The sequence below is a fragment of the Bos javanicus genome, chromosome 6 (genome assembly GCF_032452875.1).
Source record: "Bos javanicus breed banteng chromosome 6, ARS-OSU_banteng_1.0, whole genome shotgun sequence".
NCBI lineage: Eukaryota > Metazoa > Chordata > Mammalia > Artiodactyla > Bovidae > Bos > Bos javanicus.
The window spans coordinates 85,157,102-85,222,206 of NC_083873.1; the positions used below are offsets into that span (position 1 = coordinate 85,157,102).

The 65,105-nt window shown below is 37.4% G+C and overlaps 1 long non-coding RNA gene across 2 annotated transcripts; it reads left to right on the forward strand.

The window, feature by feature from the left end:
- The first annotated feature begins 22,550 nt into the window (after positions 1–22,550).
- On the forward strand, positions 22,551–51,128 carry LOC133249639 (uncharacterized). 2 transcript variants are annotated; one of them, XR_009737037.1, is made up of 4 exons: positions 22,551–23,426; positions 36,153–36,401; positions 36,845–36,964; positions 46,345–51,128. It is a non-coding gene; the product is annotated as an uncharacterized LOC133249639 (long non-coding RNA). The 2 variants fall into 2 exon arrangements; XR_009737036.1 differs by lacking the exon at positions 36,153–36,401.
- The last annotated feature ends 13,977 nt before the right edge of the window (positions 51,129–65,105 follow it).

A 65,105-nucleotide genomic window follows, 5' to 3' on the forward strand; every position in this document is an offset into this window, starting at 1 on the left:
AACCCACTCCAGTATTCTTACCTGGAGAATTCCAGGGACAGAGGAGTCTGGTGGCCTGCTGTCCGTGGGGTCACACAGAGTCAGACACAATTGAAGTGGCTCAGCAGCAGCAGCTATGTATGATTTAGGATTATGGTATAATATTGCTTTATTTACATGCATTAGATGTTTAAACAGTAACATTACTGCTTATATTTTACCTCTATTCCTTAAAATATTACAATTATTTAATTACTCAAAACTTCATAAAATTGAGAAAATATCTTTTAAAAACCTATATTTCTTTATAGTTAATTTCCCCAACTAATAATAAATTATGATTACCTTGTTCTTATACCTGTAAGCAGACAGATATTTGCCTAAATCATTTATGTTTATCCTAAGATAGTTTTATATTTGTTCTATTGTTATACTAGATTGACTTTCATTTGTTCTTAGATAGTCATTTTAGGTCATGTTACTTGAGTTATAAATATCAAAAACCATGGTGAATCATTTACTGAACTTGGTTAATACACATCATCTGAGTTAAATTGGATAATTTTTTTACATCAAGGGCAAATTATAGGCAAGCATGTTGAAGATAGGCTTTTTAGAAAAGAAAAGAAGAGATATTTTTAAATGAAGGATTTTGTGGAATTTCAAAACAAAAGCATGGGCAGATTCTCCAAAATTCACCTATAGGGTTAGAGAAGAAGGAAAGAAAAGGAATATTCTGTTTTTAGAGATATCTTTATTTTTTATTAAAATTCAACTTATGTCTTCATATTTGCTGCAGGTTTCAGGCTGATGCTAGTTAATAAGAAGCCAGTACTTGCACTTAGTATAATGGTCACAGTAAAGTTCATGAAAGGATTAGGAGAAATATTGAGATAAAGGAAAAGAACAAAATAGACAAACATCTTGAATTTTTGATGGAGAAATCATCCTCATAGAAAATAGTTTTTATGGAAAGTGCATTTTCCATCCAAAGTATCTGCAGTGCAACTCTAAACAGCTTGCTTCTTCTTTGCAAATATTTGTATTGTAAGTAAAATTAATGTAGGATAAAATTAAGTAAGTGTTTTTGCTATTGTCCGTGTCTGACTCTTTGTGACCCCATGGATTGCAACATGTCAGGCTCCTCTATTCTTCACTATTTCTCAGAGTTAACTCAAATTTATGTCCATTGAGTCAATGGTGCTTTCTAACCATCTCATTCTCTGCTGCCCCCTTCTCCTTTTGTCTTCAGTCTTTCCCAGCATAATGGTCTTTTCCAATGAATTGGCTCTTCTCATCAGGTGGCCAAAATATTGGATATTCAACTGCAGCATCAGTTGTTCCAGTGGATATTCAGGTTTGATTTCCTTTAGGATTGACTGGTTGATCTTCTTTAGTATCACGATTAGAAAGCATCAGTTCTTCAGTGTTGGGCCTTCTTTACAATCCAACTTTCACATCCATGCAAGACTACTGGAAAAACCATTACTTTGACTATATAGACCTTTGTTGGTAAAGTGATATCTCTGTTTTTTAATGCATTGTCTAGGTTTGCTTCTTTTCTTCCAAGGAGTAAGCATCTTCTAATTTCATGGCTACAGTCACCATTTGCAGTGTTGTTGGAGGACAAGAAGATAAATCTGCCACTGTTTCCAATTTTTCCCCTTCTATTTGCCAGGAAGTGATGCCACTGAATACCATGATCTTAGTTTTTAGAATGGGCTGGGTTTCGAGCGAGTATTTTTCCTCTCTTCTTCCACCTTTATCAAGAGGCCCTGTAGTTCCTTTTTACTTTCTGCCATTAAAGGGGTGTCATTGACCCAGGGCAGAGTCAATGGCTTTTCTTCCTGTTCTCACATAGGAAAAATTGTTATATGAATTTCCAATAAGAAGAAGAGATTTAGTTCAGTAACATATCCAGTCTCATTTATAATCAAACTACATCTAAAATTAAAACATTCCTTCTCCCTGAACTTAAACTTATTGCCACATAAAGTATAAAAAGATGTGTGATCAGCTCCCCTCTTTGCTCACATAGCAACAGTGCTCCTCTGTCTCCAGACATATAATCTCTTGGTTGTTATGGGGAGGGTTTAGCATTGGTGCTTTCTGGACCTGAGAGGCATTTCAAGCTGGTAGGTTTTCCTCATAAGATGCCTTGAGGAGCAGCTCCAAGTTACTGGGTATTATTGTTCAGTCACTCAATTGTGTCCAACTCTTTGCAACCCCATGGATGGCAGCACGCCAGGCTTCCCTGTCCTTCACTATCTCCCAGAGTCGTCCCAAACTTATGTCCACTGAGTCGAAGATATCATCCATTCATCCCACCCTCTGTCATCCCCTTTTCCTGCCTTCAAATTTCCCAGTGTCGGTATCATTTCCAGTGAGTCAGCTCTATGCATCAGGTGGCCAAAGATCTGGAGCTTCAGCCAAAGATTTGGATTCAATCAGCTCCAGTGAATATTCGGGATTGATTTCCTTTAGGATTGAATGGTTTGATATCCTTGCAGTCCAAGGGACTCTTAAGGGTCTTCTCCAACAGTAAAGTTCAAAGAATCAATTCTTCAGTGCTCAGCCTTTTAATGGTCTAACTCTTGCATCCATACATAACTACTGGAAAAAAACACAGCTTTGACTATATGGACCTTTGTTGCTAAAGTAATGCCTCTGCTTTTTAATATGCTATCTAGGTTGGTCATAGCTTTATTTTTTGGGAAATAGATGGGGAAACAGTGGAAACAGTATCAGACTTTATTTTTGGGGGCTCCAAAATCAAGGCAGATGGTGACTGCTGCCATGAAATTAAAAGACACTTACTCCTTGGAAGAAAAATTATGACCAACCTAGAGAGCATATTGAAAAGCAGAGACATTACTTTGCCAACAAAGGTCCATCTAGTCAAGGCTATGGTTTTTCCAGTGGTCACGTATGGATGTGAGAGTTGGACTGTGAAGAAAGCTGAGCACCGAAGAATTGATGCTTTTGAACTGTGGTGTTGGAGAAGACTCTTGAGAGTCCCTTGGACTGCAAGGAGATCCAACCAGTCCATTCTGAAGGAGATCAGCCCTGGGATTTCTTTGGAAGGAATGATGCTAAAGCTGAAACTCCAGTCCTTTGGCCACCTCATGTGAAGAGTTGACTCATTGGAAAAGACTCTGATGCTGGGAGGGATTGGGGGCAGGAGGAGAAGGGGACGACAGAGGATGAGATGGCTGGATGGCATCACTGACTCGATGGACGTGAGTCTGAGTGAACTCCGGGCGTTGGTGATGGACAGGGAGGCCTGGTGTGCTGCGATTCATGGGGTCGCAGAGTTGGGCACGACTGAGTGACTGAACTGAATTGAACTGAACTGAAGGGTCTTTTAATTTCATGGCTGCTGTCCCCCTCTGCACTGGTTTTGGAGCCCAAGAAACTAAAGTCTCTCCCTGACCGGAGGAACCAAGATGGTGGAGGAGTAGGATGGGGAGAACACTTTCTCCCCCACAAATTCATCAAAAGAGCATTTAAAAGCCAAGTAAATTCCACAAAATAACTTCTGAATGCTGGCAGAGGACATCAGGCACCCAGAAAAGCAACCCAACTCTTCAAAAGGAGGTAGGAAAAAATATAAAAGACAAAAAAGAGACAAAAGAGGGAGGGACGGAGTTCCGTCCCGGGAAGGGAGTCTTAAAAAGAGAGAAGTTTCCAAACATCAGGAAACCTTCTCACTGCCGAATCTGTGCCGAGCTTTGCAAGCACAGAGGGCAACATAACAGGGAGAAAAAATAAATAAACAACTAAAACTCACAGACTGCGAGCCCTACGGTAACTCCCCCAGCGGAGAAGCAGCACAGACGCCTGCACACACCATTAGCAAGCGGGGTCTGGGCAGGGAGGAATGGCACGGGCTGCATCGCTTAGAGTAAGGGCCTGGCCTGAATACCCTGAGTGCTATCTGAACAAAATAGTCTGGGCTAGCAAACCAGACTGTGGGATATCTATCACGCGAAAAGCCAGCCCTAACCTAAGACACCGCCAGGCCCATGCACGGAACAAAGGACTGAACAGATATAGCCGGCTGCAGACCTTCCCCCTCCGGTGACACGCAGCCAGAGCCAGAAGTGGGCAATCGGAGCCCCAGAGAGACATTATCTATAAAACTGTAAGCAGGCTTCTTTGCTAACTAAAACTTCGTGGGGGTCTGGACGGTCAACATCTCCCTGAGAAGGTGCGCTGGTTGTACACCTAGATAACCGAGCGGTGGGGAGGCGATAAGTCGCAGCAGTCACGCTCGCTAAACACCTCATCACCTGAGCTGCTCGGACCTGGGAAAGGCACAAAACGCAGGCCCAACCGAGTCTGCGCCTCTGAGGACTACCCAAGTGCCTGAACCTGAGCGGCTTAGACCTGAGAGATGCAGGCAGCCCAGGGCCGGCCACGGATGGTTCCTGGTGGAACAACCTAGAACCTGAGCAGTGTGGGCAGGGAGGCTACACGTGCCATGAGCGGGGGCAGACCCAGTGTGGCTGAGGCACTGCGCACACGCCAGTGTTACTTGTTTGCAGCATCCCTCCCTCCCTCCCCACAGCGTGACTGAACAAGTGAGCCTAAAAAGAAAAAGAAAAAAAAAAAGTGTCCTCCACCGTCCCCTTTGTGTCAGGGCAGAAACCAAACACTGAAGAGTCCAGCAAACAGAAGAAGCTATAACAGAGGGAACCGCCTTCGAAGCTACAGGCAATAGACTAAAACCCTGTGGTTACTACCGACTACATAGGAAGGGGCCTATAGATACTGAGAAATAAAAGTCAGACCAAGGAACTAGCCAAAAATGAGCTGAACCCATAATACTCACAACAAAACCAGAGAAAGTCCTTGATATATTTTTACTATTTTTACGATCATTCTTTCTTTCTTCTTTTTTTTTAAATTTTTTAAAAAAATTTTAAGTCCTCTATTATTCCTTTAATTTTCACTTTTATAACCTATTACTTTGCAAAAAAAAAAAAAAAAAGACCCTACATTTTTTTTTCTTCAGCAAACTTCATATATATATATTTTATAATTTTTTGACCTTGTGGTTTTTTTTTTTCTTCTTTTCTTTAACATTGTATTTTTGAAATTCCAAACTCTGCTCTAGATTTTTAATTTTAGCTTTTTGGTATTTGTTATCAATTTTGTACCTACAGATTTTTTTATAATTTCTGTGACTTTTTTTTCCCCTCTGTTTCTTTCTCTTCTTCTTTTATATAACATTGTATATCTGAAATTCCAAACTCTACTCTAGATTTTTAATTTATGCTTTTTGGTATTTGATATCAATTTTGTACCTGTATCTTCTGTATAATTTTTGTGACACTGATTGTTTTTGTTTGTTTGGTTTTTTTTTCTCTCTTTCTTTTTCTGCTTTTTTTTTAACATTGTATTTTTGAAATTCCAAACTCTACTCTAGATTTTTAACTTTTGCTTTTTGGTATTAGTTATAAATTTTGTACCTATATTTTCTTTATAATTTTTGCGACCTTGTTTGTTTTTGTTTGTTCGTTTTTTCTCTCTTGCTTTTCCTTCTTCTTTTCTTTAACATCGTATTTTTAAAATTCCAAACTCTACTCTAGATTTTTAATTTTTGCTTTTATGTATTTGTTACCAATTGTGTACCTTTAAGAACCTAATCTTCAGTACCCATTTATCACTAGGGAACGAGGTTACTGGCTTAACTGCTCTCTCTCCCTTTGGACTCTCCTTTTTCTCCACCAGGTCGCCTGTGTCTCCTCCCTAACCCCTCTCTACTCTACCTAACTCTGTGAATTTCTGTGTGTTCCAGACAGTGGAGAACACTTAGGGAACTGATTACCAGCTGGATCTGTCTCCCTCCTTTTCACTCCCCCCTTTTATCCTTCTGGCCACCTCTGTCTCCATCCTCCTTCTTCTCTTCTCTGTATAACTCCGTGAACATCTCTGAGCGGTCCAGTTGTGGAGTGCACATAAAGAAGTGATTATTGGCTAGCCCACTCTCTCCACTCTTGATTCTACCTCATCTCATTTGGGTCACCTCTAACTCCCTCCTCCCTCTTCTATTCTCCATGTAATGCTGTGAACCTCTCTGGGTGACCCTCACGGTAGAGAAACTTTTCATCTTTAACGTAGATGTTTTATCAATGGTGCTGTATAGAAGGAGAAGTTTTGAAACTACTGTAAAAATAAGACCAATAACTGGAAGCAGGAGGCTTAAATCCAAACCCTGACTCCAGGGAACTCCTGATTCCAAGGAACATTAATTGATAGGAGTTCATCAAACGCCTCCATACCGACACTAAAACCAAGCACCACACAAGGGCCAACAAGTTCCAGGGCAATACATACCAAGCAAATTCTCCAGCAACAAAGGAACACAGCCCTGAGCTCCAAGATACAGGCTGCCCAAAGTCACCCCAAAACCATAGACATCTCATAACTCATTACTGGACACTTCATTGCACTCCAGAGAGAAGAAATACAGCTCCACCCACCAGAACACCAATACAAGCTTCCCTAAACAGGAAACCTTGACAAGCCACCTGTACAAACCCACACACAGCGAGGAAACGCCACAATAAAGAGAACTCCACAAACTGCCAGAATACAGAAAGAACACCCCCAAATCAGCAATTTAAACAAGATGAAGAGACAGAGGAATACCCAGCAGATAAAGGAACAGGATAAATGCCCACCAAACCAAACAAAAGAGGAAGAGATAGAGAATCTACCTGATAAAGAATTCCGAATAATGATAGTGAAATTGATCCAAAATCTTGAAATCAAAATGGAATCACAGATAAATAGCCTGGAGACAAGGATTGAGAAGATGCAAGAAAGGTTTAACAAGGACCTAGAAGAAATAAAAAAGAGTCAATATATAATGAATAATGCAATAAATGAAATTAAAAACACTCTGGAGGCAACAAATAGTAGAATAACAGAGGCAGAAGATAGGATTAGTGAATTAGAAGATAGAATGGCAGAAACAAATGAATCAGAGAGGATAAAAGAAAAACGAATTAAAAGAAATGAGGACAATCTCAGAGACCTCCAAGACAATATTAAACGCTACAACATTCGAATCATAGGGGTCCCAGAAGAAGAAGACAAAAAGAAAGACCATGAGAAAACACTTGAGGAGATAATAGTTGAAAACTTCCCTAAAATGGGGAAGGAAATAATCACCCAAGTCCAAGAAACCCAGAGAGTCCCAAACAGGATAAACCCAAGGTGAAACACCCCAAGACACATATTAATCAAATTAACAAAGATCAAACACAAAGAGCAAATATTAAAAGCAGCAAGGGAAAAACAACAAATAACACACAAGGGAATTCCCATAAGGATAACAGCTGATCTTTCAATAGAAACTCTTCAAGCCAGGAGGGAATGGCAAGACATACTTAAAATGATGAAAGAAAATAACCTACAGCCCAGATTATTGTACCAAGCAAGGATCTCATTCAAGTATGAAGGAGAAATCAAAAGCTTCTCAGACAAGCAAAAGCTAAGAGAATTCTGCACCACCAAACCAGCTCTCCAACAAATACTAAAGGATATTCTCTAGACAGGAAACACAAAAACGGTGTATAAATTCTAACCCAAAACAATAAAGTAAATGGCAACGGGATCATACTTATCAGTAATTACCTTAAACGTAAATGGGTTGAATACCCCAACCAAAAGACAAAGACTGGCTGAATGGATACAAAAACAAGACCCCTACATATGTTGTCTGCAAGAGACCCACCTCAAAACAGGGGACACATATAGACTGAAAGTGAAGGGCTGGAAAAAATTTTTCCATGCAAATAGGGACCAAAAGAAAGCAGGAGTAGCAATACTCATATCAGATAAAATAGACTTTAAAACAAAGACTGTGAAAAGAGACAAAGATGGTCACTACATAATGATCAAAGGATCAATCCAAGAAGAAGATATAACAATTATAAATATATATGCATCAACACGGGAGTACCACAGTATGTAAGACAAATGCTAACAAGTATGAAAGGAGAAATTAACAATAACACAATAATAGTGGGAGACTTTAATACCCCACTCACACTTATGGATAGATCAACTAAACAGAAAATTAACAAGAAAACACAAACTTTAAAAGATACAATAGACCAGTTAGACCTAATTGATATCTATAGGACATTTCATCCCAGAACAATGAATTTCACCTTTTTCTCAAGTGCACATGGAACCTTCTCCAGGATAGATCACATCCTGGGCCATAAATCTAGCCTTGGTAAATTCAAAAAAATAGAAATCATTCCAAGCATCTTTTCTGACCACAATGCAGTAAGATTAGATCTCAATTACAGGAGAAAACCTATTAAAAATTCCAGCATATGGAGGCTGAACAACACGCTGCTGAATAACCAACAAATCACAGAAGAAATCAAAAAAGAAATCAAAATTTGCATAGAAACAAATAAAAACGAAAACACAACAACCCAAAACCTGTGGGACACTGTAAAAGCAGTCCTAAGGGGAAAGTTCATAGCAATACAGGCATACTTCAAGAAACAAGAAAAAAGTCAAATAAATAACCTAACTCTACACCTAAAGCAACTAGAAAAGGAAGAAATGAAGAACCCCAGGGTTAGTAGAAGGAAAGAAATCTTAAAAATTATGGCAGAAATAAAGGCAAAAGAAAGAAAAGAGACCATAGCAAAAATCAACAAAGCCAAAAGCTGGTTTTTTGAAAGGGTAAATAAAATTGACAAACCATTAGCCAGACTCATCAAGAAACAAAGGGAGAAAAATCAAATCAATAAAATTAGAAAAGAAACTGGAGAGATCACAACAGACAACACAGAAATACAAAGGATGATAAGAGACTACTATCAACAATTATATGCTAATAAAATGGAAAACGTGGAACAAGTGGACAAATTCTTAGAAAAGTACAACTTTCCAAAACTGGACCATGAAGAAATAAAAAATCTTAACAGACCCATCACAAGCACGGAAATTGAAACTGTAATCAAAAATCTTCCAGCAAATAAAAGCCCAGGTCCAGACGGCTTCACAGCTGAATTCTACCAAAAATTCAGAGAAGAGCTATCACCTATCCATTCTCAAACTCTTCCAGAAAATTGCAGAGGAAGGTAAACTTCCAAACTCATTCCATAAGGCCACCATCACCCTAATACCAAAACCTGACAAAGATCCCACAAAAAAAGAAAACTACAGGCCAATATCACTGATGAACATACATGCAAAAATCCTTAACAAAATTCTAGCAATCAGAATCCAACAACACATTAAAAAGCTCATACACCATGACCAAGTGGGCTTTATCCCAGGCATGCAAGGATTCTTCAATATCCACAAATCAATCAATGTAATACACCACATTAACAAATTGAAAAATAAAAACCATATGATTATCTCAATAGATGCAGAGAAAGCCTTTGACAAAATTCAACATCCATTTATGATAAAAACTCTCCAGAAAGCAGGAATAGAAGGAACATACCTCAACATAATAAAAGCTATATATGACAAACCCACAGCAAACATTATCCTCAATGGTGAAGAATTGAAAGCATTCCCTCTAAAGTCAGGAACAAGACAAGGGTGCCCACTCTCACCATTACTATTCAACATAGTTTTGGAAGTTTTAGCCACAGCAATCAGAGAAGAAAAAGAAATAAAAGGAATCCAAATTGGAAAACAAGAAATAAAACTCTCACTATTTGCAGATGACATGATCCTCTACATAGAAAACCCTAAAGACTCCACCAGAAAATTACTAGAACTAATCAATGACTATAGTAAAGTTGCAGGATATAAAATCAACACACAGAAATCCCTTGCATTCCTATACACTAATAATGAGGAAACAGAAAGAGAAATTAAGGAAACAATTCCATTCACCATTGCAACGGAAAGAATAAAATACTTAGGAATATATCTACCTAGAGAAACTAAAGACCTATACATAGAAAACTATAAAACACTGGTGAAAGAAATCAAAGAGGACACTAATAGATGGAGAAATTTACCATGTTCATGGATTGGAATAATCAATAGAGTGAAAATGAGTATACTACCCAAAGCAATTTATAGATTCAATGCAATCCCTATCAAGCTACCAACGGTATTCTTCACAGAGCTAGAACAAATAATTTCACAATTTGTATGGAAATACAAAAAAACCTCGAATAGCCAAAGCGATCTTGAGAAAGAAGAATGGAACTGGAGTAATCAACCTACCTGACTGCAGGCTCTACTACAAAGCCACAGTTATCAACACAATATGGTACTGGCACAAAGACAGAAATATAGATCAATGGAACAAAATAGAAAGCCCAGAGATAAATCCACGCACATATGGACACCTTATCTTTGACAAAGGAGGCAAGAATACACAATGGAATACAGACAATCTCTTTAACAAGTGGTGCTGGGAAATCTGGTCAACCACTTGTAAAAGAATGAAACTAGAACACTTTCTAACACCATACACAAAAATAAACTCAAAATGGATTAAAGATCTAAACGTAAGACCAGAAACTATAAAACTCCTAGAGGAGAACATAGGCAAAACACTCTCTGACATACATCACAGCAGGATCCTCTATGACCCATCTTCCAGAATATTGGAAATAAAAGCAAAAATAAACAAATGGGACCTAATTAAACTTAAAAGCTTTTTCACAATGAAGGAAACTGTAAGCAAGGTGAAAAGGCAGCCTTCAGAATGGAGAAAATAATAGCAAATGAGCAACTGACAAACAACTAATCTCAAAAATATACAAGCAACTCCTACAGCTCAACTTCAGAAAAATAAATGACCCAGTCAAAAAATGGGCCAAAGAACTAAATAGACATTTCTCCAAAGACATACAGATGGCTAACAAACACATGAAAAGATGCTCAACATCACTCATTATCAGAGAAATGCAAATCAAAACCACTATCAGGTACCATTTCACACCAGTCAGAATGGCTGCGATCCAAAAGTCTACAAGCAATAAATGCTGGACAGGGTGTGGAGAAAAGGGAACCCTCTTACACTGTTGGTGGGAATGCAAACTAGTACAGCCACTATGGAGAACAGTGTGGAGATTCCTTAAAAAACTGGAAATAGAACTGCCTTATGATCCAGCAATCCCACTACTGGGCATACACACTGAGGAAACCAGAAGGGAAAGAGACACGTGTACCCCAATGTTCATCGCAGCACTGTTTATAATAGCCAGGACATGGAAGCAACCTAGATGTCCAATAGCAGATGAATGGATAAGAAAGCAGTGGTACATATACACAATGGAGTATTACTCAGCCATTAAAAAGAATACATTTGAAGCAGTTCTAATGAGATGGATGAAACTGGAGCCTATTATACAGAGTGAAGTAAGCCAGAAAGAAAAACACCAATACAGTATACTAACGCATATATATGGAATTTAGAAAGATGGTAACAATAACCCTGTGCACGAGACAGCAAAAGAGACACTGATGTATAGAACAGTCTTATGGACTCTGTTGCAGAGGGAGAGGGTGGGAAGATTTGGGAGAATGGCCTTGAAACATGTATAACATCATGTATGAAACGAGTTGCCAGTCCAGGTTCGATGCACGATTCTGGATGCTTGGGGCTAGTGCACTGGGACGACCCAGAGGGATGGTATGGGGAGGGAGGAGGGAGGAGGGTTCAGGATGGGGAACACATGTATACCTGTGGTGGATTAATTTTGATATTTGGCAAAACTAATACAATTTGTAAAGTTTAAAAATAAAATTAAATTAAAAAAAAGGAAAAAAATGCAAAAAAAATTTAAAAAATAAAGTCTCTCCCTGTTTTAATTGTTTTCCCATCTATTTCCATTATGTAATGAGACCCGATGCCATGATCTTCATTTTTTAAATGTTGAGTTGTAAGCCAGCTTTTTTACTCTCTTCTTTCACTTTCATCAAGAGGCTCTTCAGTTCCTCTTTTCTTTCTGCCATGGGGCAGGGGAATCATCTTCATATCTGAGGTTATTGATATTTCTGCCAACAATCTTGATTCCAGCTTGTGCTTTATCCATCCTGGCATTTTGCATGATGTACTCTGCATATAAGTTAAATAAGCAGGATAACAACATACAGCCTTGACCTACTCCATTCCCAATTTGGAACCAGCCATTGTTCCATGTCTGGTCCTAACTTGCTTCTTGACCTGCATAAAGGTTTCTCAGGAGGTAAGAAAGGTGGTCTGGTGTTCCCATCTCTTGAACAGTTTTCCACAGCTTGTTGTGATCTACACTGTCAAAGACTTAGCATAGTCAATGAAGCAGAGGTAGATGTTTTTCTGGAATTCTCTTGCTTTTCCTAGGATCCAGCTGATGTTAGCAATTTAATCTTTTGTTGGTTCCTCGGCCTTTTCGAAATCCAGCTTGAACATCTTCAAGATGTGTGCTTCAGCCTCAGTCTCAGCCTCAGTCCCTCCAATGAATATTCAGGAGTGATTTCCTTTAGAATTGACTGGTTTGATCTCCTTGCAGTCCAAGAGTCTTCTTTCATCACTAATATTCAAATGGAGGATAATCTTCAAATTAAAGACAAAAAAAAAATAGTGTTCTAAGGGGGACAAAATCTAATGTGTGAAGTGAAAGGAAATTGATGGTTTAAAATGTGCTTTACAACAGAATAGAAACCCTAACAGAATTCTGATATTCCTGACTGGCAAAGAAGCTCTGGCTAGAGTTTATTCTGCATTACTTCTTGTCTACTTCCTTTAAAGAATATGAAATAGCTATTACATATTGAATGCAAAATTATGTTAGGTATTTAGGGAATATTCAACCTCATCACTATGGAAATAGGATTAATCATTATATTCCTAAGGCCTCAAGCAGTATCTCAACTGATTGAACTTAAAGCAATGAAGAAAGTAAAGCCTTATGTCTTTATTGGTAACAATTTCCATGTGCATATTTATCTTCTCTTTTTAAAGAATAGATTACTTTAAACCTTAATTCTGAATCATGTGGCACATTTTTGGAGTGAGTCTTTGATCTTTGACTTGATTTATTGAGGAATGGACAAGAACCCAGAAGAACAGGAGAGAAATTTTTTTCAAATCAGCAGCTGGATTTACCCAGATGGACCCTATCTTTTAAAAGTCCAGCCTTTAAAAAAAAAAAAAAAGACTACTCTCTCTTTTTCTTTGCAGTCTTACCAAACTTCTGGAAACAGAACAGTAAACAGTTAGTGACCAGGAATACAATAGTTGCTACACATGATAGCAGAAAGCCAGTCCCATCCAGAGAGTGGTACTGGTACCAGGTGAGGCTATGGATGGCTGTCCAAACATGTTTGGCTCCTTTGTGGTGCATGCAAACTCATTCCAGAAAACTATTCAGTCCAGGGACTTCAAGGGCTGATCATGGTACATTCTTGATAACTTCATAGCATTTTCTTTATAACTAAAATTGAATATATAAATACCAACTTGAACAATTTGTTAAGGATGCGATATACCTAGTACTGTTATATATTATAAAATTATATTGCAAAATTATCAATATCTCATGTCACAAATATATCACTAAGAGCAGAATGCATTTAAAAGTTTGTTTCCTCTTGAGATATTTTAGATATGGTAGTCTATCAGCTAGAATCTGTTGGATGTTTCATAATCTCAGTAATGACTGGAGGCCTGGGAGAAAGCAATTTATACTTGGAAATAGTATTTTATAGTTTAGAAATAGAAATGCAGAATATGTAGATTGAGTATATTGAATTTATCTTTTGTAGAGTGTTGTATTGGGAACATGATAGTGACAGGAGGCAGCATTGAGGGGCAGGTCTATGAGAAATAAACCCTTTTTTCTAGTTGACTTATTTCACTTAGCACAATGCCATGTTGATGCAAATGGAAAAATTTCATTCTTTCTCTTTGCTGAATTCCTTTACATACACATACCATATCCTCTTTATTCTTTCATTCATTGATAGACACTTAGGATGTTTTCCTATCTTTGCTGTTGTGAATAATACTATAGTGAACATGTGCAAGATGTATCTTCCATACTCTTTTTTTCATTTCCTTCAGATGTATACCCCAATGTGGGATTGCTGAATATGTAGTAGTTCTATTTTAAAGTTTTGAAGTAACTTCCCTACTGTTTTCTACACTGGTGATAGAAATTTACATTCCCACCAACTCCCTTTCTTCACGTGCTCACCAACTCCTGTTATACCTTTTGTTTTGAAGATGGCCATTCTAACAGGTCTGAGGTGATATCTCATGTGATTTTGATTTGCATTTCCTGATCCTTAATGTTGTCAAGCCCCCTTACATATATCTGTTGGCTATTTGTAAGTGTCCTTTGGAAAAAATATTTTTGGTAACTCCACTCATTTAACTTTATTTTACTCAAGTTATATGTTATTTAAAAACATATTTTGTGTATTAACTTTATCAGGTATTTAAATTGAAAATATTTTCTCCTGTTTTGTAGGTTTCCTTTCATTTTGTAGACCATTTATTTTGCTATGCAGAAGCTTTCAAGTTTGAGGTAGCCCACTTATTGATTTTTGCATTTATTCCTTGTATTGTTGGTGTCACATTCAAAAAGTTGTTAGCAAGACCCTTCTTAAGAAGTTTTTCCTCCTATGCTTTCTTCTAGAAGTTGTATGGTTTCAGGTCTTATGTTTATGTTTTAGATACATTTCTAGTTAATTTTTATAAGTGATGTAAAATAGGGGTCATTCTCCCCTGTATAATTTTTTTAGGTTTCCCAGCACCGTTTTTTGAAGGGACTACCTTTTTCTTATTGAGTGCTCTTGGCTCTTTTGTCAAATATTATTTATCCTTATATATGAGAGATTATTTTGTATGTAAAAGTTAGTTTCAGTGGATTTCAAACATGTCCATTGGTCTATGTGTCTATTTTTGTGCCAGTACCATATTTTTTGCCTTTTCATACTGCTCATGGGGTTCTCAAGGCAAGAATATTGAAGTGGTTTGTCATTGCCTTCTCCAGTGGACCATGTTTTGTCATGAAGCACAAGTTGGAATCAAGATTGCCAGGAGAAATATCAATAGCCTCAGATATGCAGATGACACCACCCTTATGGCAGAAAGCAAAGAAGAACTAAAGAGCTTCTTGATGAAAGTGAAAGAAAAAAATTGGCTTAAAACAACATTCAGAAAACTAAGATCATGGCATCCAGTCCCATCACTTTATGGCAAATAAATGGGGAAACAGTGTCTGACTTTATTTTTCTGGGCTCCAAAATCACTGCAGATGGTGATTGCAGCCATGAAATTAAAAGATGCTTGCTCCTTGGAAAGAAAGTTATGACCAACCTAGACAGCATATTAAAAAACAGAGACATTACTTTGTCAACAAAGGTCCATCTAGTCAAGGCTATAGTTTTTCCAGTGGTCATGTATGGATGTGAAAGTTGGACTATAAAGAAAGCTGGAGCACCAAAGAATTGATGCTTTTGAACTGTGGTGTTGGAGAAGACTTTTGAGAGTCCCTTGGATGGCATCCTCAAGGAAATCAGTCCTGAATATTCATTGAAAGGACTGATGCTGAAGCTGAAACTCCAATACTCTGGCTACCTGTTGCGAAGAATTGACTCATTCAAAAAGACCCTGATGCTGGGCAAGATTGAAGGCAGGAAGAGAAGAGGATGAAGAGGATAAGATGGTTGGATGGCATCACCGACTTGATGGACATGAGTTTGAGCAATCTCCAGAAGTTCGTGATGGATAGAGAGGCCTGGGGTGCCTGCAGTCCATGGGGTCACAAAGTCGGACATGACTGAGTGGCTGAACTGAACTGGCAATACTTTTAAAAGAACTATTGTTTTATAGTAATGATTGATGAAAGCTTATGGTGTTCTGCTGGGTTCATGGTCTGTGAAGGAAAAGATTTAAGTCTGGGACCAAAGACAGTCTCAGACACTTAGAGTTTTGTGTTGTTAAAGTGATAGTGACCAAGAAAAAAAAAAAAAAAAAAAAGCTCTGACATAGACATCAGAAGGTGGTAGAAAGTTTACCTGCCTTGCTAGTTTAAGCAAGGCATTATATACTTTTCTGCTAGCTACTGAAAATAGTAAAAAATACTTCAAGGCTGTGAAAATTTTGCCCAGACTCTTTCCCATAACATACATTCTAGGATGGTATCAGCACAAGATTAGCCAGAAGGAACGTGTTAACCCAGAACTCAAGGCTGTGGAAGTTTAACCCAGACCTTCTCCCATAATGTACATTCTGAGCTCAAAAAAAGCATGTCCTTGAAGAAGAGATACTGCTGCCTATGAGGTCAATGTGTCTAAAGCAAAAGAATGTGAAATAGAAGGAACGTTCACGTCCTCCTTAAAGGGGTCTTAGGCTTGGACTCCTTATCAACCTGCCTTAGTTAACTCTCTTAGTAGCTACAATTGGGATTGGTTCTTCTATCTCTGTGCCTCCAGAGATTTTAGAAGCTGGTCACTCAACTCACTTTTCCTTTCTTAATGAGAAACTCTTTATAGCTGCGAAGCTCTCTGTTGGTGCTGAGTAATGATGACTTGGAAGGGCAATCATGTGAGTAAAATGAAGCTGTCTTCATTCTGTTCCTAAGTGGTTACTCTGAAGCTCTTTTGTTGTTGTTATTCTTGTTCCACAGTGTTGCTAAAATTCCTTTAGTGGACTTTAGAGCTGTCCTGGAGATGTTTTTATTTATGGATAGTGACTAATTGTTGATCTTTGTCAGGTGACAGGGAGGCTGGGTCTTCTATGTATCCATTTGGATCTCACTCTCTCACTCTCCTTTCTTCACCAATTTTCTCTAATTTTTCAATTAAAATATACCAAAATAGGATGTTTTTAATTAACAAGTAAAATGATTCCATTTTTACTTTTTTTTTCTTTTTTTAAATTAGCATAAGTAAATATCTGAAATAATGCTTTTTTACTGAGAGTTGGTTATAGCTACCTGTGGAGAATGAAGTGATTTTTCTTTACTATTTCTCTATGCTTTTGCTATATTGTCTAAAGCAGAGGCCACAGAACTGGAAAAGGCCAATTTTCATTCCAATCCCAAAGAAAGGCAATGTCAAAGAATGTTCAAACTACAGCACGACTGCACTCATCTCACATGCTAGCAAAGTAATGCTCAAAATTCTCCAAGTCAGGCTTCAGCAATATGTGAACCGTGAACTTCCAGATGTTCATGATGATGACAGGGAGGCCTGGCGTGCTGTGATTCACAGGGTCTCAAAGAGTCAGACACGGCTGAGAGACTGAACTGAACTGAACTGAAGACACAAATAGGAAGCAAACAATCTCTAGCAAAATATCTTGTGTTCTCTAAAAGATCATTTTATCTCCTCCTTATTTGTGGAAAAATGAAGCTGACATCTTTTTCAAGAGTAAAATTAAATACCTCAATGGATTGCAAATTGTTAGGGTTATCTATGGTAATTTTCACACTCTCCAAAGGCTGAAATAAGATTAGCAAAAATTCTGTGCTATCTAATTCTATATTTTGAAAATTTTCATCATTCTCATTTCAGGAAAGTGATGGTGTTAGTAGGAGAGGTTTGGAGAAAAGAGAGAATGACAAGGAAAAATGGATAGTAGCATAATCATAATAATTTGTAACTATAATAGTAGTAGCTATTGCTATTACATTGCAAAACAAGATCTGAATCCAAGTCAATGGTTGTGAAGATTTAATTATGTAAAGAAACCACTGTTTCAAACCATTAACTTTTCCATTAATTATTAGGTTCTCAGAAAATTTCAGTACTTTTTAAAGAATTAAGACATTTGACAAAATATGTCAGTATTTTTATATCGACTTCCCATTCAATATGTGATTTGCAAACGTCTCCCATTCTGTTGGTTGTGTTTTCATCTTGTTGAAGGCTTCTTTTGCTGTGAAGAAGCTCTAAAGTTTGATGTAGTCTTGCTGTTGATGTTTCCCTTGTTGTGATTTTGGCGTTATATTCAAGAAAATTATTTTCAAGACAAACATCAAGTAGCTTTTTCCCTACCTTTTTTTTTTTTTTTTTTTTTAAAGAGTGTTATGGTATCTATCTTATGTTTAAGTCTTTGATACATTTTGAATTAATTTTTGTGAAAGGTGTAAAATATGGCTCTCCACTATTTTTGCTTTTGTTTATCTATTTTTCTTAGAAGAGAAAAAAACAGATGAATATTTCCCCATTGGTTGTTCTTGCCTTCATTGTCAGTTATTAGTTGACTATAAATGCAAAGTTTTAATTCTGGACCCTGCATAGTCTTCTGCTATTCTATTTATTCATATTTAGGCCAATACCATATTGTTTTAAATATCACAACTTTGAAGTATAATTTGAAATTGGGAGGTGTAATGCTTTTGCTTTTGTTAGTGTGGATATTTTAGCAATATTAATTCTTGTGATCTGTGAAAATAGGATATTTTCCCATTCATTTGTGTTTTCTTCTATTTCCTTCAACAAAGTTTTGCAGTTGTAATATGCCAATTTTTCACTTCATTGGTTAAATTTATATCTATTATTTTCTTACTTTTTATGCAATCATAAATGAAATTTTTTTCAGATGTTTTATTATTAGTATAGTGAAATTCAACTCATTTCTGTATGTTGATTTTGGCATGGCATACATATATGCCTGGTTCTCAGTCACTCCATTGTGTCTAACTCTTTGCAATCCCACAGACTGTATACCACGAGGATCCTCTGTCCATAGGATTTTCCAGGCAAGAATACTGGAGTGGGTTGCCATTTCCTACTCCAGGGGATCTTCCTGACCCAAGATGCATCTCCTGAATCTTCTGCATTGGCAGGCAGATTCTTTACCACTGAGCCACCTGGGAAGCATGTCGATTTTATATCTTATCGAATTTACTTTACTTCATCAGGTTTGGGGTTGAATCTCTGGGATTTTGTTGTTGTTGCTCAGTCACTAAGTTGTGTCTGACTCTTTGTGACCTCGTGAATTGCAGCGCACCAGGATCCTCTATCTTCCACTATTTCTTGGAGTTTGTTCAAATTCATGCCCATTGAGTAGGTGATCAGATCAGATCAGTCACTCAGTTGTGTCTGACTCTTTGCGACTGCATGAATCACAGCATGCCAGGACTCCCTGTCCATCACCAACTCCCGGAGTTCACTCAGACTCACGTCCATCGAGTCAGTGATGCCATCCAGCCATCTCATCCTCTGTCGTCCCTTTTTCCTCCTGCCCCCAATCCCTCCCAGCATCAGAGTCTTTTCCAATGAGTCAACTCTTCACATGAGGGGGCCAAAGTACTGGACTTTCAGCTTTAGCATCATTCCTTCCAAAGAAATCCCAGGGTTGATCTCCTTCAGAATGGGCTGGTTGGATCTCCTTGCAGTCCAAGGGACTCTCAAGAGTCTTCTCCAACACCACAGTTCAAAAGCATCAATTCGTTGGTGCTCAGTCTTCTTCACAGTCCAACTCTCACATCCATACATGACCACAGGAAAAACCATAGCCTTGACTAGATGAACCTTTGTTGGCAAAGTAATGTGTCTGCTACTATATAATTATTTCATCCTCTGCCACTCTCTTCTCCTTTGCCTTCAATCTTTCCCAGCATCAGGGTCTTTTCCAACGAGTCAACTCTTCAGATCAGGTGGCCAAAGTATTGGAGTTTCAGCTTCAGCATCAGTCCTTTGAATAAATATTCAAGGTTGCACAAAAAATCATGTCATCTGCAAAAAATGACAATTTTATTTCTTTGTTTCTGATTTGAAAGTCTTTTCTTTGTCTTGCCTTGTTGGTCTATCTAGGACATCTAGTACTATGTTGAAATGAATGTGAGAGTGAACATCCTTGTCTTTTTCTTGTTCTTAGAGAAAAAAAAACTTTCAAATTTTTACTATTGAGCATGTTAACTTTGGATTTGTCATATATAATCTTTATTATGCTGGAGTATGTTCCTTCTATATGCAATATGTACAGGATTTTTATCAGGAAAGGATGTAACATGTTGTCAAATGTTATTCTACAACTATTGATTTGATCATGTTATTTTGTCTTTCATTCTATCAAAAGCCTAACTACCTAAATGGAGATGTGATATTTTCTCAGTCATGTCTGACTCTTTGTTATTACATGGATAGCAGTCCACCAGGCTCCTCTGACCATGGAATTCTCCAGGCAAGAACACTGGAGTGGGTAGCCATTCTATTCTCCAGGGGATCTTCCCATTCCAGAGACTGAATCTGGGTCTCCTACATTGCAGGTGGATTCTTTACTGTCTTAGCTGCCAGGTAAACCAATGCACTGCATTTATTGATTTGGGTATGTTACATCTCAAGGATAAATTCCACTTGGTCATTGTATATAATTCTTTTAGTGTGTTCTGGAATTTGGCTTCTTGATATTTGGATGAGAATTTTTGCATCTATATTTATTCTGAATATTGGCTTATAGCTTTCTTTACTTTAGAGTGTCATTATCTATTTTGTGTCAAAGTAATATTGGTCTTGTAAATTGAGTTTGGAAGTGTTCCCTCTCTCCTCTTTAACTTTTTTGGAATTATGAAGGACTTGCATTAATTATTTTTAAATATTTCATAAAACTCAATAGTGAAGGCATCTGATCCTAAGGTTTTCTGTGTTGGCAAATTTTTGATTACTGAGTCAATCTCTTTACTCATTATGACTGTTCAGATTTTCTATTCCTCCTGATTCAGTTTGTGTGTTAGATTGTGTGTTTCTTGGAATTTTCCCTTTTCTTCTTGGTGTGTAATTTGTTGGCATATAATTCTATAAAGTAGTTTCTTATGACACTATGTATTTCTATTGTATCAGTTGTAATGTCTCCTCTTTCATTTCTGATTTTATTTATATAAGTCCTCTTCTTCCCTTTGTTAGTCTAGCTATGGATTGCCATTTTTGTTTATCTTTGTGAAAAGAGAGAGAAACACAAATACTATATGATATTGTTTGTATGTGGAACCTAAAAAAGTCAGACTTGCAAAAATAAGAAGTAATATGGTGGTGACCAGAATCTGAGGACTGGGAGAATAAATGAGGCTTCTAAGGATACAAACTTGCATGTCATTGTGAAGAAATCGTAGAGAGCTAAGGTATAATAAAATAGTGAGTATAGACAACAATATTATATTATAATTATCAAGGGTGCTATCAAACTAAATCTTGATTATTCCATCCACAAAAAAAGAAATGATAATTATGTGACAGAATAGAGGTGAAAACTATCATTAAAGTGGAAGGGCTTCCCTGGTGGCTTAGATGGTAAAGAATCTGCCTGCAATGCAGGACACCTGGGTTTGATCCCTGGGTTGGGAAGATCCTTTGGAGAAGGGCATGGCAACCCATTCCGGTATTCTTGCATATAGAATTCCATAGACAGGCCATGGGGTCACAAACAGTCAGACACGACTGAAAGACTAAAGCAGCAAGAGCAACTACAATATTTAAATGTATCAAATCAATCCGTTATACCACTTAAATAATGTTTTATGTCAAACATATATCATCCTTCAAAAAAAAGGTATATGAATTTTAAACTGAGAAGATCCCTAGATAGAGAGTATATCTTATTTTATTTTTATAATTTTTCATACTTTGCATATTTTGTTGCCATGAGCTCAAATTATTTTCATAAAGATGTCAGTGAATGAGAATAACCAATCTATATCAGTGATTTTTTTAAATCTTTCTGTGGTGTATGAATAATTTTTTATCAGAAGATAATTGTTTTATAATGTTGTGTTTATTTCTGCCATACAACCAGTGTGAATCAGCCATAAGTATGCATATATTTCCTCTCCCTTGAACCTTTCTCCCCCCTCATCCCACCCCTCTAGGTCCTCACAGAGCACTAGGCTGAGCTCCCTGTGTTATACAGAAAATTCCCACTAGCTATCTATTTTATACATGTACTTGGTGCTCAGTCACTCAGTTGTGTTCAACTTTTTGCAACCCCATGGACTATATAGCCCACCAGGCTCCTCTGTTCATAGGATTTTCCAGGAAAGAATACCAGAGTGAATTGCTGCCAGGAGCCACCACGGGAGATCCCACCCATGACAAAGGTCATGCAGAGAGAACCTGACAGGCAAAGGCAGATCAGGCCTCAAGAGATTCCCTGAATCTGCTCGAGCATGTACCCCCAAACCAGAATCTGTCTGTCTTACTATTTTGTGCCTTTCACCAACTCTTCTGACATTAACAGGGGGCTATCCCCGACCACCTTTCTCTGGAAAAAGTCAACTTACGGCTTTAGTTAATAAGTCTCCTGGGCATGATAGGAGTGTTTCAATTCAAACCCCTCTGATGGCTTTCTAGCTTGCCTGACAGGTTTATCCAGACTCTTGCAGCTACGCATGTGATTGTTCACAGCCTCCCAACCGTGAGAGACACGGGAAGCCTAAAACATTCTAAAAATATAGAGCCTTTCGAAGAGTTAAAAACTATTAGAGTAGTGCTGGTGTAAGATTTCATTGTTGAGCCAATACTTGCTGCCAAGTTCCCATATCCCTTATCCATTGTGCACCTGGGAGTGCAGTAGTTAACATAGTTGGAATGTAATAAAAACAAGTAGTAGACTTGAAATTAACCACATCAGACCTTTGAGCTAATTGGTTCTTTCTTTGTTGTAACTCACTGTACCTTTGCTCCGTGAGAATGTAACTCTGTTTATCACTTTCTGAGGCTGACATAGATTAGAAATATAAAGAAAAAACACTTCAAGGGAAAATAAGTTTTCTGGTTGAGTAGCCTTTATCAAAAAAGGGTCATAAAATGTCCACAGGCCTCCAAGGCCAGAAGATAATATACACAACATTCTTTTTGGGAAAGGTATGCAGAAAAAATCCTGGTTTTGATAAAGACAAAACAGATGTAATGTTTGGGCTGACTCTGTATGACTTTGCATCTTTCATTTCCCTCTATGTACAAGTCAAGGTATAAAAGTTCCTTTTGAAAATAAAGTTATGGGCCTTGCTCACCAAAGCTTGGTCTCCCCGTGTCATTCTTTTTTTCCTTTTCTCTTTTTCTCTCTCTGTTCTTCTTTCAGGATGACTCCTTGGGGCACAGGGGCTCTCTGAATTCACTTTTCTTCCTGGGCTTCTAAGACCCAATTGGGAAGGCGCCCTGCGTCTTCACCAGGTAGGGGGTGTCCTGCGCCCTCACCCCACTGAGAAGGCGCCTGCAGCCTCCGTGAACAGAGCAAGTTCCGTGCCAGGAGCTTTATTGGCTTTCTGTGTAAACCAAGGAAGATCAAGCCTCTTTCTCTCCCCTTTTTTTACTTTCCTTATCGCTGATGCCATCATCCTGAGGATACCCCTGGATCCTGCTGTGGCTGGACACCGGCAAATTGCCACTTCCTACTTCAGCGGGTCTTCCCAACCCAGGGATTGAACCCACGTCTCCTGCATCTCCTGCACTGGCAGGTGGATTCTTTACTACTGCCACCTGGGAAGCCTATTTTACACATGGTAAACATATCTTTCCTTGCTACTCTCTCAATTCATCTTACCCTCTCTTTCCCCTGTATGTCCAAAATTTTTAAAGAAAGGATGTATTATCATAATATAAGGACGTGTCTTCCAGAGTAGAGATGAACTAGGTTTGAATAGCAAAATGATGAGACAAAATACTGAAGATAAGTAACTTTAAAGGCTGCTACAGGTAACTGGAAATACATACAATATCTGGATGTACTATGTGAGTCATAGGAAAGTTCAGTAAAGTTAATACTGAGATTGATATCATCAGGGTGAAATTATACTTTGAAAAATATGCTATATTGTGTAGTCTGCAAGGTTAAAATTTGAGAAAATTCCTCTTTTACTTTTTCTGTTAAAAAAAAAGTCCTCAAGATAGTTTCATGACAATAAGTAGGATCAGAAAGTATACATTTTATGATGGAAGAGCAGGGTTATTATTTTACAGGGAGAAAAGAATAATATATTTAAAACAAAAAAGAAATTTAAAAGGTAAGAACATGGTTTTGACTAGATAATCAGAAAAAATTTTCCTCTTTATTATTATTATTATTTTGGTAATAGAGTACACTGAGCAATGTTGAATTGTTATAGTTGTTGAATTAGTATGTTATTTAATTAATATTATAGTATGTTGAATTATGATAGTATAATTATTATAATGTAACAAAAATGTTACATTAGAAAATGTGAAGGACTACAAGACACAATAATTCTGAAACAATCACTGAAAAACTATTTTTTGTAGGGGAGTAAATTGAGCAATGTGGGCTTATTCTACTCTAGGAAGCAATAAAATTATTTTTAATTGGCAAGGATCTGGGACTACTGGATAGAATAATTCTGAAATAGTTTCAGGCAAACACAGCTTCACCAGGAGCTCTGATAAATTTGAAGTGAACTACATGAAAGGTGACCAGATCCCTGCTGCAGAAAGCCCTGGGGCACCGCTCCCACTGTGGGGCAGGTGGTGTCTGGGAAACTCAGTGAGGTGATGATGATGGTTCCTCACAGCAGTTATAACACATGTAACATCTTACTGTGAAATCAGTTATACAATATGAGGATAGGGCAAAGGGTGTCATATTTAAATAAACTCATTAATATGGTCATCACTGACTCAATGAACATGAGTTTGAGCAAATTCTGGGAGACGGTGAAGGACAGGGAAGCCTAGCATGCTGCAGTCCATGGGGTCAAAAAGAGTCAGACCTTACTGAAGTGAAGTAGCATGCATGCATACATTAAGAACAAAGTTAAAGTAGGAAACCACGAACCCTATGAACACTCATCTGCACACTTACAACTTTCTTTCAGCGTGTGAACTCCTCAAATGTTTTAAATTCTTTCTAAGTTGATTTATTTTTAGTAAGTCACCATGAAAAAAATCCATCTCAAATACTCATTACATTTAAAACTTCCCAAATTTTCTGTGCTAATATTTTAATCCAATTAGTGATAAAAAGTAAACACTTAGAATTTTCTTATTTACCCAATTACAACTACATAGATAATACTTACTAAGAATGTAGGGTACATTCTTAGTTCTTTAGGTGGTGCTTGTTTTTGTCTTATTTAGAAGAATTGTAAAATCAGAAAGTAACTTGAGTAGCATGGATATAGACCTAGAGATTGTCATACTAAGTAAAGCCAGACAGAGAAAGATGGATTTCATATGACATTGCTTATTTGTGGGGTCTAAAAATAGAATATAAACGAGTTATTTACAAAATAGAAATAGAGTAACAGACGTTATAGATGTACAAAGCAAACTTGTAGTTATCAGGCAGTAGGGCAAGGAAGGATAAATTGGAAGATTGAGATTCACATATACACATCATTATATATAAAATAAATAACTAATAAGGACATACTGTATAGCAAAGGGAAGTCTATTCAATATTCTTATACTCTTATAATTGATTATATGGAAAAGAATCTAAAAAAGAGTGAAAATATGTATATGTGCTAACTGATTCGCTTTGCTGTACATCTGAAGCTCACACAGAATTCTTAAATCAACTACATTCCAACAAAGGCTTTTTTTTTTTTTTAAGCAATTGACTTGAAGAGACATGTTGCGATATTCCTATACAAATGCTAAATTTTATGAAGCCAGAAACATTTTTTTCCAAATCACTTCATGATTTTATTTTATTAATACTATTACTATGAATCAAGGCAAAATGGAAGTGGTCAAACAAGAGATGGCAAGAGTGAATGTTGACATTCTAGGAATCAGCAAACTGAAATGGACTGGAATGGGTGAATTCAACTCAGATGACCATTATATCTACTACTGCAGGCAGGAATCCCTCAGAAGAAATGGAGTGGCCGTCATGATCAACAAAAGAGTCCGAAATGCAGTACTTGGATGCAATTTCAAAAACGACAGAATGATCTCTGTTCGTTTCCAAGGCAAACCATTCAATATCACAGTAATCCAAGTCTATGCCCCAACCAGTAACGCTGAAGAAGCTGAAGTTGAACGGTTCTATGAAGACCTACAAGACCTTTTAGAACTAACACCCAAAAAAGATGTCCTTTTCATTATAGGGGACTGGAATGCAAAAGTAGGAAGTCAAGAAACACCTGGAGTAACAGGCAAATTGGGTCTTGGATTATGGAATGAAGCAGGGCAAAGACTAATAGAGTTTTGCAAGAAAATGCACTGGTCATAACAAACACCCTCTTCCAATAACACAAGAGAAGACTCTATACATAGACATCACCAGATGGTCAACACCGAAATCAGATTGATTATATTCTTTGCAGCCAAAGATGGAAAAGCTCTATACACTCAGCAAAAACAAGACCAGGAGCTGACTGTGGCTCAGACCATGAACTCCTTATTGCCAAATTCAGACTGAAATTGAAGAAAGTAGGGAAAACCACTAGACCATTCAGGTATGACCTAAATCAAATCCCTTATGATTATACAGTGGAAGTGAGAAATAGATTTAAGGGCCTAGATCTGATAGATAGAGTGCCTGATGAACTATGGAATGAGGTTCGTGACATTGTACAGGAGACAGGGATCAAGACCATTCCCATGGAAAAGAAATGTAAAAAAGCAAAATGGCTGTCTGGGGAGGCCTTACAAATAGCTGTGAAAAGAAGAGAAGCGAAAAGCAAAGGAGAAAAGGAAGATATAAACATCTGAATGCAGAGTTTCAAAGAATAGCAAGAAGAGATAAGAAAGCCTTCTTCAGTGATCGATGCAAAGAAAGAGGGGAAAACAACAAAATGGGAAAGACTAGGGATCTCTTCAAGAAAATCAGAGATACCAAAGGAACATTTCATGCAAAGATGAGCTCGACAAAGGACAGAAATGGTATGGACCTAACAGAAGCAGAAGATATTAAGAAGAGATGGGAAGAATACACAGAAGAACTGTACAAAAAAGATCTTCACAACCCAGATAGTCACGATGGTGTGATCACTAACCTAGAGCCAGACATCCTGGAATGTGAAGTCAAGTGGGCCTTAGAAAGCATCACTATGAACAAAGCTAGTGGAGGTGATGGAATTCCAGTTGAGCTATTCCAAATCCTGAAAGACGATGCTGTGAAAGTGCTGCACTCAATATGCCAGCAAATTTGGAAAACTCATCAGTGGCCACAGGACTGGAAAAGGTCAGTTTTCATTCCAATCCCAAAGAAACGCAATGCCAAAGAATGCTCAAACTACTGCACAATTGCACTCATCTCACATGCTAGTAAAGTAATGCTCAAAATTCTCCAAGCCAGGCTTCAGCAATATGTGAACCGTGAACTTCCAGATGTTCAAGCTGGTTTTAGAAAAGGCAGAGGAACCAGAGATCAAATTGCCAACATCTGATGGATCATAGAAAAAGCAAGAGAGTTCCAGAAAAACATCTATTTCTGCTTTATTGACTATGCCAAAGCCTTTGATGTGTGGATCACAATAAACTGTGGAAAATTCTGAAAGAGATGGGAATACAGACCACCTGATCTGCCTCTTGAGAAATCTGAATGCAGGTCAGGAAGCAACAGTTAGAACTGGATGTGGAACAACAGACTGGTTCCAAATAGGAATAGTAGTTTGTCAAGGCTGTATATTGTCACCCTGCTTATTTAACTTCTATGCAGAGTACATCATGAGAAACGCTGGACTGGAAGAAACATAAGCTGGAATCAAGATTGCCGGGAGAAATATCAATAACCTCAGATATGCAGATGACACCACCCTTATGGCAGAAAGTGAAGAGGAACTAAAAAGCATCTTCATGAAAGTGAAAGCAAAGAGTGAAAAAGTTGGCTTAAAGCTCAACATTCAGAAAACGAAGATCATGGCATCTGGTCCCACCACTTCATGGGAAATAGATGGGGAAACAGTGGAAACAGTGTCAGACTTTATTTTTCTGGGCTCCAAAATCACTACAGATGGTGACTGCAGCCATGAAATTAAAAGACGCTTACTCCTTGGAAGGAAAGTTATGACCAAGCTGGATAGCATATTCAAAAGCAGAGACATTACTTTGCCAACAAAGGTCTGTCTAGTCAAGTCTATGGTTTTTCCTGTGTTCATGTATGGATGTGAGAGTTAGACTGTGAAGAAGGCTGAGCACTGAAGAGTTGATGCTTTTGAACTGTGGTGTTGGAGAAGACTCTTGAGAGTCCCTTGGACTGCAAGGAGATCCAGTCAGTCCATTCTGAAGGAGATCAGCCCTGGGATTTCTTTGGAAGGAATGATGTTAAAGCTGAAACTCCAGTACTTTGGCCACCTCATGCAAAGAGTTGACTCATTGGAAAATACTCTGATGTTGGGAGGGATTGGGGACAGGAGGAGAAGGGGACGACAGAGGATGAGATGGCTGGATGTCATCACCAACTCAATGGACGTGAGTCTGAGTGAACTCTGGGAGTTGGTGATGGACAGGGAGGCCTGGTGTGCTGCAATTCATGGGGTCGCAAAGAGTTGGACACGACTGAGCAACTGATCTGATCTGATTACTGTAAAGTAATAACTATTACTGTTTAATTAATTAATTTCATTACTACTATTAGTGTTTGACTACACCAAAGCCTTTGATTTTGTGGATCACAATAAACTGTGGAAAATTCTTAAAGAGATGGTAATTCCAGACCACTTGACCTGCCTCCTGAAAAATTTGTATGCAGGTCAACAAGCAACAGTTAGAACTGGGCATGGAACAATGGGCTGCTTCCAAATTGGGAAAAGAGTAGGTCAGGGCTGTATATTGTCACCCTGTTTATTTAACTTCTATGCAGAGTATTTCATGTGAAATGCCAGGCTGGATGAAGCACATGCTGGAATCAAGAATGCCAGGAGAAATATCAATAACCTCAACTACATAGATGACACCAACCTAATGATAGAAAGTGAAGAAGAATTAAAAAGTCCCTCGATGAAAGTGAAAAAAGAGAGTGAAAAAAATTGGCTTAAGACTCAACATTCAAAGAATGAAGATCATGGCCTCCGGACCCATCACTTCATGGCAAATATAGAGGGAAACAATGGAAACAGTGGCAGATTTTCTCTTCTTGAGTTCCAAAATCACTGCAGATGGTGACTGCAGCCATGAAATTAAAAGATGCTTGCTCCTTGGAAGAAAAACTATGAACGGCTTAGACAGCATGTTAAAAAGCAGAGACGTTGGTTTGCCAACAAAGATTCTTCTAGTCGAAGATATGGTTTTTCCAGTAGTCATATGTGGATGTGAGAGTTGGACCATAGAGAAAGCTGAGCATTGAAGAACTGATGTTTTTGAACTGTGGTGTTGTAGAAGACTCTTGAGAGTCCCTTGGACTGCAAGGAGATCCAACCAGTCCATCCTAAAGGAAATCAGTCCTGATTATTCATCGGAAGGACTGATGCTGATGCTGAAACTCCAATACATTGGATACCTGATGTGAAGGACTGAATCATTGGAAAAGCCCCTGGTGCTGGGAAATATTGAAAGTAGGAGGAGAAGGGGACACAGAGGTTGAAATGGTTGGATGGCATCACCGACTCAATGGACATGAATTTGAGCAAACTCTAGGAGTTGATGATTGACAACCTGGTGATAGATAAGCTTGGCGTGCTGCAGTCTGTGAGGTTGCTATGTCAGACACAACTCACTGACTGAACTGATACTGTTAAGGGCTTCACTAGTGTTCCAGATAGTCAAGAATCTGTCTGCAATGCAGGAGACATGGATTACTAATAATATCATAGCTATGATGTATATATTTTCCCCCTTTTGTTTCATAATGATTTTGGAAAGAAAACGTCTTGAAAATATATTGGTAATAATAGCATAGTCCCCATATGTGGTTTTAAAAGTGGTATTTTTAAACTTTTGCACAAATTTTACAGTAAATGAACACCATAAGAAGAATATTTTCTTACTTTTTAAACAAAATATGTTTCACTTGGTAGTTTTATATAAAAGTACATTTCTCTAATATCCTTTTATATTTTTTTAAATTTTTAATAATCTAAAGCTGATGCTGGGAAACATTGAAAGCAGGAGGAGAAGGGGATGACAGAGGATGAGGTTGGATGGCATCACGGACTCAATGGACATGAGTTTGAGCAGGCTTTGGGAATTGGTGATGGACAGGGAAGGCTTGTATGCTGCAGTCCATGGAGTTGCACAGTTGAGCACAACTTAGCAACTGAACTGAACTAACTGAAAGCTGGTGTTAAAAAATGAAGATAAATTTTCCCAAAGCAATCTATAGATTCAGTGCAATCCCTATCAAACTACCAACGGTATTTTTCACAGAGCTAGAACACATAATTTCACAATTTGTATGGAAATACAAAAAACCTCGAATAGCCAAAGCAATCTTGAGAAAGAAGAATGGAACTGGAGGAATCAACCTGCCTGACTTCAGGCTCTACTACAAAGCCACAGTCATCAAGACAGTATGGTACTTGCACAAAGACAGAAATATAGATCAATGGAACAAAATAGAAAGCCCAGAGATGAATCCACACACCTATGGACACCTTATCTTTGACAAAGGAGGCAAGAATATACAATGGAGAAAAGACAATCTCTTTAACAAGTGGTGCTGGAAGAACTGGTCAACCACTTGTAAAAGAATGAAACTAGAACACTTTCTAACACCATACACAAAAATAAACTCAAAATGAATTAAAGATCTAAACGTAACACCAGAAACTATAAAACTCCTATAGGAGAACATAGACAAAACACTTTCCAACATAAATCACAGCAGGATCCTCTATGACCCACCTCTAAGAATATTGGAAATAAAAGTAAAAATAAACAAATGGGACCTAATTAAACTTAAAAGCTTCTGCACAACAAAGGAAACTATAAGCAAGGTGAAAAGACAGCCTTCAGAATGGGAGAAAATAATAGCAAATGATTCAAATGACAAAGAATTAATCTCAAAACTATACAAGCAACTCCTGCAGCTCAACTCCAGAAAAATAAATGACCCAATCAAGAAATGGGCCAAAGAACTAAACAGATGTTTCTCCAAAGAAGACATACAAATGGCTAACAAACACATGAAAAGATGCTCAACATCACTCATTATCAGAGAAATGCAAATCAAAACCACAATGAGGTATCATTTCATGCCTGTCAGAATGGCTGCGATCCAAAAGTCTACAAGCAATAAATGCTGGAGAGGGTGTGGAGAAAAGGGAACCCTCTTGCACTGTTGGTGGGGATGAAAACTAGTACAGCCACTATGGAGAACAGTGTGGAGATTCCTTAAAAAACTGGAAATAGAACTGCCATATGACCCAGCAATCCCACTGCTGGGCATACACACTGAGGAAACCAGAATTTAAAGAGACACGTGTACCCCAATGTTCATTGCAGCACTGTTTATAATAGCCAGGTCATGGAAGCAACCTAGGTGTCCATCAGCAGACGAATAGATAAGAAAGCTATGGTACATATACAAAATGGAGTATTACTCAGCCATTAAAAAGAATGCATTTGAATCAGTTCAAATGAGGTGGATGAAACTGGAGCTTATTATACAGAGTGAAGTAAGTCAGAAAGAAAAACACCAATATAGTATATTAACACATATATATGGAATTTAGAAAGATGGTAATGATAACCCTGTATGCGAGACAGCAAAAGAGACACAGATGTATAGTACAGTCTTTTGGACTCTGTAGGAGAGGGCGAGGGTGGGTGATTTGGGAGAATGGCATTGAAACATGTATAATATCATATGTGAAACGAATCGCCAGTCCAGGTTTGATGCATGACACAGGATGCTCGGGGCTGGTGCCCTGGGATGACCCAGAAGGATGGTATGGGGAGGGAGGTTGGAGGGGGGTTCAGGATGGGGAACACGTGTACATCCATGGTGGATTCATGTTGATGAATGGCAAAACCATTCATCAATTTTACAATATTGTAAAGTAATTAGTCTCCAATTAAAATAAATAAATTTATATTAGAAAAGAAGAGGGAATTTGAACACAAAAAAGAGAAACCATAGATGTATGCACACAGAGAAAGGCCTATATGAGGATATAGCAAGGAGGTGGCCATCTGCAAGCCACAGAGAGAGGCCTCAGAAGAAATCAAATGATCTAACACCTTAATATTGGACTTCTAGCCTCCAGAACTGTAAGAAAATTAATTTCCATTGTTTAAGCCATCCAGTCTGTGATATTTTTTTATAGCAACTCTAGCAAACTATACAAGTGGAAATTAATATGAAAAGATAAAAATAAATCACATTATATGAAAATAGTCATATTTTATCTGAATTTATAATTACAATAAAATGTAGTGTGAATTGCAAAAAAAAAATGAAGATAAATTTTAAGTTAATACATATTGAATATTTGGGCTTCCCAGATCGTGCTAGCCATAAAGAACCCACCTGCCAATGCAGGCAACATAAGAAACATTTGGTTGATCCCTGGTTCAGGAAGATTCCCTAGAGGAGGGTATGGCAACCCATTTTTTACAGAAAAGGAAAATTACCTCTTTTGTTATCGCTACAGTGTAACGTTACTACACTTTTGTGAATCAGAATCCATGAACTATACATCTTTATTTATCCTTCCTCTTGTCTGTTAGTCCATAATCATTTGAAAAGTAAAAACAGATGTAACTCCAAAGCTTGCAAGTGAAATTTTGAGTACACTCTGTATTCTAATATGACTAACAAGAAAAACAGTAACAATATATGGAAACATTTACCGATATATACTAGGAATGCATCTAAGAATCAATATATTATCCCTCTAGATAGTTATATAAGATACTATTGCTATGCATTTCATTTAACAATGAAAATCTGAGGAAGGGAAAATAAAAAAGCAGACAGCAAGATAAGTATCAGATTCAGGATTCAAACCAATGCAATTCACTTCCACACTTTAATCACTGCTTTGTCACCACAAAAATGATTTTTTTTGTTGTTGTTGCAGAAAATTTGCTAAAAATAGAAAGAAAGGGAATAGAGAGTAACTGTATCTGGGTCCTGAAGCAGGTATGGTCCATAGATGGAATTCTTCCAGTTTATTCCAATAGGAAGGAGTTATGTTAAGGCTTCCATCCTCCTGTGATAAAGCGATTTTTCAGAGTTTAGCCCCTCAGAACAAAATATGCTTTCAAGGAATATTCTAGCTGCCTAAGAGTTAGAAATATCTCATGCCAAGAGGAAAACCAGTGAAAATTAAATAAAGGTTATATGGATATACATACGTGTGTGTGTGTGTGTGTGTGTGCGTGTCTGATAGACAGAATGCCTGAAAAGTTATGGATGGATATTCTTAACATTGTACAAAGAGGTGGTGATCAAAACCATCCCTAAGAAAAAGAAATGCAAGAAAGTGAAATGGTTGTCTCAGGAGGCTGTAAAATAGCTGAGAAAAGAAGCAAAAGGCAAAGGAGAAAAGGAAAGATATACCCATCTGAATAGAGAGTTCCAAAGAAGAGCAAGGAAAAATAAGAAAGCTTTCTTAAGTGAACAATGCAAAGAAACAGAGAAAAACAATAGAATGGGAAAGACTAGAGATGTCTTCAAGAAAATAAGAGATACCAAGGGAACATTTCATGCAAAGATAGGCACAATTGAGGACAGAAATGGTATAGACCTAATAGAAGCAGCAGATACTAAGAAGACATGGCAAGAATACACAGAAGAGCTGTAGTAAAAAAAAAGGCCTAAAGACCCAGATAACCACAATGGTATGTTCACTTAAAGCCAGACGTCCTAGAATGCAAAGACAAGTGGGCCTTAGGGAGCACTACCAGGAATAAAGGTAGTGGAAGTGACGGAATTTCAGCTGAGCTATTTCAAATCCTAAGAGATGACTCTTCTAAAGTGCTTCAGTAAATATGCCAGCAAATCTTGAAAGTTCAGTAGTGGCCACAGGACTGGAACAGGTCAGTTTTCATTCCAATCCCAAAGAAGGGCAATACCAAAGAATGTTCAAACTACCACACAGTTGCACTCATCTCACACAGTAGCAAAATAATACTTGAAATCTTTAAGGCAGGTTTCAACTGTATATGAACCAAGAAATTTTAGATATACAAACTAGATTTAAAAAAAGCAGAGGAACCAGAGATCAAATTGCTAACATCTGTTGGGTCATAGAAAAAACACAAGAGAATTCCAGAAAAACATCTACTTCTACTTCATTGCTACACTAGAGCCTTTGACTGTGGATTAGAACAAACTGGAAAATTCTTAAAGAGATGGACATACCAGACCACCTTACTTGCCTCCTGAGAAACCTTTATGCAAGTCAAGAAGCAACAGTTAGAGCTAGACATGGAACAATGAGTTGGTTCAAAATTGAGAAAGGAGTATGCCAAGGCTATATATTGCCACCCTGCTTACTTTAACTTATATGCAGAGGACATATCATGTTGGATGAACGTGATGAACAGGCTGGATGAACACAAGCTGAAATCAAGTTTGTATGAGAAATATGAGTAACCTCAAATATGCAGATGACACCACCTTTATGGCGCAAAGTGAAAAGGAACTAAGGAGCCTCTTGATGAAAGTGAAAGAGGAGAGTGAAAAAGCTGACCTGGAAATCAACATCTAAAACACTAAGATTATGGCATCCAGTCCCATCACTTCATGGCAAATAGATGGGGAAACATTGGAAACAGTGGCAGATTTTCTTTTCTTGGGCTCCAGAATCACTGCAAATGATGACTGCAGCCATGAAATTTAAAATGCTTGCTCCTTAGAAGAAAAGCTGGGACAAACCTAGACGGTGTGTTAAAAAGCAGAGACATTACTTTGCCAATAAATGTCCATCTAGTAAAAATTATGGTTTTTCCAGTAGTCATGTATGGATGTGAAAGTTGGACCATTAAGAAAGCTGAGCACTGAAGAATTGATGCTGTAGTGTTGGATAAAACTCTTGAGAGTCCCTTGGACTGCAAGGAAATCAACCAGTCCATCCTAAAGAAAACCAGTCCTAAATATTTATTGAAAGGACTGAAGGTGAAGCTGAAACTCCAATATTTTGGCCACCTGATGCAAAAAGCCAACTCATTGAAAAAGACCCTGATGCTGGGAAAGAGTGAGGGTAGGGGCCGAAGGGGAGGACAGAGGATGAGATGGTTGGATGGCACCATGGAATCAATGGACATGAGTTTGAGAAAATTTAAAGAGATAGTGAAGGACAGGGAAGGGTGGTGTGCTGTGATCCATGAGGTCTCAAAGAGTCAGACATGACTGAGTGTCTGAACAACAGCAAATGTATAGCCTGCTTATTTCTCTGGCAGCTGGCTGAGTGCTACTAGAGACCAGATTGAGACACATGTGAACAATGCAAATTATTTATGTGGCATGTCCATATTCAATGTGAAAGATCATTATAATCTTTGGAAAACTATTTCTTATTCAACTCTTCACATAAACCAGCAGGCATTTCTTCATTCTCCATGAGCAACAAAGTGGATTCTGAACTGGACACATTTTGTGTATGAAGCCCTTTCACCTGAGTCTTTCCTGGAGGGTGAGGTTCATCAATTAGTAAAGAAATAACACATTAAAAAGCCATAAATTGGAGTAAATATGTCAAAAATATCATAAAAGAGATACAAACCTAATAATATGAAGATGGAAAAAGAGAAAATGACCATTTAGAATGTAATATTCATCATGTAATTAATCAATTATACAAAAATATTGGCCTAGACATGTATCAGTTACTTTGAGTTTGTAATACATGAAAAATGTATTCATCTAATGAATAATTGATGGTTGAGTGACTGCAGAGGTAAGGTTATCTTAGTAGATAGGTAACCCTTGCACATACCTGGCTTTTTATCTTTGTTTTTTTTTTTTTTTGTATGTTTACTTAAATTTTAAAACTACTTGAATGTTATGAACATCTTGAACTCCAGAATCCTGAAGCTTTATTTTCATATCCTCTGGAAAAATCTGTATACAGTGAATAATATTCATACAGTTACAAATTTTCTTTTTCTATTTTATTTTTCTGGAATATACACTACACAATGTGAGTTGATGGGAAAAGCTAGAATGTACCTGATAAGAAACTATCAAAATTATGAATTTCCTCACTTATTCTTACCAACCTAAGATAATTTCATGACCCTGGTAGATTCATTGTAAGAACTAAAAGTAAATCAGCTTAACACTTGACCTGTATTAACTCCCACTTATCCTTTTGTGCTATAGTGGTGCTTGGTGTCTCCAGAGATTAATGCCAGTTCAAAATAATTTTAATTCCCAGGTGGCACCAGTGGTAGAGAATCTACCTGGTAATGCATCAGATATAAGAGACCTGGGTTTGAGCCCTGGGTTGGGAAAAATCCCTTGGAGAGGGAAATGTCAACACACCCCAGTATTCTTGCCTGGAAAAATCCCATGGACAGAGGAGCCTGGCATGCTACAGTCCATAGGGTTGCAAAGAGTTGGACACAACTGAGCACTTATCAGCAGAAGACATCTAAATACTTCATTCTGGATTATTTACACAATGGTAAATATATTCTGTGTAATTTACTCCAATAATGAGATCTTATTTGTAATTGCAATTGGAATCAATTTCTGATTTGTGGGAAAAAATTGCTTCAACACAAAGTGACTAATTAGAGAGGGATGTCCTAAGAAATACTCATAGGAAGAACATGGAACAGCAGGTCAGATTGCATCATATTTTCCAGTAAGAAGAAAAAAATGAGTATCATTTCATATAAAATTATGGTATGGACACAGAAATGATGGGTGTATCCATGATCAAGTTTGCATTCATGATTCTGAAATGAGCATAATCGAGTAATGGAGCCATTTCTTTGTAATAAACATTGGCAGATACTATTCTCCCATATATGAATTTCTAAGTATTTAAGAGTAAAAATTGTGGAACAGCATTGTCTTTGTAATTATGTTAAAATAAAGTGTGAATTAATATTTCTATTTTAGGATTCTCCAAAGAAATGGCATTTTGTTTTGTGAAGACTGAAATGGAAGCTAGACACAATTGACAAAGGAATGGACAAGGAGTAATAGTAATGGAAGTGATTTCTTCTATCTCTCACACAGGTAGTACGGTACCATTATGACACCTAGACAGTGAATCCTCCCGCAGTTACTAATAATTATTGATAAGATAGCAGCTTTATATTAGTAAAGGAAGGAAGATCTAGTGTGTGTTCCAAACTCTCCATGAGTTTGAAGATCATCCCTAACACTACCTACATGATGAGATTTTATGTCTAGGAGTCCTGGAAAATAGACAAGATCTAAAATGAAGTATGTTAATCAGGCAAAAGATCTAAGATGTGAGTAAGATTCCCTCCATGGAAGAATCATAATTTACCAACTGACAATTGCTTTAAAGTGTGAAAGGTAGATGCCTGCATTGCATGGTGTCATACTGACTGCTGACATCATATATGAGGGGATTACATCTGAGGATATAAAAAGATCATCTCTGAGAATAATTATGGAGGAACTGAGAGTGAAACATTAAGATCTCCACATCTCTGGCCACATTTACAGCCAGAATCTAGAACCATGGCAAAATTGGGATGAGATTCAGAATCAAAGAACTGTGGAGGAAATGAAACTGAGAAGCAAAAAGTCAGTAGATATTCAAAGTGCATTGCAGAACTGATGATTTTCTACTCCATAGGCAGCAGACTCTTCTAAGTCCCAACTGTATTGCTATTCAAAATACCACAGTTAATATTACCATAAATTTAAGGAGTATGGTAGATCTGAATCTGCAGGTGAAATCATTATTTTTAGTAAAGTAGGTAGAACATTACAGAAAAAAATATTTCCTTCACATAAAAAGGAAGCAAGTTTAAAAATAAACTCATGAAACCATAGGAATCACTTTTTATTTATAATATATAGAACTTGACTTTGTGTTCATACATATGTGCACGTGAGTGAGTGAAGTCACTCAGTCATGTCCAACTCTTTGCGACCCCATGGACTGTAGCCCCCCAGGCTCCTCTGTCCACGGGATTCTCCAGGCAAGAATATTGGAGTGGGTTGCCATTTCCTCGTCCACATATGTGCATGTACACATGTATAAAAATACTTGTACCTACCTATTATTATTTTCAAATAAGTCATGATACAGGAAAAAAAAAAACTGAGCAGGATTTCCTAACATAGCCACATATAAATTATAAGTATTCATAGTTTTAAAAATAAGATATTTTTATACATACTGTTTTAAACTGACTAGGAAAGCCAGAGGTCATCAAACTCCAGAAAAAAGTTCTTATTAAAACTTCAAGTGGAAAAATATAACATGTTACAAAGGTTTAGCCTTTGCATGCCTAAAATTATTATCAGATTATGTACAGATTAGTTTGCCATCAACGGTCTGTATAGACAAAGCTATGGTTTTTCCAGTAGTTGTGGATAGATGGATGTGAGAATTGGACTATAAAGAGAGCTGAGCACCGAAGAATTGATGCTTTTGAACTGTGGTGTTGGAGAAGACACTTGAGAGTCCCTTGGACTGCAAGAAGACCCAACCAGTTCATCCTAAAGGAAATCAGTTCTGAGTATTCATTGGAAGGACTGATGCTGAAGCTGAAACTCCAATACTCTGGCCATCTGATGTGAAGAACTGACTCATTAGAAAAGACCCTGATGCTGGGAAAGATTGAAGGCAAAAGGCAAAGAGGGCAGAAAGGATGTTATTTAGATAGCGTCACTGACTCAGTGGACATGAACTTGAGCAAACTCTCGGAAATAGTGAAGGACAGGGAAGCCTGGCATGCTGCAGTCCATGGGGTCGCAGAGTTAGACATGACTTACCAACTGAATAGCAAAGATTATGACATCAAAAGACATTATCTTATTGCCAGAATAAATCATTTAACAGTATGGTAAGTTATCACTTTGATTACATGAATCAGATTTTAAGACAAAAGGCATTAGTGCTTTCATTTTTTACATTTTATATCTTAAAGTATAATAACTACTTAACTATTTCAAATTTCACAAAATTAATTTTTTTCTGCTAGATTTTTTTTATAATTAATGTCTCATCTAAGGAAAAAAATGTATATTTACCTTGTACTTACTTGTGCCACTACTGCTGCTAAAAAAAAAAAAAAAAAGACAAATGCCCAAATGACTTACATTTGTCCTAAGATAGTTTTATATTTTTTCTAAAATAATTATATTTTTGATAGATTTATATTTGCTCTATGAAAGTAATTTTAGGTTTATCTTGCCTAAGTTATAAACATCAAAGTTCATAGTAAATTATTACTGACTTTGGTTAATATTGGAGAAGGGAATGGCAATCCACTCCAGTATTCTTGCCTGGAGACCTCATGGACAGAGGGGTTTGGCAGGCCACAGTCCATGGGGTTGCAAAGAGCTGGACACGACTAAGCAACTAACACTTTGTTAATATATATTACATTGAATAATTTTTTACCTCATTAGCAAATTATTGGCAAGCATACTGATGATAGTCTTTTTGGAAATGAAAGAAAGATAAATTTTTTAATGGAGAATTTGGTGGAATTTCAAAACAAAATCATTGTCAGACTCCCTAAAATTGACCTTGTATGGTAAGAGATGAAAGACTTAGACGCTTTTCTTTTTTTTAAGATATATACTTTTATTAAAATTTAACATGTCTCTTCATGTTTACTGCATATGTCAGGATGACACTAGTTAATAGAAGCCTAGTACTTGTGCCTGGTATAAGGATCATAGTGCAGTTTATGAGAAGACCAGGGAAAGTGATGGGATTAAAGAAAAGGAAGAAATGTAAAATCATTTCTGATTAGATGGAATTTCTGATTAGACAGAGAAATTATTCCCTTGGCAAATAGTATTTCAAAGAAACGCATTTTCCTTCAAAGAATCTGCAGTGTGGCTCTAAGACGTTTGCTTATTTCTGAATGTGTTTATTGTAAGCAAAATTAATGTAGAGCAGACTTTTTAAATTAAGCTATTTTAAAAGAGTAGTTATTAAATGCCAGTCATTTACTTTTGCTTCATCATGGCATCAACCATGCTAACATAAAAGAGTCAACTAGTTCTCAGAAAACATGAAGTTTTGCAATACAGATTAAGTACTATCATTCAGTTTAGTTCAGTTCAGTCGCTCAGTTGTGTCCGTCTCTTTGCGACCCCATGAATTACAACACGGCAGGTCTCCCTGTCCATCATCAACTCCCGGAGTTCACCCAGACTCACGTCCATCGAGTCAGTGATGCCATCCAGCCATCTCATCCTCTGTCGTCCCCTTCTCCTCCTGCCCCCAATCCCTCCCAGCATCAGAGTCTTTTCCAATGAGTCAACTCTTCACATGATGTGGCCAAAGTACTGGAGTTTCAACTTTAGCATCATTCCTTCCAAAGAAATCCCAGGGCTGATCTCCTTCAGAATGGACTGGTTGGATCTCCTTGCAGTCCAAGGGACTCTCAAGAGTCTTCTCCAACACCACGGTTCAAAAGCATCAATTCTTCGGCGCTCAGTCTTCTTCACAGTCCAACTCTCACATCCATACATGACCACAGGAAAAACCATAGCCTTGACTAGACAGACCTTTGTTGGAAAAGTAATGTCTCTGCTTTTGAATATGCTATCTAGCTTGGTCATAACTTTCCTTCCAAGGAGTAAGCGTCTTTTAATTTCATGGCTGCAATCACCATCTGCAGTGATTTTGGAGCCCAGAAAAATAAAGTCTGACACTGTTTCCACTATTTACCCATCTATTTCCCATGAAGTGATGGGACCGGATGCCATGATCTTCGTTTTCTGAATGTTGAGCTTTAAGCCAACTTTTTCACTCTTCGCTTTCACTTTCATCAAGAGGCTTTTGAGTTCCTCTTCACTTTCTGACATAAGGGTGGTATCATCTGCATATCTGAGGTTATTGATATTTCTCCCAGCAATCTTGATTCCAGCTTTTGTTTCTTCCAGTCCAGCATTTCTCATGATGTACTCTGCATAAAATTTAAATAAGCAGGGTGACAATATACAGCCTTGACGTACTCCTTTTCCTATTTGGAACCAGTCTGTTGTTCCATGTCCAGTTCTAACTGTTGCTTCCTGACCTGCATTCAGATTTCTCAAGAGGTAGGTCAGGTAGTCTGGTATTCCCACCTCTTTCAGACTTTTCCACAGTTTATTGTGATCCACACAGTCAAAGGCTTTGGCATAGTCAATAAATCAAAAATAGATGTTTTTCTGGAACTCTCTTGCTTTTCCCATGATCCAGCAGATGGTGGCAATTTGATCTCTGGTTCCTCTGCCTTTTCTAAAACCAGCTTGAACATCAGGAAGTTCACAGTTCACATATTGCTGAAGCCTGGCTTGGAGAATTTTGAGCATTACTTTACTAGCGTGTGTGGTAGTTTGAGCATTCTTTGGCATTGCCTTTCTTTGGGATTGGAATGAAAACTGACCTTTTCCAGTCCTGTGGCCACCGCTGAGTTTTCCAAATGTGCTGGCATATTGAGTGCAGCATTTTCACAGCATCCTCTTTTAGCATTTGAAAGAGCTCAACTGGAATTCCATCACCTCCACTAGTTTTGTTCGTAGTGATGCTTTTCAAGGCCCACTTGACTTCACATTCCAGGATGTCTGGCTCTAGGTCAATGATCACACCATCGTGATTATCTGGGTCATGAAGATCTTTTTTGTACAGTTCTTCTGTGTATTCTTGCCATCTCTTCTTAATATCTTCTGCTTCTGTTAGGTCCATACCATTTCTGTCCTTATCGAGCCCATCTTTGCATGAAATGTTTGCTTGGTATCTCTAATTTTCTTGAAGAGATCCCTAGTCTTTCCCATTGTGTTGTTTTCCTCTATTTCTTTGCGTTGATCACTGAAGAAGGCTTTCTTATCTCTTCTTGCTATTCTTTGGAACTCTGCATTCAGATGCTTATATCTTTCCTTTTCTCCTTTGCTTTTCGCTTCTCTTCTTTCCACAGCTATTTGTAAGGCCTCCCCAGACACCCATTTTGGTTTTTTGCATTTCTTTTCCATGGGAATGGTCTTGATCCCTGTCTCTTGTACAATGTCATGAACTTCATTCCATAGTTCTTCAGGCACTCTGTCTATTAGATCTAGGCCCTTAAATCTATTTCTCACATCCACTGTATAATCATAAGGGATTTGATTTAGGTTATACCTGAATGGTCTAGTGGTTTTCCCTACTTTCTTCAATTTCAGTCTAAATTTGGCAATAAGGAGTTCATGGTCTGAGCCACAGTCAGCTCCTGGTCTTGTTTCTGCTGACTGTATAGAGCTTCTCCATTAATATCTAAATGAAAGGCAAATTTTAAATCAAAGACAAAAATTAGTGTTTTGTAATACAAGAAGGACAAAGTTTGATGTGTCATATTAAAAGAAATTGACAGTAAAAAATATGCTTTATGGCATCTGTGGCTCAGATGGTAAAGAATATGTCTGCAATGCAGGAGACCCAGGTTTGATCTCTGGGTAGAGATGACCCTTGAGTAGGGAATGGCAATCCACTCCAGTAATCTTGCCTGGAGAATTCCATGAACTTGGCAGGCTATAGTCCATGTGGTCACAAAGAGTTAGACATGACTGAGCCACTAAACAAACCCAGAAACCCTAACAGTTTCCTGATATTCTTGATTAAAAGAGAAGCTCTGACTAGAGTGCTCTGCACAACTCCTAATGTAGTTCCTTTAGAGAATAAGAAATAATGATTACCTACTGGACCAAAAATCATGTGAGATATTTAGGAAATATGCAATATGATTAGTACTGAAAATAGAGTTAATCACTATGTTCCCAAAGCCTCAAAAGGCCTCTCAAATCATTGAAGTGAAAACAATGAATGAAGTAAATGAATGAAGTAAAACAGTGTCTTTAATGATTACAACTTCCATGCATTTGTTTATCCTCTCTTTGTAAATTTATTATTTTAAATCTTAATTGTAAATCATGTGTCACATATTTGAGTGAAGCCTTTGATCTTTGACGTGATAAGTTAAGGAATGAATAAGAACCCGGGAGAGTAAGAAAGGGATCTATTCAAAACAGTGGCTGAATTAATTCAGATGAGCCCTGTCAGGGTTTCCCACTCAATTGTTAAAAAAAAAAAAAAAAAGACTACTCTGTTTCTACTTTGCAGTTTTACCAAACTTCCAGCAGCAAAACAGGCAACATTTAGTGACCAGAAATATAATAGTTGCCACACATGCTAACATGAAGCCAATCACATCCAAACAATGGTGCTGGTACCGGGTGAGGTCATGGACCGCTGGCCGAAGGTGTTTGGCTCCTTTGTGATGCCTGATAAACTTAATCCAGAAGACTGCTCATTCCAAGGGCTTCATAGGCTGATCGTGGTGAATTCCTGATAACGTCATAGCGTTTTCTTTACAGCTAAGGAATGAATATGTAGTCACTTGAAAAATTTCTTAAGAACACAATATATCCAAATATATATCTAGATATATCTAAATATATTATATATTTAGGTAGACATATCTAAAATTGTTATATATTATTAAAAGTACATTACATAGTTCTTAATACATTATGTCATAAAAAAATCATCAAGGATTGTGTGCTTAGGCATGTCTGACTCTTTGCAACCCCATGGACTGTAACCCACCAGATTCTTCTGTCCATGGAGTTTGCCAGGCAAGAATACTGGAGTGGGTTGCCATTTCCTTCTCCAGTGAATCTTCTGGACCCAGAGTTCAAACCCCTGCCTCCTGCATCTTTTGCATTGGCAGTCAGATTCTTTTACCACTGTGCCACCTGGGAAGCCCAGAATGCAGAATGCATTTGAGAGTTTCTTTCCTCAGGAGGTATTTTAGATGTGGTGGTCCATCAACTAGAATTTGTTGGATGTTTCATAGTCTTAGTAATGATTGGAGGTAAGGGAGAAAATAATAATTTTTAAACAGAAATAGAATTTTGATAGTTCAGAAACAGGAATGTAGAATATGTAGTTTGAAAATACAGAACTTTGATCTTGTTTGCTGACTGTGGTATTGGGAACATGATAGTAGCAGGAAGCCACATCAAGGGCAGGTCTATGAGAAAGAAATCTTTCCCCCTGCCACTCCATCCTTCTCTAGGTTCCATATGGAGTGTTAGTGTTAAGAAGAAGCAAATCTGTAACAGTATCAGGAAATGGTTTCAGTCTGTGATCTTTGTGGCCCTGAATGCCAGATACTAAAAAACACCCTATGGGCAAGAAGTAGGGCCTGAGAGTGAGGTAGATGCTGGAATCTTGGCTTCAAGCAACCAAGAGCTACAAGTACAATGATGAGATGAAACAATGGTGAGAACACTAACCGGTTTAACTTCTGTCAAGAAACCGAAGACCAGAAGTTTAGGTTTAGGTTTTTTTAATGGCTGACTTAGACGAACTATTTCCTTGGATCTGTGAAGGAGATGAAGAAGGGAAGCTATTCTCCCATACTGAAGTGCAGTCACTACTGATGGAGATTATACAATATTAAAGTATAAAATATAGTGGAACAGCATGTAGAAAGTTCTGAGAATGAGACTTTTGAACCAAAAGAAAAATTATACAGAGTTCTGTTGCCCTTTGAACTGTGTTTTTGAACTGTGGTGTTGAAGAATACTCTTGAGAGTCCCTTGAACTTCAAGGAGATCAAACCAGTCCATCCTAAAGGAAATCAGTCCTGAATATTCATTGGAAGGACTGATGCTGAAGCTGAAACTCTAATACTTCGGCCACCTGATGTGAAGAACAGATCCACTGGAAAAGACCCTGATGCTGGGAAAGATTGAAGGCAGGTGAAAAAGGTGACAACAGAGGATGAGATGGTTGGATGGCATCACCAACTTGATGGACATGAATTTGAGCAACCTCCAGGTGTTGGTGATGGATAGGGAAGCCTGGCGTGCTGCAGCCCATGGGGTCTCAAAGAGTCAGAGACAACTGAGCAACTGAACTGAACTGAACTGTTGCCCTTTGATTAAAAAAATATACATACAGACAGGCCTTTCTTAATTCACAAGAATTTAAGGAATAAGTAACTTTGATATATCTCAGGAAAACAAGGAAACAACAGCAACAAAAGTTCCAAGACAAAGAAGCAAAATATTTGTCAGATTAAAAAGTAATAAAAACAGAATCTTTCAAGAATAGAAAGATACAAATTAATAAATAAATAAAACACAAATTTCATCATTATAACCATATAAATACTAAACTAATGCTAATCAATATTAAATATGTGGTCATGGACAAGATGTGCATGTTGTAAACATTGAAAATGTTGTATTGATAATATAGCTTGTAGAAATTAATATGTGGTGTTTAAGAAATACAAACTGGAAGTTGAGAATTGACCTCAAGTAAAAAGTCCTTCTATACTGACCAAACTTTGGAAGCATTTGCAAGATAATTATTCTAATCCCTATTGTCAAAATTTGTTCATAGATTTATACTAAATTTTTAGTAATAATTTATCTGATATTCAAAAAATATTCTTCCAATGCCTGTAAATTCTTTTAATTTTAATGTTTTTCCTCACAGAATTTATTTGATTTTTTGAAAAAGAATAACATAATAAATATAATTATTCATAGTTAAATTCCTAATTTATTTACTCACTTATGATCACAGCTAAACTTCTTTGTTGTACAAAGTGCCCCACAAGTTATTCATTGAAGCAAGTTTCAATTTATTGAAAATTTGTAATTTCATCTAATATCTCTTCACCTGTCCAACTCCTAGATTCTAGGAACCACCACACTAGTGTTTCTCTGTGTTAGACTTTTTATACACAAATATAGTGATATCTTGCAATATTTTTTCTTCTTTGATTTATTTCATTTAGCATGATGCCATGTGATCACAAATGGCGAGACTTCCTATTTTTTTTGTTGCTAATAATATCCTTTTATGTACATAAACCACATATCCTTTATCCTTTTATTCACTGACAGATATTTAGGTTGTTTTCATATCCTGGCTATTGTGAACAATGTTGATGAACACGGGGGTGTGAATATCCCTTTCATATCTTTTTTGTTTCCTTTAGATAAAAATAGGCTTCCCAGGTGGTGCAGGGGTAAAGAATCCATCTTCCAGTGCAGGAGATGCAAGAGATGTGGGTTCAATCTCTGGGTTGGTAAGAGCCTCTGGAGTAGGAAATGGCAACCCATTCCAGTATTCTAGCATGGAAAATTCCATGGACGAGAAGCCTGGTGGGCTACAGTCCATGGGATTGTAAAGAGTCAGACATGAATAAGCATGCATCCTGGCTGGCTGGCTTAGGCATATAGGCAGAAGTAGGCTTCCTGGATAGTATAGTTCTGTTTTTAAGCAGTAGTTCTATTTTTAATTTTTGAGGCGAATCCATACTGTTTTCCATAGTCTACTGTGTTCCAATCAAGAGTGAACTAGAGGTCCCCTTTCCTCACATTCTTACCAACACTTGTTCTATTTTGTCTTTTGATGCCAGCCCTTCTAACAGGTGTGAGGCCATGCCTTATTAGAAACTTGATCTGCATTTCCTGATGCAACAACACAAGAAAAGACTCTACACATGGACATCACCAGATTGTCAATACTGAAAACAGATTGATCATATCCTTTGCAGCCAAAGATGGAGAAGCTCTAAACATCATCAAAAACAAGATTGGGAGCTGACTGTGGCTCAGATCATGAACTCCTTATTGCCAAATTCAGACTTAAATTGAAGAAAGTAGTGAAAACCACTAGACCATTTAGGTATGATCTAAACCAAATCCCTTGCGATTGTACAGTGGAAGTAACAAATAGATTCAAGGGATTAGATCTGATAGACAGAGTACCTGAAGAACTATGGATGGAGGTTTGTGACACTGTACAGGAGGCAGTGATCAAGACCATCCCCATGGTGGGGCGGGTGGGGCGGGAGGCAAAAAGGCAAATTGGTTGTCTGAGGAGTCCTTACAAATAGCTATGAAAAGAAGAGAAGCAAAAGGCAAAGGACAAAAGGAAAGATATACCCATTTGAATGCAGAATTCCAAAGAATAGCAAGGAGAGATAAGAAAGCCTTCCTCAGGGATCAATGCAAAGAAACAGAGGAAAACAATAGAATGGGGAAGACTGGAGATCTCTTCAAGAAAATTAGAGATACTAAGAGAAATTTTCATGCAAAGATGGGCTCAATAAAGGACAGAAATGGTACGGACCTAACAGAAACAAGATATTAAGAAGAAGTGGCAAGAATACACCGAAGACTAATCAAAAAAGATCTTCAGGACCCAGATAACCATGATGATGTGATCACTCATCTAGAGCCAGACATCCTGGAATGTGAAGTCAAGTGGGCCTTAGAAAGCATCACTACAAACAAAGCTAGTGGAGGTGATGGAATTCCAGTGGAGCTATTTCAAATCCTGAAAGATGATGCTGTGAAAGTACTGCACTCAATATGCCAGCAAATTTGAAAAAATCAGCCGTGGCCATAGGACTGGAGAAGATCAGTTTTCATTCCAATCCCAAAGAAAGGCAATGTCAAAGAATGCTCAAACTACCACAAAATTGCACTCATCTCACACGCTAGCAAAGTAATGCTTGAAATTCTCCAAACTAGATTTCAACAGTATGTGAACTGTGAACTTCCAGATGTTCACACTGGATTTAGAAAAGGCAGAGGAACCAGAGATCAAATTGTCAACATCCATTGGATCATCAGAAAAGCAAGAGAGTTCCAGAAACACATTCACTTCTGCTTTATTGACTATGCCAAAGCCTTTGACTGTGTGGGTCACCACAAACTGTGGAAAATTCTTCAAGAAATGGGGATACCAGCCCACCTGACCTGCCTACTGAGAAATCTGTATACAGGTCAGGGAGCAACAGTTAGAACTGGGCATGGAACAACAGACCAGTTCCAAATCGGGAAAGGAGTACATCAAGGCTGTATATTGTCACCCTGCTTATTTAAATTATATACATCATGAGAAATGCTGTACTGGATGAAGCACAAGCTGGAATCAAGATTTCTGGGAGAAATATCAATAACCTCAGATACACAGATGACACTGCCCTTATGGCAGAAAGTGAAGAAGAACTCAAAAGCCTCTTGATGAAAGTGAAAGAGGAGAGAAAAAAGTTGGCTTAAAGCTCAACATTCAGAAAACTACGATCATGGCATCCAGTCCCATCACTTGATGGCAAATAATTGGGGAAACAATGGAAACAGTGACAGGTGTTATTTTTAGGGGCTCCAAAATCACTGCAGAAGGTGACTGCAGCCATGAAATTGAAAGATGCTTGTTTCTTGGAAGAAAAGTTATGACCAACATAGACAGCATATTAGAAAGCAGAGACATTACTTTGCCAACAAAGGTCCGTCTAGTCAAGGCTATGGTTTTTCCTGTGGTCATGTATGGATGTGAGAGTTGGACTGTGAAGAAGGCTGAGTGCCAAAGAATTGATGCTTTTGAACTGTGGTGTTGGAGAAGACTCTTGAGAGTCCCTTGGACTGCAAGGAGATCCAGTCAGTCCATTCTGAAGGAGATCAGCCCTGGGATTTCTTTGGAAGGAATTATGCTAAAGCTGAAAGTCCAGTCCTTTGGCCACCTCATGTGAAGAGTTGACTCATTGGAAAAGACTCTGATGCTGGAAGGGATTGGGGGCAGGAGGATAAGGAGACAACAGAGGATGAGATGGCTGGATGGCATCACTGCCTCGATAGACGTGAGTCTGAGTGAACTCCGGGAATTGGTGATGGACAGGGAGGCCTGGCGTGCTGGGATTCATGGGGTCACAAAGAGTCGGACACGACTGAGCGACTGAACTGAACTGAACTGATGTGAGGGTTTATTTCAGTGCTCTCGTTCCTCTCCATTGGTAGATGTGTCTGTTTTTATGCTAGTACCATACTTTTGGAATCACTATAGCTTTGTAGAATAATTTGAAATAGGAAGTGAGATGCCTTCAGCTTCATTCTTCTTTCTTAGGACTTCTTTGGCTATTTGAGACCTTTTGTGGGTTTGTAACAACTTAAGTTTGTTTGTTTCTTTTCTATTTCTGTATCTCAAATGGCTTTAGAAGCTAGTCACTCAACTTCCTCCTCCTTTCCCATAAGGAACTCTTTCTAGCTGGGAAGTTATCTTTTAGAGGTGAACAATCATGGCCTTGGAGAGGATCATGCAGGCATAATAAAGCTGTATTCATTGTTCCCCTGTGATTATTCTAAGGTCTTTCTGTTTGTTTGCTTGTTTCACCATGTTGCTCAAATTTCTTACATAGACCTTAGAGCTCTCACAGAGATATTTTTGTTTACGAACAGTGTCTAATTGTTTATCTTTACCAGGGGACAGGGAGGCTGGTTCATCTATGCCTCCATTTGGATCTCTCAATTTTACTTCATTGACTTTCTCTTGAAATACTTTAAAAAGTAGCACCATCACATTTTTATAAAATTATTTTTATTTTCCTATTTATAAATTAGCACAAGGAAATAATAGAGGTATTATTTCTTCTAGTAGTTGGTTATAGCTACATGAGGAGGGTTAAGTGAATTTTCATTTTTATTTCTCTGCTTCTGTCATATCACCTAAATTCTTTATAGTGATAATATCTGTAATGTTAAAGAAACAAACAATAAATACTATTAATTGAAATAAGAATATTTAGTAATAGCTTAGTTTCTTTAAATATATTTAGTATTTGTTTTTCGGTTGGAGTTTATTGCCCAGTAATCTATTGCCCAGGTGAATCTAACACATTTACAGAATCTGAGATGTATAAGACAATCATATTTTATGTTAGCCATATCCTGGAAAAAAGTAATTGATTTAGTTGAATGAAATGACTTACTCATTTTAAAATACTGATGCTTCTCAGAAGAGTATATATTCTATACTCACAAAGGGTTGTTAAATGCTTTCAAAGCATTAAGCAGATCAGAACTCATCATTCTGTGCAAGTCTAATTCAACAACTGCCCCTCTGACTTTTACACAAGCAATATTATCATGTTGATCACCAAACTTGGGAATTCCCACCATAGGGACCCCGTGGTGAATAGCTTCATAGATACCATTAATTTCACAGTAAGTAATAAAAGCTCTGGTTTGGGGATGACATAAAAAAAAAAAAATGCATTATTCTAAGTTGTAAGAGTTTCACAAACAGAAAATTGTGACATGTTTATAAATCATTAATTCAATTAGGTAACATCTGTATAATTCTGTGCCATGAGGTCATATATAAATTTCTATAGGCTCTAAGAAAGCAGCAATTAGTTATTCCAGCAATTAAGTCATTCCAAAAAGCTCTGAAAGGTTTGTGCAGAGTTAAATGATGTAGAGTACTTACATTGGACAAGTTGTTGGGGTGAAATGACTTCAATAAACAAAACTGAGGGATATAAGAAAAAAAAAAAAAAAAAAAACTGTGGATGGGGAAGGGAGGTGATATGTTCAGGGTTTCAATGTGAGAATGCTGGCATTACAGGCTAGAAAAATAGACCCAGGCAAGACTGTGAGATTTATGTTTTAAAAAATGGAACTCTGCCCTTTATTTTAAGTAGCATGGAGCCACTTAATATTATAGCTGGTGAAATGGTTTATCAGATTTTTTTTTTCAAATAATTGTAGTTAGTGGAAGAGAAGAGAGGTGGAGAAAATACATGCAGAGAGTCAGGAGGGTGCTGAAATATTTTATGCAAAAGTTAATGAGAGCCTGATCTAAAGGTACTTTCCCTGACTCTGATTCTGAAGGAGAGATTGTGTCATAAAAAGGAAAATTACAGACTTCATATTTACATTATAGCTTCACAAAGATTCTATCCTTGACCAAAGTCTAGTTAAGCTCCTCTAAAATCTTTCTCAACTAGGACCTGATTAGAGGGTTTATTTGTTTATTTCTGCATTGCCCAATTTTACCAAGCACCCTATTAAGTAAGTTTAGCTAGACTCTTCCAACCTTGATATCTGATCACACTATGTAGCTGTTGCCACATACTTTATCATCCCTCATATGATGTCTGATGAACCTAGCCTACCTTTAGCTAGAATCCAATTAAGTCAGTTTGTCAGGGTTCTTCTATGCCCCTGATGTTTCCTCTTAGTAACTTTCCATTTACTATCTCCTCCCCCAGCCCCCACCCTGCACTCAGCAGTTCAGTTATAAATTTCCCAGGTTTCCTCTTTGCATTCAGAGTTTAGCCCAATCTCTCTGTATTACTGTAAAAGTCCATTGCAGTAGTAACTGTATTTATCCTGATGGTCTTGAATAAAGTGTGCCTTATAATCTTATCAAGTGTCATGCATAATTTTTTCTTTAACAAGCTCCAGAAGAAATGTAAAGAGTAAATCAAGGGATTTTTTGTTTATTTGTTTGTTTTGTTTTTAACTTATTTTGAATACAAATTTGTTGAATTTATTTGTTACTGAGTAATCCTTCAGGTTATCCCTTATTCAGTTCCACTTAATTTTGCTTCTCTGGTCTTACCACGATCATTCTATTGAATCCATTCATACAGCTAGGTATTGGCTCCTAATGTTTCTGATTTCTTCCCTGTGTATCTCCACAGAACCTATTAAGATTAAAAAAAAAAAAAAAAAGTCACTCAGTCCTGTCCAACTCTTTGTGAACCCCTGGACTGCAGCCTGCCAGGCTCTTTTCTGTCCATGGGATTCTCCAGGCAAGAATACTGGAGTGAGTAGTCATTCCCTTCTACAAGGGATCTTCCTAACCTAGGGATCAAATCCAGGTCTCCCACATTGCAGGCAGATTTTTTACCATTTGAGTCACCAGGGAAGCTCAGATAAATGCCTTTATATATTTGAAGATTTTAAAATCACATCTCGTCAGAAGGAGGCAATTGACTTGCAATTAATCTGGCTCAGTACCTCCTGGAAATACACAGGAAAACTGAGGTTGTGAGTGATTAAGTAATTAATGTTTTAAACCATTGACACTGCAACCATATTTTCAAATGCTTGCAATAATCCCAGTCAATAGGCTATCATCTTCAGGATGATTCTCATTTAGGAGATGAAGAGAAAAAATAATCTGTACCAGAAACAATTTCATATTGGTGTTACTAGACCATTCTGGCAAAGGAGATTTTTGAAACTAAGTTTTCAGAGGCAAAAGGAAGAGATACTAAGAAATTGGTGTTTCTTTGACTTTGTTATAAGCATACTTGGCAGTAACATAGAATAATGAATTGCCTCTTTTATTATAGTAAAATATATATAATGATATTTATCACTTTGAAGTATTGCAAGTATAGAATTTGGTGGCATAACTCCATCCACAGTATTGTGAAAAAATCATTGCTCTCTATACCCCAAATATTTTCATCTTTCCTACATAAACTGTATTTTTAGGCAGAAACTCCCTATTCCCTCCATTCTCTAGCCCCAGTAATGTATATTCTACTCTGTCTTTATGAATTTGACTACTCTAGACATTTAAGTGGAATCATACTGTATTTGTCTATTTCTCTCTAGGCATTATGTCACTTAGCTTTATGTTTCCATGGTTCATACATGTTGTAACATGCCAGAATTTTCTTTCTTTTTAAGCCTGAATAATATTGCATTTTGTGTGTTTATCACATTTTTTTATCCATTCATTTTGCTATTGTGTATAATGTTGCTGTGACCATTGGTGTGGAAGTATTTGTTTTAGTCCCTGATTTCAATCCCTTTGTCTACATAACTAGGATTAGAATTCCTGGGCTATATGATTGCTCCATCTTTTACTTTCAGTTCAGTTCAGTTCTGTTGCTCAGTCGTGTCCAACTCTTTGCGACCCAATGGACTGCAGCACGCCAGACCTCCCTGTCCATCACCAACTCCCGGAGATTACTCAAACTCATGTCCATTGAGGCGGTGATGCCATCCAACCATCTCATCCTCTATCGTCCACTTCTCCTTCCACCTTCAATCTTTCTCAGCATCAGGGTCTTTTCAAACAAGTCAGCTCTTCACATCAGGTGGCCAAAGAACTGGAATTTCAGCTTCGGCATCAGTCCTTCCAATGAAAATTCAGGGCTGATTTCCTTTAGGATGGACTGGTTGGATCTCCTTGCAGTCCAAGGGATTCTCAATAGTCTTCTCCAGCAGCACAGTTCAAAAGCATCAGTTCTTCAGTGCTCAGCTTTCTTTATAGTCCAGGGTTGGGGGAACTGAGTGTAACAGTGCTTGCATGGGACCTTTTGAAGGCATCACCATTATCTTCATTATCTCCACCATAGTTTGGCCTTAGGTCAGATAATGGGAAAATACAGCCCCACCTTTCAACAGAAAATTGGATTAAAGATTTACTGAGTACAGCCCCTCCCATTAGAACAAGACTTTCCTTCCCTCTTAGTCAGTCTCTCCCATCATCAAGCTTCCATAAGCCTCTTATCCTTCTCCATCGAGTTTTGCCAAAAGAATACACTGGTCATAACCTTCAGAGGAACCACAAAAAAGTTTTTCAGATGAGATGCATAACTTTTCTCTCCTATCAGCAATGGAAGAAGTCTTCTTTCTCCATCAACATTTGTCTTTTCTTTTTTTCTTTCTTTAACAGCTGTTCTGTGTGAGGTGATATGTCTTTGTTCTTTGATTTGTATTTCTCTAATGATTAATGGGGCTTCCCTTGTGGTTCAGCTGGTAAAGAATCCTGCTGGTAATGATTAATGATGCTGAGCATCCTTTCATGTAATTTTTGACCATTCAATAATCTTCTTTGGAAAGATATCTTTTAATTACTCTCCCATTTTTCAATTGTGTTTTTGTTGCTGTTGTTGAGTTATAGATATTCTTATGTATCATGTATCTTAATTTCTTATCAGTGGTACTATTTGCAAAGATTTTCTCCCAATCTGTACATTGTATTTTATTTTCTTGGTACTATCTTTTGATGTAAAGAAGTTCTGCATTTGATGTAGTCCAATTTATTTTTAACTTTTATTGATGTGCTTTTGGTGTCATACCTATGAACAAAATTTTCTTATACAAGTGTTATAGTTTTACTTCTAAAGTTTAAGTCTCTGATCCATTTTGAGTTAATGTTTGTATATGCTGTAAGAAAAGGATCTATCTTTAGTAGTTTGCACACAGATATCAAGACTTTGCCAGCACTATTTGTTGAGAAGAGACTGTTCTTTCTCTTAGTGAATAGTATTTCATCCTTGTTGAAAATCAACTGACCATATATGTGAGGATAAATTTCTACTTTTTCTTTATTCCATTGGGTAGTATGTCTGCCTTTCCTCCAGCACCACAGTGTTAATTTCCTACAGGTTTTATAGCATATTTCTAATTACAGTATTTGAAAATATAAGTCCTTTTGTTTTGTTGTTTTTCAAATTTTTTTGTCTCGTAATTCTTGCTGTCACATATGGAGTTGAGGACTGGATTTTTCATTTCTACAAAAAGGCTGTTAGAGTTTTGATAGGTATTGCATTAAACCTGTAAGATGCATTGAATATGTAAATTGCTTTGAATTGCTCTAATCATGAAAGCCATATGCTCTAGGGGAGCCCCATTTTAGGTTGCATGGGACTTTCTGTGTTTGTGTGTTGACTACCATGAGTCCTGATTCTTCTGAAAGTCACTGGCCTTCAAATCCAGTGCTCTGGAACTTGACTTCCCAGTGCAGGATCCCTGGGCTTGGGAACCCAATATTGGTCTCAAACTTTTCACATCTAGGGGACCATCTCTGCTAATTGACTCAGTTGGGACTATGAGTCTTGATTGTACCACTTCTCCATCCCTCCTATCTGTCTCACTGAGGTTCTTTTTTATTTAGGTGTAGAAAATCTTTATTGCTGTTATTCTATTTGTCCTCATCAATAATTGCTCTGCAAATAGGAGCTATTTTGTTTTGCCTAAGGGAAAAGCTGAGCTGAGGGTCTTCCTACTGTTCCATCTTGGCCGTACCTCCAATCATATCCTCTTATAATTTTTATCTCTGTAAGCCATTAAGTTCATTTCTGATTTAAATTATTTGCATACAATTTTGTTTTCTTTTTAACTAATCTAGTTAAAGCTTTGATAATTTTGCTAACCTTTTTGAAGAACTCGATTTTGGTTTTATTGATTTTCTGTTTTCTTTTTTTAATTTTATCTCTGCTCTAATCTTCATCATTTTTCTCCTTCTGCTAGCTTTTGGTTTGGTTTGTCTTCTTTTCATAGTTCTTTAAAGTATAAGATTTGGTAATTGATTTTAGATCATTCTTCTTTTTCAATGTAGGCACTTTACCAGCTGAGCCACAAGGGAAGCCCCATTACTCATTAGGGAAATGCAAATCAAAGAACAAAGACATACCACCTCACACAGGACAGCTATTATTAATTTATCTGTAACCTCTGCTTTCTCTGCATCTCTTGCTTTGGTCTCTCATGTTTCATTCATTTAAACAAATATTTTCAAATTACTTGTATGACTTATTCTTTGACCTATTGATTGTTAGCTTCAAAAGCATAAAAAATGTGCTCCTTTACAGATCCATCCAACTCTCTCTGTATTGATGACACAAATTAATATTTATACATTATGTTAATAATTACATAGATCAGTAATAAGTTTTTATTATTTTTTATTTTAATCATTGAGAAATTTTTTAGTGGATTTACAAGCAAAAAATTGCAGTAATTGATTTTTATAATTTTTATAGCTTTTATAATTTCCTTTACTGTAATTTTGCCTTATTGCAGATCTTTATTTCTTTACATGGTTTTACTGTTTAGAAGCATTTCCTTTCAACAGGGATTACCTTTTGCATTTTTTTTTACAGGAAGGTCTAGTGTTAATGATATCCTTCAACTTGTGTTTACCTGGAAATGTCTTATTTTCTATTCATTTTTGAAGGACATTTTGCCTGATATAAAATTCTCAGTTAACAATTTTGTCTTTCATCACTTTTAATTTATCAGTCCACTGCTTTTGGCCTCCAAGGTTTCTGATGAGAAATTTGCAGATCACTTCATTGAAGATATCTTTTAAGTGATGAATTTCTTACCTTATTTCTTTCGTTAGCCACTCATTATCTTTAGTTTTTCAAAGACATGAATACAGTGAGTCTTGGTGTAGGTCTCTTTGAATTTATCCTACTTGAAATTCACTAAGATACTTGGATTTGTAGATTTATGTGTTTTATTAAATTAGGGATATGTTAAACTATTATTTCTTTAAGTATTCTTTCTGCCCATTTCTCCCTTCTGGGACCCACACAATGTGTATGCACATTTACAAGATGGTGTTTCACAAATTTCTTAACCTTTATTCATTTTTCTTCATTTATTTTTCTTTCTGTTCCTTGAAGTTGATAATTTCAAATACTCTTTCTTTAAGTTTGTTGATGCTTTTGCCTGCTCATGTCTGATTTTAAACTCCTGTGGTGAACTTTTCATTTCAGTTACTGCAATTTTTATATCCAGAATTCTTTTTTGGTTTCTTTTAAAAATAATTCCTTTCTCATTATCCATATTTCATTTTCTTCCTACATCATTTTCTTCTCTTTACCATTGTCTTCCTTTAGTTCTTTGTGCATCTTTAAGGCAGTGGTTTTAAAGGAATTTTTTTCTAGTAATTCCAAAATCCAGGCTCCCTCAGGAATGGCTTCTCTAAGTTTATTTAGTTTCTTTGACTTGACCATACTTTCATCTACCTTTGTATAGTTCATATTTGTTGATCACTGTACATTTGATTTTTGTAGTATTCTAACTTCAGAAATCATACTTGCTGCTTTGTTAACAGTTTGATTTTTGTTATTGCTGTTGTTGAAGTGTTTCTCTTTGCCAGAAATCAGGCTGAGCGTAAAGATTTGGGTCTTCTTGGATATTTTTATGAGCCAGTGTCTTTCCCTGGGACATGCACATAACTTTCTAAAATTCACTATGAGTTTTTTTTTTTTTTTTTTAATAGCCTGATTAATTAATGCCTGGCTCCCAAACAGAGGAAAAAGGAAAAAGGAAAAACAATAGACCTATCCTTTTAAACCCATGGAAGTTGCTTCGTATAGTGATCAATTCAATTCAGTTCCACCCCTCAGTCTTGTCCGACTCTTTGCGACCCCATGAACCGCAGCATGCCAGGCCTCCCTGTCCATCTGGTTGAAACAAATGTGGTCAACTTCTATACCTACACCTCAATGATCATGGGCAGTAATCGGCAATCAGAATGCAGAACCACAGTACTTTGAGGATAAGGTCTTTATTGCCCAGCATGGTTTCACCAAATTCCATCAGAAATACAGGTATGTGGGTTGTCATGGTACAGAGTGATAAAGACTTTGAAGCTGCTGCTATTCTTAAGGGCTGAAATTGACTAAAATTAGCCATAGTTTCTACTCAGTCTTTCCACTGTGAGTTGTAAGTGCTCAGTTAGATTCCAGAGTTCCAATACAGTTACTTCAGACAGTTTTTGCTAGAACAATTTTGTTTAGGTAGAGAGACAGGTCTTGGTGCTTTCTAGTGTGCCCTGATTTCACCCTTAAGCATTGTATTTTAATGCAGTTGAAAATTCAGTGTTTTTATGAAGATGGTATTTAGATTAAATATTTAAATGGGTACTGTTCCCACAAAACATTTTTTGAGAGTAATTTGGTTATGAATACAATAATTATTGTGAGCATTTATAACTTAAAATTATATTTTATTCTCTATTTTAACTAAAAGTAGTGGGGGAGTATTCATGGTAGTTTAAAAATGACATGATTCAGTTATAATTTAGAAAGGTATCAGTAAAAAATTATAATTTGGGGAAACATCAGAAAGTGAACTTAAATCTTACACTGTATTATTAAAGATTTTAACTGCTTAAAATGAAGAGTCACTATTTAGAAGTACTCCAGGAATCCAAGTTGTCAGTTTCAGGCTAAACCATAGCCTGATCCAAATTCATTAACTATAAGGAAATAGAATCCAAGGTATCCTGTGAATCAATGCTGTATTTTTGAATATCTATTCCCTTATGGAGACATCATGGTAGTTGTAACTTGTGTATATGCCAAAAATTCAAAACAAAACACAACAAACAATAAACACCAAAAAACAAGGCTAGATTACATGGAAGCCTTACACCCAGGCACAAAGCTGACCGTTTCTTCAATAGCAATGAATTATAATTTTTACCTGATTATTTAAAGAAAATTTTGCAATGTATTTTCCTGTAAGTGATGCCAGGCTTAAAGCAAGAAAAGAATCAAATATCCTTAATATTTTTTTCTCTACAGTTCACTTAAATTGATATTAATAATACCAATAAATTTTCCTACACTTTTAAGTACAATTTAAGGAGATCTTCATGAATTTTAAAATAGCTGCCCCTCAAAAAATAAAATTATCTGACTTTCTGTGGAATCTGGGCAAAGACTGATGCAACTATATTAAACTTTTCTTCTGAGAGGTTTTTGACCATTGATTTCAGAGTAAACATCATGACTCCTGTGAGGAGAAGAGTCTTTGTAATATGAAAGTTTACAGGTACAAGAATAAGATAGTTGCACACTTTTCTTAATGTTTCTGAATTATTAGAACAATTCTGTCTCTTCATATGTTAACCATTTCAGCATATAAAGTTTGACCTGAAATCATTGGTTATTAAACAAATTAAAAATGATTTAAATTGGAGGTTCCTTCTCCTATTTATATGTGTGTGTGTGTGTGTTTACCAATTACTGATTATGTGTTTTCTGCCATGTGTTGAGCTCTTTACATGTATCATTTAAATCTAAGAGAAATGTATATATTTATAGACAAGTAATTTCACTGCAGATGGTGACTGCAGCAATGAAATTAAAAGACACTTACTCCTTGGAAGGAAAGTTATGACCAACCTAGATAGCATATTCAAAAGCAGAGACATTACTTTGCCAACAAAGGTCCATCTAATCAAGGCTATGGTTTTTCTAGTGGTCATGTATGGATGTGAGAGTTGGACTGTGAAGAAGGCTGAGCACTGAAGAATTGATGCTTTTGAACTGTGGTGTTGGAGAAGACTCTTGAGAGTCCCTTGGACTGCAAGGAGATCCAACCAGTCCATTCTGAAGGAGATCAGCCCTGGGATTTCTTTGGAAGGAATGATGCTAAAGCTGAAAGTCCAGTACTTTGGCCACCTCATGCAAAGAGTTGACTCATTGGAAAAGACTCTGATGCTGGGAGGGATTGGGGGCAGGAGGAGAAGGGAACGACAGAGGATGAGATGGCTGGATGGCATCACTGCCTCGATGGATGTGAGTCTGAGTGAACTCAGGGAGTTGATGATGGACAGGGAGGCCTGGTGTGCTGCAATTCATGGAGTCACAAAGAGTCGGACACGACTGAGTGACTGAACTGAACTGAACTGAATTTATTTCAGTAAGGTAAGTAATTTCCTAAGTTTATACAGCTCTAGCTGACTGAGCCAAATTTCTCACTAAGCTTGTTAATTGTAAAGACAATTATTATATTTAGTATTCTCTATTCTCTTCCAGCACCCTCTCCTCAATGCTCCAAATGAAGAGTGTTTGATTCTTGCTTTAAGTTAAATAGTTCTGGTGCTTTACTTCATATTTAGCCTTGGATGCGAATACCATTTTCATTCATTTTTCTGCTGAAACAGTCAGCAAAATGACATTATTTTGGTACATTCATCTTGCTCTGTTTGTTTGTTTTAATTAGCAGTTTTCTTTTAGCTGTATTTTCTTTGTATAAGCTTCCAAGAATACATTTAGAAATGAGGTAGTCATATAAACTTCCTGACCAGATGTAGAGATGTAGAAATACCTGTGATGTAGAAATACTCTGAGGATAACAATAATATAACAGAAATATATGACTTTACATTCAAAATAGAAATAGCATATCTAGTCATGCTGAAGTAAAAAGAAATCTTTCTATCCTTTGTTGAACTGCTGACAAAACTAATTCAGTCAATTAAGAGATGGAAAAAAAAATGTGTAAAACTTGAAATGGAAAGACAGGGAAGAGATTATTTCAAAGGGTTGACTCACATGACTGTGGAGGCTAGCAAGTTTAATCTGCAGAACAGCCCATCACAGCAGGAGACTCAGAGAAGAGCCACTGCTGCAGTTCGGGTCTGAATGCTGCCTACTGGCAGAATTCTTTTTTGCTTGGGGGAGTTCAGTCTTTCATTCCATTCAGGTCTTCAACTAATTGGACGAGCCTCAGGCCATATAATGTAGGGCAATCTGTTACTCAAGGTCCGCATATTTAAATGTTAATGTCATCCAAAAATACCCTCACGGAAACTTCCAAAGTCATATTTGGCTAAATACCTGGGGACTGGCCCAGGCAATTTGACATATAAAATTAACCATTACACTATATTTATAGATGGATTGACATAATCTGTAAATTCAGCAATGTAATATCACTTTACCTCTATGGAACTGACCTGTATTAGAAAATAGAATAATAGTCAAGGTTTAGACAAGATCTAGAAGATGTAGTCCCCTAAGTAATCCTGATGAAAAAATAAAATTTTATAGATATCCAGTGAAGTTAAATGCACAACAAAATTAAGTATACCTGTGACCCATGACACTACCATTTCACTATTGGATATAAATCTCAGATATATGCATAGGTTTGCAATTTTTCTTCCCAATATTCTTTGCTGTATCATAGAGATGGGGGACACCTAATTGTCCTTTGTGGGGAATAAATAAAATATGGTAAACATATATACCAAGTATCTCTGCAACAGTCAGAAATAATGAAATAGATTTACAAATAGAAACTTGGATACATATGAAAAAAATTCCATAGACTAATAAGATTGAGAAAAATGTGAATTATAGCTACCTTGTGGCTCAGCTGGTAAAAAATCTGCCTGCAATGTGGGAGACATGGGTTCAATCCCTGGGTTGGGAAGATCCCCTGAAGAAGGGAAAGGCTACCCACTCCAGTATTCACACCTGGGGAATTCCATGGACTGGATAGTCCATGGGGTCACAAAGAGTAGGACACGACTGAGGGACTTTCACTTCACTATCATTTATATAATTTAAAAATTCAAAAAAATTCTACAGATAGTTTGAGGATCCATAGTTATCTATATAAATTGCAATAATATAAATATTAACTACATTTGACTGGGTGCTCACTGGTTGTAGGGTAATGGAAGAAGAGAAGATAACAAATACAAGAAATGTAAATCAAAAGAGATGTCTGCCATGGGCTTAATTACGGAGTAGAATGACTTGAGAATATGATTAATACATCCTATTGGTCTGAGAACCATGAAAAGCAAAGAAAAACAAATTCTCTAATTCCACAAACTTATGCTTTGGCATCCAAAATCAAATTGACATCTTTTATGATGGCTTTCCTGGTGGTTCATATGGTAAAGTATCTATCTGCCTGCAACGCAGGAGACGTGGGTTTGATCCCTGGTTTGGGAAGATCCCCTGGAGAAGGGGATGGCTACCCACTCCATTCTTGCCTGGAGAATCCCATGGACAGAGAAGCCTGGTGGGCTACAGGCCATGGAGTGGCAAAGAGCTGGGCACAACTGAGCAACTAACACACATGATGTTGTCATGAGAGGGATATTTTTAAGTCCTCTCTCCAACCTTTTCATATGTCTTTCTTACCAGGAAGAGATGAGTTTTGTTGTGGACCCCTAGTTGGGTCACCTTCCCTAGAAGATTGTTGTAGTGCTTTAAGAACACATGTACTTGGATAAGTGTGGCTGTCCCACTACTTCTTCAATAGATGGACCCAAAGGTTAAGAAGAAAAGATCCTGAGACTTAGTTTCTTTCTTTCTTTTTTTCTTTTTCCTTTTACTGTTTACAGAGATCTCATTAATAGCTTCCCTGGTGGCTCAGTGATACAGAATTTGCCTCCCAAGCAGGTGACTCTGATTCAATTGAAGGGAATGCAACCCACTCCAGCATTCTTGCCTGGAGAATCCCATGGACAGAGGAAACTGGTGGGGTACAGTCCATGGGGTCGTAAAGAGTCAGACACCACTGAGACTCTGAGCATGAAGGAGCATTAATGTGACATGGCCGCCTGACTATTGGTAAGATTTTGGCTCAAGGGAATAAAGAGTGTAACAGTTGAATTTAACCAAATATTCCAGGCTAATTTACCAAAGAGCACTGCATAGGGATTAAGGCACAAAGGTAGAGACATTACTTTGCCAACAAAGGTCCATCTAGTCAGAGCTATGGTTTTTCCAGTAGTCATGTATGGATGTGAGAGTTGGACTGTAAAGAAAGCTGAGTGCCAAAGAATTGATGCTTTTGAACTGTGGTGTTGGAGAAGACTCTTGAGAGTCCCTTGGACTGCAAAGAGATCCAACCAGTCCATCCTAAAGGAGATCAGTCCTGGGTGTTCACTGGAAGGACTGATGTTGAAGCTGAAACTCCAATACTTTGGCCACCAGACGTGAAGAACTGACTCATTGGAAAAGACCCTGATGCTGGGAGGGATTGAAGGCAGGAGGAGAAGGGGACGACAGGGATCAAACCCAGGTCTCCTGCATAGCAGGCAGATTCTTTACCATATGAACCACCAACACTATGGAGTTTCGAGTAAACTCTGGGAGTTGATGATGGACAGGGAAGCCTGGCAAGCTGCAGCCCATGGGATCGCAAAGAGTCAGACACTACTGAGTGAACTCAACTGAACTGATTCTCAGCTCATCCCCCTAATTTAAATCTTGCTCCATTCTGAATAATTCAGTAGGCCATATTTATGCAAGAGTAAGTTGTATCATGTTGCTGCTTAAAAATTATACATTGATCCTTCACTGACCTTAGATTTTAAGTAAAGAATACTTAGTATTGCTCATTTGATTTTTTTTATAACCTATCCTCTAATCACCTCTCCAGGCTAATTTCTCTCTGTTCAAACCCAACAAGTCATCATTACTGAATTTCTGCCAGGATTTTGAGTGAATCATTCCATCTCTATTTGCTCTTTCCTATAATTATTATACTATCCTTATTATGTCCATTTTTAGACTAAGATATGCAAAATAACTTTCAACTTCAAAATCTCGGTAGCCTAAAATAACACATTGTTTCTTTCTCATGTCATATGTCCATCTACTGAGCTGCACCTGCTGCTATATTTTTTAATCAGGACTCAGGTCTACAGAGTAGCCACTCTGGAACACACCCCTTTGAAATCACAGAGGAAAAGAGAACTCTGGGGTAAGTGCTCCTGACAACTGAGTGCTGGACCTTGAAGTGATTCATGCAACTTCAGTTCACTGTCATTGCCCAGAGAGTATTGGACAATTCCACTAAACTCAGAGGCTAGGACCATTATTCTTGGCAAATATCTGGTATATTTGATAAGCATCAGTAAGGGTTACCATGATAACATGGCAAATAGTTAATGGTAGCATAATATTAATAATCTAAGGTGGATAATTCCCATAAATTCTTGTGTCTAGTTTTTCAGTTTGAGAGTCAAATACTGAAAACGATAGACTTGAAATCATTCCAGGAGGTAAATACTCAGAGAAGTATAAAGAAGCACATTTAATTTACCTTAGGCAGGGGATTTGCAGGCTTCCAATGCAGTCCTGCAACAAATTCAACATTAGGTAAGTAAGGATATGGAAATTCACAATCCCGGTAAGTTCAAATCAACCACATTTCAGCTTTTCCCATAATCTTACATAATGTGGTAGGTTTTCCTGGACAAAATGAAAGAGAGGAAAAGCAATCTCATATGTTAAGTGGGGCATGTTTTGCCAAAGAATTTTCTAAGAAAAATATTTAAAGAACCAATATTAGTTCTGTGCAACCCATGAGAAATCAATAAACCTTCCCCCCTCAAGAATACACAATACTGAGATTATGATAACTAAACATGGATTTAGGTATGGAATAAAGCCAAAAGCCTGTTTCTCTCTCTCTCCCAACAGAGTCTTTCTGTTTGAGCTAAGCCTAAGCCCAGCTGCATGCTCAGAATCAGCATTTGCTCCTAGCAATGAACAAAAATTCATCCAGAGGTCCTCAACCTACTATGGTAGTCTCCTCCTCTTCTGGAATTCCAATTTATCTCATCCTCACTGCTGCAAAAGTGGCTGATATCTTTTTAAAACAGCATTTGTAATTTATCCATCTTTTCTTCTGGTGTTTTGTACTGTTCCTCCATAACTAAATACATCCTATCAGGAATGAAAATCCATTAATAAAAATTTGAAAGTAATGACCTTTTCTATACAAAATTATAACTCCTGTCTCACAAGACTTTGTTCTCTTTGGTGAAGATAGAGCACTGCATAATAATTTGATGGTGTAATATTTGCCATTTTGACATATTTAGCTGATAAACATTACCAAAGGGTAACTTTTGAACTGAAGTGGAGACCAAGTGAACATGAACAGAATAAGAACTCAAATTAGTGACTCTGCATTGAGTTATCTTCCTTAGTTTGGAAATAGAGCTTCATTTCTGAATTATATTTAATTACTGTGGCATAAGGACCTTACCCCGAAGGCAGTGGCAACCCACTCAAGTACTCTTGCCTGGAAAATCCCATGGACAGAGGAGCCTAGTAAGCTGCAGTCCATGGGGTTGCTAAGAGTCCGCACGACTGAGAAGCTTCACTTTCACTTTTTCACTTTCATGCATTGGAGAAGGAAATGGCAACCCACTCCAGTGTTCTTGCCTGGAGAATCCCAGGGATGGGGGAGCCTGGTGGGCTGCCATCTTTGGGGTCGCACGGAGTCGGACACGACTGAAGCGACTTAGCAGCAGCAGCAGCAGCAAGAACCTTACCCAGAGTTTGGTGTCCTTTTGAAATATGTGCTCCATATCACTGATAGGAGGAACCCATATCTATCTGTTTTCTCACCACACGGGTTTTTGAATATTTTCTTGATGTTCTAAGTGTGATGAAGTTTTGATCAAAAAATATAAGGTTTTTTATCTGACCAGAACAATCTTTTTATGTAAAAGATCACAAACAAATCTCAGTAATCTCACTCTGTTAATGACACAGGTATTAAAAATCCAGTTTCAGATCCAAGACAGACCCCATACTGGAGCCTTTCTGGTCTTAACCAGGGGTATAATCTTATTCACTTTGTGTGAAGTTTCTGTCTCATGCTTTATTTTAATGACAGTTTTACTAAGATGTATTTTATGTGCCATACAATTCTTCTTTTTAAATAAACAATTGAGTAGTTTTTAGTACATTTGTAACATTATGAAAACATCACCACTGGCTCAGTGATAAAAGAATCTGGCTACCAATGCAAGAGACTCAAGAGATATGGGTTCCATCCCTGAATCAGGAAGATCCCC